Here is a 72,089-nt window from a genome sequence, read left to right as displayed (position 1 = left end):
TTTTGAGGTTAAATGGACGAATATGGGTTCCTGTTTATGGAGGACTTCGGGATGTTATCCTCAAGGAAGCCCACAGTTCCAAATATTCCGTTCATCCTGGAGCTGATAAGATGTACCAGGATTTAAAGGCAAACTATTGGTGGATAGGCTTGAAGAAGTCTATAGCTGCTTAAGTAGCTAAATGCTTGACGTGTGCTCAAGTCAAGGCTGAACATCAGAAGCCGTTAGGTTTGCTACAACATCCTGAAATTCCCACGTGGAAATGGGAAATGGTGACGATGGATTTCATCACCAAATTGCCAAAAACGAAGAAAGGAAATGATACTATATGGGTCATAGTTGATAGACTGACTAAGTCAGCACATTTCCTACCCATTAAAGAGACTTATAGCTCCGACATGTTAGCCCAACTGTACGTGGATAAGATTGTATCCTTACATGGCGTACCAGTATCTATTATCTCTGATAGGGATACTAGATACACATCTCATTTTTGGTAAAGTTTCCAACAGTCTCTGGGCACGCAATTGAATTTTAGTACAGCTTACCATCCCAGACGGATGGGCAGAGTGAGCGTACTATTCAAACTTTGGAAGACATGCTGCGTGCATGTGTAATTGATCTAGGTGGTAGTTGGGATAGGCATCTACCATTGGTCGAGTTCTCCTATAACAATAGCTACCATACCAGCATTCAGGCTGCACCTTTTGAGGCACTATATGGTAAGAAGTGCAGAACGCCCATCTGTTGGGCAGAAGTAGGAGACACTCAATTATCAGGTCCTGATATAGTCTTTGAGACGACGGACAAGATTGCCCAGATTCGTGACCGCCTAAAAGCTGCCCGGGATAGGCAGAAGAGCTATGCTGATAAAAGGTGAAAACCTCTCAAGTTTAAGGTTGGCGATAAAGTTTTGCTCAAAGTATCACCTTGGAAAGGGGTGATGCGATTTGGTAAGAAAGGTAAGTTAAGCCCAAGGTATATAGGACCATTCGAGATCATCGAATGTGTAGGATCAGTGGCTTATAAGTTAAACTTACCTGAAGAGCTCAGTGGTATTCACAATGTATTCCACATCTGCAATCTGAAGAAATGCCTAGCTGATGAATCGCTAGTCATACCACACACAGATGTGCACATAGACGAGAGCTTAAAATTTGAGGAAAAACCCTTGTCGATTGAGGATCGACAGGTAAAGAAGCTTCGAAGAAATCTTGTACCTATTTTCAAGGTGAAATGGGATGGCCGTAGAGGTCCTGAATATACGTGGGAATTAGAGTCCACAATGAAAGAGAAATACCCTTAATTTTTTCCGTAAATATCGAGGACGAGATTTCTTTTAAGAGGGTGAGGATGTAACACCTTGAAAATTCATGTCCAATAATGTATGAACACGTGTCATAAGCTCTGAACGTGTGAAAGAATACTTTAGAGGGACTAAAGTTGACAAACAAGGAAACTATGTGAATATAAGGGTCCAAAGTGTCAACAATGGATAATCATATTTAAAAATGGCCCTACAAGATGTTTATACCTTCAAATGAATAAATCATGGATCATGCGAAGCTAAATATGAAAGAAAGTGAGAAATTACAAACCACAGGGGCTAAATGTGTCAACATGTGTAAAGTATACCTCTGAGTGACCTTTTAGCAGACCCAAAGCTTTGTAACGGTAAATTATGCTCACTAGAATATGTGGTAAAAATTTCATAAATTTTCGTTATCATATGAGAAAGTTATGATCAAATTCGTGTACGAGGGGTTAAAAACGTCAACATTGAAATTTATGACTTTTCGGGTGATTACAAGTTGATCAAGGACTTGCCCATGTTTATACATGTCTTGGAACCCTTAAAAATAAGTTTAAAAGGGAAAAAATGCAAGAACAAGAGTCAAAACCACGTAACAAAGGACCAGGGACCAAAAATGCAATTGTTAAAACTTGTTTGGCTGGTTCTGGCAGGCCAGGTGGCCCGCGTAAGAGTCCCCTACGGACTTACGCGGCCCGCGAGAGAGACATAGCGACAGAAAACCTGCAGGTGCCAGTTGCAGGGCTGTAACCGACTTAAATCAATTGTTTTCTTATACCAGAGGCCTCTCCAATGGTTTAACATGCAGTAGGGGCTTGTCTTGATCTGGTAACAATTGTAGACCTCTTTGGCATGATCTTAGATGATCAAAACTCATATATAAGGAGCTCTAGTTGTGACCATGTTGTTTATTCATTTGCAAAAGTTCACAACTTTATCTCTGGAGCTTCTCTGGACAGCAATCAAGTTCTCTTAAGTCCCTAATCCTAATTAGGACTCTTGTAAGTACTTTCAACCTCTCTAAATTCATTTTAGCTTAGTTAAATAGCTAAAAGTCAAACCGTCGTAATTAAGGTTTGACTTCGTGATTAATTAAAATTTGTCCAGTCAAATCACGAATTAAAAATACCTTTGAGTAGGTACTTATGTGGGTAATAAACCCTTAAAAGGGTATTTTCAGATTCCCACTCTAACTATGTTAATTGTCGAGTCAAAGCTTACCTTAAAAAGTCAACAGAATGTTTATTTTCAAATTAATGCATAATTAGCAATGTAGGATACATGCAACCTGTTTGATCATTAATATAACTTGGTAATTAATGTAAGAACATGTCCCAACATGTTCAACTCGACAATTTTCAGTTTAGGCTCAGTTTGGAACCGAAAGTCGCATAGTTTGACTTCTGCTTTGACTTTCAGTTCTGACCCGTTTAAGCCAAGTTTAGGATTGCCTTAAAGCTTCTTTTGAACCTATTTACATGTTAGTATAACCCTCTATGATTATGCAACTTGGTTCATTAGATATCCTATTCACATGCATGTTTCCGTTAATTGCTTATATGTTGACCATTATGCCCAAATGACCTTAAAATATGATTTTTGAGATTATAAAAGGGTAGACACCTTTGCTATTGATTTATAAACTTGCACCTAAAATTTGACATTAGTTTGAGGTATAGATTAAGAGTTATGCTCATTAGCGTAATTAGAAGCTTCTTTAGTAATTAAATGGCGTAAATTGCATATAGCCTATCTAAACCCAAATTTTTATACAAAACTTTGTACCTAATGATATAAAATAATATTTTGAGATTTTTAAAGATTTTTATTCAATTTTAGGCTGAGCATAACTTAGTGTTCTAAGCTTAATTCGGTTAATGCCGGTTTTACCCTTTTGGACTATAAAATGAGTTTTATAAATTCTATTGACCCTAAACCTTTTTCTACTGATTCAATATGTTAAATAAATTATTTTGAGCCTTCTGGAATACTAAAAATATCAGCTTTTTATACAAAACCCGGAAATGGCTCCAAATCGCCTTTTAAGCGTTTTTAACGCATAAGTATGTACTAGAACCTTTTTAAGCATATGGGGTTGAAACCTACTAATATGTTCAGTAAATTTTTATATTCTAACAGTAGGCAAATATTTTAAACTTAGAATTCCAGTTTTGACCTTTTAGGCCTATGTGAAATTACCAAAATGCCCCTACGGAGCATAGTATAGTTATAAGTAATAAATTTCACATACATATGATACCCTACTGTTATAACTTATTAAATTAAGTATAATTACTGATTTAATCAGACATGTAGCCCAGGTTATTATTTAAACTCTTTTACACCCTTTAAAATGACCAAAATGCCCTTATGAGGCATAGTTTGGGTTTAAAACCATTTGAGGCATAATGGAAGGTATCTTACTGATATCACAACATGTTTAAGGCATATTAACTTAAGAAACTTGTATATGACTCTTATGGTTACTCGTTACGCACTTTACGCGTTCGGATCGGCTTATGTAACTAGTTTACCCATTTTAGCCGAAACGGGTCAAACCATATCATTTCTGTCTCAAAATCCAGAATGTGATTAAGTTACCCATATTAAACAAGTATGTAAGCTTGTTGGGTCAAAACCACATTCTAAAACGGTCTTCGCCTTATCGTGCGTTTAAACCGTAATCTTCATTTAAAACTAACCGGTCTAAGCTTAGGCTAAATTAAAAGACCCGTTAGGATTCTAATAGGTTATTAAAAACCTTCATTCCAGATATAGGAGCCTAGTAAAAGCTATCTGTACTTGCTGATTTGATACGGCTGGGATTAAATTTATATTTAGCTCAGGTAAATACATTTAACTTATTTTTCCTTATACGGGCTTTGGGTACGGTATATAAAATACCGCTTGGTCGGGTAATTGACCTTAACCAGTCGGTGGTTAAGTATTGTCAAAATGACCCGTTTGAAAATGTTGTTTTGTCTGTTTAACGTCTTTGGGGGTTTAATGACCATGTCCCGGATATCCTTGGCATCATTCAAAGAATGGCCACGACCTTAGCACACGGGTGTAGGCGTACACCCGTAGTGCATTCAAATCAATAAAGTATAATCGTCGGTACGAGAGAAGTCTCGCGACAGAACTATACTAAGTGGTGTGTCTATTAATCTTTAACCCGGTACGACCCGGACAACTGAACGCATAACAAACATGTAATTCTTTTACAAGATTATAAGCAAATAATTATCCCAAGTTATAAAAAGTTTTGTGCCGCGGGCATTCAAATCAATTTTTAATCTTTTCAAAATGAGTCAGTTGAATTGTATTTACCAGTGTAAACTGACGTATTTTCCAAAAAGGCTAGAAGCAGGTACTACGCGTAATAGGCTGACCACTCCTTAGCATCAATAAAAGTCTCGCAAGCTTAGGATACATGAAGTCTGTTGAATTAAAGTTTCCTCTTTGTTTCGATCCGCCTGTGGATCTATTTCAACTGTTTGTGATACTGAATATTACAATTTTATTTGGTTGAAATAAATCTTTCTTTTGCTTCCGCTGTGCATTTATATTTTGTATTGCTTGACTATGACGATATCAACTACGTCACGGAACCCCCACCGGGCCCACCAGTGACACGTGGTAAAATAGGGGTGTGACAATCAGGCTGAGGGGGAGTTTTGTTTGTAAGCATGCTTTGTAATCTTTCGACTGATGCAATTCATGTGTTTAACAAATCTATTTCTCTTTATTATTGTGTTTACAAAGTTTGTTGTTCATTTCCGCTGCACTTAAACTCTGTTCATCTCTATTGATTTGTCTAAATTATACAAACAGACACAATTATGAGAGCCTCCGATCCTAACTAGTACGATGGAAGGTATCAGTGGTGGAAAGAGGGGTGTCAACTGGCTTGGAATCTAATAAGCCTGCACGAACTAAAATATCATGAGCTTACTTGGCTTGACTAAGAAAAAGTCCTGTGTCTAAATAAGTAACTTCAAGTCCCAAAAAATATCCCAAGACACCCAAATCTTTAACCAAGAACTCCATGTGCAATCTGGTGATGAAAGGCTGAACAAGCTCAGGATCACTGCCAGTGATTATAATATCATCCACATAAACAAGGAGATAGACAATAGAAGCCCTTTTATTATAGATGAACAACGAAGTATCGGCCTTGCTGCAGAGAAAACCATTTGAGAGTGTAAGAATGCGCTGAGACGTTGAAACCAGGCCCACGGTGTTTGTTTAAGACCATAGAGAGCCTTGTTTAGGCGACAAACATGATGAGGAAACTGAGAAGTAATAAACCCGGGAGGTTGTTCCATGTAGACGGTTTCAGTGAGATTGCCATTCAGAAATGCGTTGTGAACATCCAACTGAAGAAGTGACCACCCGCAGATGGTAGCTAAAGCAAGTACCACATGAACAGTAGAAGACTTCACAACAGGGCTAAAAGTATGCAAGAAATCAATACCAGGAACCTGAGTGAAACCTTGAGCGACAAGACGAGCTTTGTATCGGTCAATAGAGCCATCAGCCTTGAGCTTAGTGCGATAAATCCATTTGGAGCCGACAATATTTACATCCTGTGGATGAGGAACGAGATCCCAAGTCTTGTTCTGTTGCAAAGCAAGTATTTCCTCTTCCATAGCTTTTACCCACTTAGAGTGTTTGGCAGCCGATTTATAACCACGAGGATCCTGTGCTGCAAGTAAAGCATAATGTAAGGCACCTGAAAACAAAGACATGTTAGCAAAATGTATGGGTTTGTAAATTCCACTTTTTGATCGAGTTCTCAGAGGATGTGTAGATATCGGCTCTGTAGACGATCCTTCCTCGGGAGCGGTATGGATGGGTGGAGGAGGGCCGAGAATGCTGTGAGTAGATGGCGGGTCTGGTAGAGACTGGGAATAAGAGTGGGTCGAGTTTGGGTGGGAGGTGGGCGGAGAAGAGGGGTGGGCCAAAGCTGGTGGGGAGTTGGGCTGAGAAGGGAAGTGGGCCGAGGGTGTCGCGGAGGCTGATGTGGATTGGGCTGAGAGAGGCGTAGAGTTAGTTGAGTTGGATTGGGCCGATGTGGAGTTGGGCTGGGTTGGGTCGGTTTGGGCGACAGAAAGGGTGGAGCACATGGGGCAATGAGAGTTGGAGGCCGAATGGTTGGAAGAAGAGACAGGAGAGACCGAAGGGGTGGGAACAAAGGTTAGGTTTGGAAGAGGTTTAATAGGTAAGAATTCATCAAAATTTGGGAAGATAAGCTTAGCCTCATCAACAATTGAAGTATGGTCACTGAAGGGAAAATTTTCCTCATCAAATTGGGCATGACGAGTGGTGTAAACGCGGTGGGTAGAGATGTCCAAGCAACGATATCCCTTATACTTGGCATCATAGCCAATAAATACACACTCAGCACTGCGAGGAGAGAGTTTGTGTTTGGCATAATCTCGTAAATAGGGAAAAACACGACAAGCAAAGACACGTAGATTTGAGTATGTAGGAGACCGATTGTATAAAATTTCATAAGGGGATTTAAAACCGAGTGCCAAGGAAGGTAGACGATTAATGATGAACGTGGCTGAGGCGAAGGCATCCGACCATAAGGTAGCAGGAGCATGAGAGTTGAAGAGCATATCAAGACCCGTTTCGGTTATATGTCTATGTTTTCTTTCAGCACGACCATTTTGTTCAGGAGTGTGAGGACAAGACATTTGATGGTGAATACCAAGTTCATGAAAAAGTTTTTGCACATGATTATTAGTAAATTCAGTTCCACCATCACTTTGGAATACTTTAAGTTTAGAAGATAGTTGGTTTTGAACAAAAGGAACAAAGGTTAATAAGGCTTCATAAAAATCAGATTTGCGCTTGAGTGGATAAAACCACATAAAGCGAGAGTGATCATCGATGAATATAGCATAAAACCGATAATCACTAGATGAGGTAATAGGCGAAGGACCCCATAAATCACAATGCATTAAATCTAAAACATTCACAACACATTTATGATTTAAAGTAAATGGCACACGATGAGATTTAGATAATTGACAAGAGGTGCAAACATTAGGTTTTGGTAATAATGAAGAAGTAACAAACAAAAAACCATATTTATGAAGTCTAGAAATAATATCAAAAGATACGTGTCTAAGACGATCGTGCCACGTTTCATCGGAAGCTTTAAGTTGAGGAGTCGAGTAGGAGGCAATGAAGGCGTGCTGTCCTTCTCGAAGTGTAACATTCCTGTTTTTATATAAGAATAATAAGTTTGGTTAAATTTATTAACCACTAGTAACTAGTTTATTTTTAATATAAATATTCAACCCAAATAATTTTAAACACTATTTTATATAGTTGGTTGAAATATTATATTAATAAATTGGCCTGTATATGGGTGACCTTTCTAAATAAAATAAAAGTATATAAAAACTTATATTATTAGACAGGTATATTGCGGGTAAGTTGACTACTAGAAATATGAAGTACTTGGACGGACCCAGAAACCATTTAATAATTAAACTATAAAAATACATTGTATTTGAACCTACTCTATTTTTAATGAAACTTGGTTCAAAATGTAGAAAAAAATATTCTCGTTCTAAAGACATATTTATTATTTTATACAACGTCATATTTTAAAAGTTATACACGCCAAATAAGTAAAGCAGTTTAATTAATTATAATATAAATATAACTAAAGAAAATTTCATGTACACTTACGTGTACGTTAAAAATAAAATAAAATAAAATAATATCAAAACCAATCTTTTCAAAAAAAATAAAGTGTACGTGTCATCCATAAATAAAATATAAAATAATAATCATAATTTACCTTTGAATTTATGTTGAAAGAATACGTGTAAGTGTAAGAATAAGAATTGAAAATAATTATGCGTTTTGAAATCATACGTGTATAGCAGGGAACAATTGCGTAACTTTTAAGTAAATTTCAATTGTTAGTATAAATAAGAGACAATACAGAAACTTCAAAGTTGCTCAGTTTCACTCGAGTTCCCTTTGTCTAATTATATTCTCACATTTTCTTAAAATATTATATTATATTTATAATAATAATAAAACTCTGCTCCGTTTAAGTATTGTAACTCCCGATCACCGCTACCCTTTCCGATTGATCTGAAATCCATAACTCATGTCAGGGCTCTGCCCGACTAAGTTCGTTGGGATTCTGTCTCGGGACATCGGGATAAGGTTGAATTAGGGGTATAAATAGAGGGGCATGGGACTTGATTTCTGGCATTCGTTCGACGTTAAAATTCGTTTTACACTGCGGAATATCACCCGATTACTACCAAACACACACTAGCTCGAATTCTGCTACGATACCGGGTATTAACTAGATCACTGCTACGATTCAATATCCGATCGACTGAAACTATTCGAGGAATGTTTAAGTGCTACTCAAATTGAGTCTATACTTTGTCATTCGTCGTGATTCCGACAGGATGTTTGAGTGTCGCCCGAACTCGGGCTATACTCTGTCATTCATTGCGAATCCGCTGGATGTTTAAGTATCGCACTTTGTCATTCATTGTGAAGGTTTTAATCTCGTGAGTTTATCGTAAAAGTTGTATTAAGTTATTTACCTAGTTTCGTGTGCATTATTATTTAAATTAGGTTATCAGGCTTATTAGTAGGCTAAACTCTACCCCATACACTTACAATCAAAGTAGATGCTAAATCTCAGAAGAATTTGAATCAGGAAGCTTGTTAAATCAATATTGCATGCTTATAATGTGAGTCATTCTCTTTTTATCAATTGTTTTACAATACTCCAAATTATTTTCCAAAGTTATAATTACAGGGATTAAGTCTTTGTAGTCTTCAATTACAGCCGGTATGTGGGGTGTTGTGCACATTACTATTGTTTTTGTCAGTTTAGGTGGGCGTACCTAAATCATGATACACTTTTAGGTGAACGGACCTAAATAGTGATATACGTCACTTGCGGGTGAACGGACCCAACAGTGATATGACCACAGTCACCGAAACGAGTCGAGTGACAAATACTGTGGGTAGTTGGTTGACATAGAAACATTGTAATCGCTCTTAATACTGTGAATTATAACAAATATGTTTTTGTATAAACCTGAATGAACTCACTCAGTATTTTCCGCTGACAAAACCATTTCAAAACGCGTTTCAGGTAATTACAGTAGATTGGAGTAAGAGTTAGATACGGCACCAACAAGACTTACAGAAGTGGCTCATTTTTATCAATTAAATTAAATTAAGAAAAATTGTTTTATATAATCGGGTTTATCCCTTATCAAAGCTACCATTGTAAAATATGGGTTTTTATCCCATCTATTTAATAAATAAAATCCGGTGTTTCTAAACTCTGATATTTTTCCTAACTCACGGTCCTGATGAAATTTCCGCTGCAATATTTTTCAAAAATAAACCACCGGTACCACTGGGCTGTTCGCGGCTCCCGATTCCGTCCAGGTGGGGTCGGGGGTCGTGACAGAAAGGTGGTATCAGAGCCACTGATTTAAGCCTATAGGTGTTGTGATAATAATACCTAAGCTTATATAAAAGAGTTAGGAGATTGTTATTAATTGGTAGCACATCTGATAACATTTTGACTTGAACATAAGAAAAGATGCCTTAGTATAAGCTAAAGCCACTTGTTTAAGCAATTAGGTGTTGTAATAATACCTACGTTTAAACGGAGAGTTTGGAACTTAATATTATCTGATGGCATTCAGGATGATATTTAGACTTAAACTTAAGAATTTTGCCTTAATATAAGCTTCAAGATAAATTACTTATGGATATTGGTATGCCATAAGGATAGTGATTAGAACATTGTAAGATACAATAAATAAGCAATAACACTTAATTACTATTAATTCTTGCTTATTGATATTACTCACAAGAACCTGAGCTACATTGAGCTTGTAAATAAAGTTGCTCACAACATAAGTAGAGTATAATATGATATTTGCATTTTATGATATGTCTCAAATATGATACATGTTCAATTTATTCAGGTCTTTGATGTTGCTGTTGGTGATATTTTCAATCATCACTAACCGCAAGGTTGTTGACTTTACACAGCCTTATATAGAATCGGGTTGAGTTTTAGTGGTCCCTACAAAGAAACAAGAGTCGAGTGCTTGGGTTTTCTCGTGGCCATTTACTCCACAAATGTGAGTCGTCACCACAGTTTTATTCATCATAGTTGGAATAGTTTTATGAATACTAGAACACATGCAGAACGAAGAATTTAGGGGCCCACCCAAGCAAAAGTTGGTCACCATCTTCTTGTGAGTAGTTTATATCTTTATATCCTCTGTTTTCTATTGAGGTTGCAAAGTGGGTGGGGTGGGTAAATCAGTTTGGGTTGGAACTAAGCCTGGCAAAACGGGCGGCTAACGGGTCAAAATGTTTATAGATAAAATGGGTTCTTGATCGTAATCAAACGGGTCATTTTAAAAAGAAAAAATAAGTGGGTTATTGTCATTAGGTTACATCCTGAATGGCAAGATTTTGTGGTTGTTATCACTTTGCTCTCAATCAATTCCTCATTTGAAGATGTATTGATGGTGCTGATATGGAAGTCTTGCAGGTTACAAGCTACTTAAACATGGTCCTTTGTCTCTCCATATCTTGTATGAGTGTTATATTAGCTTGGCAAAATAGGCAGTTTGGGCGGGGTGGGTAACTCAAGTGTTTGTGGGTTAACCCAACTTGACATTTAGAAAACAGAAAAAAAAGTTCCACATGTCAAAATTGACCCTTACGAACGAACCGCTTTGGCATGTTAGAATATTATTTATATGAATATATTGCTACCAGTGGCGGACATACACCCAGTTCAAAGTGGGCGGGCGCACCCCCGGAAAAAAAAATTTAGTGGTATTATCCATCGAAAATTCCGTCCGCATCCCTTAGAATTTTTCGTCCGCACCCCTTGAAAAATTCGTCCGCACCCCTTGCTAATTTTCGTCCGCACCCCTTAGGTAAAAAATCATAGCAATTTATATTAAAAAAAAATCATAAACTCTGATTTAAAAAAAATACTACTTTAGTTATGTAACTTATAAGTTATAACCACTCACCCACTTAACCCTTATAACCTTAACCCAATTAATCTTTAGCCCAATAAGTGTTACCCAAGCCCAATCCACATTAGATTTAAGTTTTAAACAATTCGCCAACTTGGATGGTTTGTCAAGTCTTGTAAGGTTAATGGTTTTAACAAATATTCACGTAAATTTTACATTGGTACATCGGTTATTGAAGCTTGTTCTCGCATTACCCGTCGCAATCGCAACCGTTGAAAAATGTTTTTCGGCAATGAAGAATGTGGAGACTGACTTGTGTAATCGGATTAGCGATGAGAATTTAAGTGATAGTTGTATATGTTATATAGAGAAAGACTTGCTTAAGAGAATAGCTTTAGATGATGTTTTGGATAGATTTCAAAAAATGAAAACCCTTAGGGCGATGTTTTAATTATGTTTGTAACATGGTTTGACGTATTTTTTATGATTATATAAATTTAGTTTGATGTTCTTTTGTTTTACTTGACCCGACCCGAACCGACCCGATACGAACCGAATTTTTTTATTTATATACCTAGGGGCCTAAAATTTTTAAAAATGTTTCGCACCACCATGAAAAAATTCTTGGGTCCGCCACTGATTGCTACACCATGTATACCTTTGCCGTATTTCTAGATTAATAGTTTGATTCAGATTATATTATGTGGAAATGGATCATAGTTGGTAGTCTTTGAAGAACTTTGATCAATAGGAGTTCAAAACTATATGATTTAGGTCAAACTTGATACTATATAGACTACAATCCCAAAACTTGCTGCAATGACTTGATTCATGTGTTATTTTGCTGCTGGTATTGCTTAACAAATGGTTGTAATTGAAGTTAGGGTTTAGTGGCTCCAAGTAGAAATTTTGAATAAGATGGAGGAAATATAAAAATCAAGCTGGTCAAAGTTTAGGGTGTGGCTGTGAATTCTGTCATTAATTTGGCATTTTTACTTCTTGATGCTTAAGGGGTCTCCAATTGTGGTTGCATAAAATAATTAATTTGATGGTGAGCAATTTTTTAGCCTCTATCTTATCATTTAATCTCATCATTATTATCAGACAGAATCCGAGATTGCGTCGTTGCTGGCTAATGGAAAGGTGCCAATCGGGGTCAGAAGTAACACAAAGATCAGGTAAAAAGATGTCAAGTTGGATAGCCTGAAGCATCTTAAACCTTTTGTGGTCTTTATATTTTTGTTGCAGAAACTGCACTATAGACAAGAATGCAAAGATTGGAAGTGATGATCATGAATAAATATGTAAGACAAGTTTCATCTTTAATTATAAAACTGTCATCCATTCTTTATAAAAAGCGCGCCTAGGCGCGAGGCGACCTGAGGCGCAAAACAAAACGCCTTGTATGATATAAGGCGCAGGGTGTACAAAAGGCGCAGGTGAAGCACACTTTTTAGGCTAAAATTTGACCTGAGGCGCAAGGTGTACAAAACCTATGAGATATATAAATTAATTTATATAATCATTTTGCGCCTTGCGTACGAAAAGCTTACCGCTTTTGCGCTTTGCGCCTTGGTTTTAGACCTCATCGCTTTTGTGCGCTTCCCGCTTTTTTTAAACCAAGTTGCCACCAAGCAATTAGAAGTAGGAGCTGGACTGTTATATGGTTTGGTTTTGGTGGTTTAACGGTTTGTCGGAGCTTTGGAACTTGGATCCAGCCTATAAACCAAACCAACCATTTAACCATTTTTATTAATTTGTTTTTTACTATTTTTGGAGTATGCAGTTGTGCATATGTGTTATACTTTTTTTTTTTGAACGGCAAATTTGGGTCACTGACGGACCACTGGAGTATCATTGTGCCACCAGCAGAACCACCCGATCATATCCATCTCCACTAGGCAATAATGCCTATACACCAATTCAGGAGGAAACCCAATAAATATGGGAAAACCCCCTTTGTGAGAATCGAACCCATGACCTAATGGTCATAAGTCTTATCCCACCACCAAGATACAATGCCATGGGTGCATATGTGTTATACTCATGAACCTTTTTATTGTCTTAAATGTTTTACTACTGTGAATTGGAATCTCAACAGGCTGGTAATACGTTTGCATATCAATGACTTCTGTATTGAACAGGCTGGAGATAGTTATAAAGATTTACTTGTATTAGCTGCTCAGACTTAATCAACAAATTGGGGAAAGTTGCTAGCTTAAAACTCAACATAAATCCTTTTAGAAATGATGTTGTCTGCTATTGTTCTTGGGCGCAAAACACAACCAGTCTTCTCAATCTCACAAGCTCACCGTCAATCAGAGATATCCGATTGGCCCGACCGGAAAAAAACATCGGATTCCCGGTTTGACCGCCGGGCACTGGCCTGGCCAACCAGCTACCGTCAAAACAGGTCCAACATAGTGAACCCGACCGCTTAAGGCTCCGGCTCCCGGTCCGGCCCTCAAAACTTTGATTTTTTGAACGGCACATAAGTAAATGTGGCATTGGTTTTGTGACATTTAGCTTTCTTTAGTTTTTTTTTTTTTTTTTTGTATTGGTTTTGGTTAACGTGGAAATACTGTATTACATAACCAAAAATTTTGGTTAAAGTCTGTTACTGTGGGTTATTATGGTTAACCAGTTTCAGCAAAAATAAAATAATAAATAAACATAATTATTCCAAAATATTTGCTAGCCAAAACAAAATTATGTGTTATTTAACTTACTTTTTTCAAAAGTTGCCCACAAAGAATTCTAAGTTTGCCACAGGGGCTAATCCTTTTATAAGGCTAAAACTAACATAAAGTTCTCATGGATAACCAATATGGGACTTGTTCATAAGAGAATTTTCGTTTAATAATTTCAACTAGCGATGTGGAATCCAGAATGCATTAACCTATACAATTTAGTTTGTGGACCAAATCACATCCGTTTTTAGAAAAGATTTCACAAGAATAAACATTGTAATCTTTTGCATGTACACACAGGAATGAAACGTGTATAGAATATTCAATGGAGGTTTTGATGGTTGTTCTCATCTTATATTACAATGCACATGGAGTTTTAACATCTAGCATAACCTTAAAGAAAAACTTATGAAATCTCTAAATGGTTATGAGTTGGTGAAGCTTGATATGATTTAGTATACAAAACTATAACATCTAGCATAACCTTAAAGAAAAACTTATGAAATCTCTAAATGGTTATGAGTTGGTGAAGCTTGATATGATTTAGTATACATAACTATATAACTAATGAGTTCATATCGTAACCTCGAAGCTCCCCAGCATGTTATTGTATTACCTTAACCGAAAATTTGGAGTCAAAATCGAACCGAACTGAACCATCCTGTGGACACCCTAAAATCACTAATCTAAGTGTTGGGTTTCCCGCCGCATCGCGCGGGTAACCAACTAGTATAAACAAAGGTAAAACATAGCTTTCGTAATCACTTCAATCTATCCATTTTCTGCAAAAAAAAAAAAAAAAAAAAATCGTTAAACAAGAACGCCAACCTAAACAAAACGCCAAAAATGGCAACAATCGTTTCGTGAAGATACACTCTAGGAATCAGGCGATACGTCCTCCATTTTGACAACAGAAGGAGGGTGTATGTTAAGACGGCCAGGGCTATTCTGAAGATGGAAGAAGAGATACAGAGGCAAATCTTATCCATTGGCATCGCTCTAGACAACGAATGCCATGAAACGCATATGCTTATGAAAGCATTAACCAGCAAATTTGGACCAATCAAAGGAGATGTGAAGCCAGACCCTGTCATGACATCATGGCGTTTTGATGATGAAACAGACATGGTGACGGTTACATACGACAGCGGAGAGCAGGAAGTCTGCTGGCTAGAGAACATCATGACAAAGCAGCCACTGGGTTTCATGGAAGAATTGCATAACGCTACTTGTACCAACACAGAAATAGACTCAAAATTGGAGTTAATGCAAGACATGTTCAGGTGGAGGCTTCAGAATCTTCAGGAACAAGAAGCTGATGAAGGTGAATGTGATGAAATGTATGAAGATCAAGATGAGAACTCCAAGGAGGAAGAAGAGGACACAAATGATGGATACTATTCGGATAAAGTACCTTCTGACGAAGGATTTTAATTTCTTTTCCTCTTTTTTTTCTATGTAATCTTCTTTTTTTAAGATAATTAAATGATATATTTATATCTTTATTAGCAAAACGCCAAAATAATACTAAAAATGGTTAACCCTAACAAAACGCCAAAAATAACAAAAAAATATTTTTCCTGCTTAATATTTTATTTACTCCGTTATTGTATTTTGTCATGTTGGTCTGCATAAGGCCATTTAAAAAAACGCCAAACTTAGAAGATGGGACGTCTATAACCTATAAAACTGATAAAAGCTGATTAACACAGTAAATACAAAAACAGTAACTGAAAAGACAGTTACTTTATTACTATCATTTATAACAATAAAAAAGTCCCGACTAAACTACGCGCCAAAAAACTCCTATAAGAGAGGGGTCTATACACAATGAAATTAATCACACCCAGAAAAACACAAAAAACCCCATATCCTCTAGAAACCACTCCCTTTAAAACGCCAAAGATGGCAAAGCTTTCATTGAAATAGATCCTTTTTCTGAGCGGGTTAACTCAATAATATTTTGCTGAATGAGATGGACAAATATTCAAGAAAAAGAGACTAATGACAGTGATATGCCATCATGTGATCTTTGTTCTTGATGATTATAGGCATGGAAGAAAGGGTTCAACACAAGTATAAAATGCTATTTTGGACTCCATTATTACAGAGAGCATCAACCAAGAGTTGATCTTTAATGACATGCCACCAAACAAGAATATCACACCAAAAAACAGGTTGCCACTAAGAAGCTTCTTCTGAAAAAGACGGGGTGTATGAAGGAAAGTTGGAATCTAGCTAAATTATTCAAAAAGGTTCAAAACGCCAAAAACAAATTCAAGAAGAAAGAGGCTGAAAACTGGGAGAACAGCTGCTGGCAAAGCACCTTGTAAAAGGGTATTAAAACACCAAAAAATTCAATAAACGCCAAAAAGAAAACTTGGACTTATTTTAATCTTATGCAAACATTAATTACTCGTAGTGAATTATTATACAAAACGCCATAAACGCCAAAAAAATTAACCAGAAAATGAGATAACGCCAAAAAATTATATATGTGACACAAAAACAATTAATTAAACGCCAAAAAGTTTAATAAATACAATTAACGCCAAAAAAAAAACTTAAACGCCAGAAAATATTATACCGCATTGTGAAAATAAAAGAAGAATGAAAAGACAAAAAAGCCCATCCGCCCTTCTCTATGCCGCGGGACACGTATTAGGCCAGGATGCGTTCTCACCGTTCTCACACTTTTGAGCGTTTTCTCCCGAACCCATTTCTATATATATATATATATATATATATATATATATATATATCTAGATAGATAGATAGATAGATAGATAGATAGACAGACAGACAGACAGACAGACAGACAGACAGACAGACAGACAGACAGACAGACAGACAGACAGACAGACAGACAGACAGACAGACAGACAGACAGACAGACAGACAGACAGACAGACAGACAGACAGACAGACAGACAGACAGACAGACAGACAGACAGACAGACAGACAGACAGACAGATAGATAGATAGATAGATAAAGGTTCCTATAAAAAAGATCAAAAGTGTGAGAAGGGTAATAAAGAATCTACACCATTAGATCTTTGATCTAATGGTTGAGATTAATTGGGACCAAATTGTAAAATTTGTTTTATTTTTTTTGGACTGAATTAAAAATTATAGGGGTAATAAAGTCTTTATATTCATTCAAAATAGGAAACTGTAAATCAAAATCCCTACAATTTCGATCTCTCTCTCTACATCGCACGACCAGATGATCTCTCTCTCTCTCTCTACAATTTCGATCTCTCTCTCTACATCGCAGTGGAGCGGCGGTTCCAGCAGCATAAGTTCATCATCTCCGGCGATGCAACGGTTAGCGCAAGTTCGTTCCGGCGGTGGTTTGGGTGTCCGAAGGTGCAGGGGGTTCCGGCAAGGTAGTTTCTGGTGGTTTGGTACGACCGACTAAAAGACATCCAGCAAGGTGGTGTCGGGTGGTTGGCCACCTCTACAAGACAGCGGCAGTGGTGGTGCCGGAAATGGAGAAGATGATACAGAGATGTAATGATTATTGAATGTTGTTATATATGCGCTGAATGGTGTTATATACTTTATTGAATGGTGTTATATATGTGCTGAATGGTGTTATATATTTTATTGTATGGTGTTATATACTTTATTGAATGGTGTTATATATGTGCGGAATGGTGTTATATACTTATTAAATAGTGTTATATACTTGCTGAATGGTATTATATACTTACTGAATGGTGTTATATACTTACTAAATGGTGTTATATACTTGCTGAATGATGTTATATACTTACTGAATGGTGTCGTCGCCTGAGTCAGTAGCAGAAAGCTGTAGTCCGCCCGTATGTAAGGCTGCAGATGTCACAGACTCAAAGGAGTATAAAATTGACTATATGCTAGAATCAGAGGATAGCTTGTTAACAGGGGTCTCAAAAAGTGAACTTAGTAACAACGTGCTCGTCAAACTTTCCATCATCATAGGTGTTATCAGAAGGGCCATCAATAACATGCCAATGTCATCATCAATTATTCGTTGAGTAGTCAATCTTCGGAAGGAATGTCCACAGGAGGCGCATTGTCGAGGATTTGAGTCAAGAGGTGCTCTCCACTGAGGTGTCCAACTGGTAAGGCGGTCGTGGACCGAATCAAGAATGACAGGAAGACTCTCGTCAAGGAAACCATCAGCAAGGGTAATTCATCACCAAAGTCTGGCAACGCGGACATTTCGAAATTGTCCTCGTCCTTGGTCGGCATGTCAGGGTCACTCTCAGTGTTTGTGGTAGATATCTCCGGCGCAGGTATAGTCTCATCATCCGTGGCGGTGGCCGTAGGGTCATCATTATCTGACAATTCGTTCCCTGAGGAAGGTGTCGTGTGTGCCGGTACATAGTAGTCATAGCACGTATATCCATAATAATCATTAGCAATCAGCGTATTAAAATAAGTGTACTTTATCACGTAGTCATGTATCCACATTATCTTTCCTAGTCTCTTAGACAAATCTCTCAGTCTCTCAGACTAAACCACCCAGTCTCTCAGACTAACACATCCCGTCTCTCAGACTAAACCTGTAACACCCCGAAAATATGAAACTTTATATTAGAATTATAAAGTTTAAATAAACAAGAATTAATTAACTAGGAAATTATAACCTAGTTAACTACAAGTCTAGAAATAACTTGAAATAGGGTTAAACTAACCAAACTATATGTTAAACAAAAGTGGAGGGACCTATGTTGTTAAAAATTGAAACTTGTATTACTAGTTTTAATAAAAACAAAACCAAACACCCCATTTGAGGTGTCTGGTTGATCAAGAACAGGAGAGGGGCGATCCCCCATTCTCAAAACCCTAAATATCACTAAACTCACAAATTGAAGGCTCAATCCAAGTTGAAATCGAAATCTGAACATAGATTCGTGATCACCCCGTCAAGGGGATCATAAGGTATGTCAAATTTGGTTGTTTTGATTCAACCCAAATTCTTGCATGTGATTGAAATCGAGTGTTGAGCTTAATTATGTGTTGTAAACATGAAATTGGAAGTAATATAAGGTTTAGGGTCAAACCCTAGATGATTTCTTGTCAAAAATCTTGCATGATAATTGTAAGGATCAGAATCACCATAGTGGGTGATTAATAAGTTAGTAGAACTTGATAAATACTAGGATTAAGAACCTTGTTCTAGTATAAACTGAAATTATGAGATAATCGCTGAAATATTGATGTTGAAATATATGAGTATTTGCTTGATTGAAGTCAAATTGGGTGAAAATTTCAAGCCATGAACTTGGTTTTTATAATATAGAAATCTGAACCGTTAGGTGTTTGATAAAATGCCTAAACGAGGGTTAAAATGTTACAAGTCGGGTAAAAACGCAGATTTAACTATGTTAGAAAATAATGCGTTAAAGCTTATGAAAGAGTTCTAAACTTGTTATGAATGGAACTCTATAGGCAAGGAATCCGGAACGTCAAGCGGACACGCCAGAGGAGATACACGCGGAAATGGTGTGCTTTAAAGGTACGTGACTTTAGTCTCGTTAAATTACGCATATATGTTTGAGTTTAGTGTATAGATAGAATCGTAGTGTAAAGGATGCGTTTGATGAGTTCTAAAGTGGCGTAGTTCACTCGAACATCAAACGGGTCAAAATAAAGACTTGGGATTGGGTTTGGCTTGCTAATAAAGTGATGGTTTTCACTAGATAGTCAAACGGGTTGAATAGATGCCATAAAAGGAATCATGACAATAGCGACATGATAGTTTCGTAAGTTGTTAAGTGTTGGGTTGCACTACGCTTATGAATCTAGCTATGATACTTTAAGTTGTGAATCCAGGATATTGGATCAAATAAATGGAAGTATGTTGCCAAGGTTGTTTAAAGCGGAATGTTGAATTCCGAGGAAACGAGCCTTTAGTTCCAAGGAAACACAAAGCCATGAATGGCGCAAATACATCAAGATGTACAAGCCCGGGAACTTGGGTAATTGTATCTAAAAGGTTTTAGAAAAAGAATTTGGAATTATACACATATAGTTAACGGGTCGAATAATTAAAACAAGGAATTTGTAAACCGTTTATTCGTAATTCAGTTTTTATAATATGAAATTTACATGGTTAGCTCCGTAATTTCATTACGGACTCATAGGAAAAAGAATCACTGAAAACGGATAACCGAGTAAAAAGTTATAAGGATTTAAAGTTAGAATTTTTGGAATTTTCGGAGCTGGGAATAATGCAGGTCCAGAAACTGGACCTGATGGAAAACATACTCCCTCGCGCCACGCGAAGGGAGTCTAAGGGTCTGGCGCGACACGCGAGGCCTTCCGCGCCACGCGAAGACCTGTCGCGCCACGCGACAGGTGCAAAGTTGAAATTTTATTTTCTTTTCGATGTTTTGATGCTAGGACTTGTTTATATGCATTTTAATCGTGTCAATACTAACTTTCTAAGTGGTTTTGACCATAGGTAAAAGTGTGGACGCTCCGGATGGTGATCAAGCATGCTCTAAAGAACCGAACACTAGTTTTTGAAGCTTCCGCGCTAAACTTAACTTTGTCTAGACTATGTTTATGTTGTAAATGAATTTGTTAACTGTGTTTTGAATGTTTTAACTAGTCGGTAGTTGACTAGTAAGTGCTACCCTGAAACTCGTTTTGTGCGTATCATGAATATGTATGGTTTATAAACATGAAAACTTTTGTAACCTATGATTTTCTATGAAAATTCAGTAATTTATATATTAAATTTCGTCCTTTAATAAGGGTGTTACAAGTTGGTAATCAAAGCTTAAGGTTGTTAACAAAGTGTGTTCGGTTCAAGCTTGATCAAGAATCCGGTAAGAGTTCATTGTTCTAAGTAGGGTGACTAAGTATAAAAAGGAATAATGAATAGATATGCATGGGAAGAGCGTGTTAATACACTCAAACCCGGAAAGTGCATTAGATAAGAGCGGTGAAAACAAGTTATGAACTTGAATAAACCGAAGTAAATAAACTATATGCTATAGATGAAATGTTTTAACGCTCAATGTAAACATTTTAGTTAAAGATGACGGATAAAGGCAATGATGATGCGGTGCCAAGAGTCACCGAGCAAATGAGAGAAGTGATTGCTGAAGAGGTAGGTAAAGCACTCGAAAACAGTTTGTCGGGTTTCATCGATAAAATCCAAAACACGGTATTATTAGTGGTGGAGGAAAGAATCAAGAAATTTGAGGACGATACCAATTTTGCAAAAGAGAAGTCGGGAGGACGAAAACCTTGTTCCTATAAAGAATTCATGGCGTGCAAACCGCCAATTTACAATGGGGAGGTTGACCCGATAATATGCCAACGGTGGCTAAGTGATATGGAAGGAGTATTCGAGAGGACCCATTGTGATACGGACGACTATGTAGCCTATGGCACAGGTCAGTTAAGGGGTCAAGCGAAAGATTGGTGGGATAACAAGAAGAAAGAGATCGGAAGTGAAGCAGCTAAGGCTATGACATGGGACGAGTTTAAGACGCCGTTTCTTAAACATCATAGTCCCAAGGCAGTCATAAACAACATCAAGGAAGAATTCATGCAGCTTCGACACAAGGGTGAATCTATTGATAAAATCACAGGAATATTCATGGATAAGATGAAGTTTTGTGATGAATTGATAACGAATGAGGAGCAGAAAATATATTATTATTATTATAATATGTTGAGCGCCGAGTATATGGAGTTTATGATTCCTTCAAAGTACGAGACTCTCACCGAGATTATAAACGTTGCTCGGGAACGGGAGATAGAGTTGAAGAAACATATCGAAAGGGATGAAAGAAGGGCACAAGTAGTCAACCCAAGCCCGACGAAAAAGGCGCGCACGACCGAATCATCAAAGAAACAAGAAGGAATAGGCGGGTCGCCAAACTGCAAGGTATGCGGGAAAGGGCACAAGGGTGAGTGCCGGTTTAAGGACAAACCGTGTCCTATTTGTGGGAAGACAGGGCACACGGCTGCGTTGTGCCGGGGGAAGGTGTCAGTGTGTTACAAATGTTATCAACCGGGTCACAAGAAATCTGAGTGCCCGGAATTGACTAGAAAGAAAGAAAGCAATGATACGCCTACTGAGACACCAAGAGCTAAAGCTAGATCTTTCCAGCTAACAGCTGCAGAGGCAAAAAGGGAACCTGATGATATTTGCTATAAATTCAATTCCCGCACATATATTATTTGATACGGGTGTAAATAAATCCTTTGTTTCACATGGATTTATTCGACATCCTTCTTTTGTACTAACAAAATTGCCTATGCCATTAGAAGTAGAAATAGGTGATAACAAAAGTTTCTTTGTGTGTGATATATGTCGAGACTGTAAGATAAGCATTGACGATGAAGAATATTCAATAGAGTTGATTCCTATGTCGATGGGAGAATTCCAAGTAGTGGTCGGGATGGATTGGCTATCCCGACATCATGCGAAAGTTGTATGTTTCCGCAAGGAGATAAAATTAACATCTCCAAGTGGAAAGTATGTTACCATATATGGCGAAAAAGGGGGTAATCCCGTTATGTGCTCAATGCTAAAAGCTCACAAGCTTATGAGGCACGGTTGTAGAGCATTCATGATATACACAAACGAACCAGACAAGAGATCGCTAGAGATTGAAGATGTACCCGTGGTACGCGAATATGCCGACGTATTTCCAAAAGACCTACCGGGAATACCGCCAGAACGGGACGTAGAGTTCGGAATCGAATTGATTCCGGGCGCGAAACCTGTGGCCAAGGCGTCGTATCGGCTCGCGCCGTCAGAATTACAAGAATTGATGTCTCAAATCCAAGATCTGCTAGACAAAGGGTTTATTCGGCCAAGTGTGTCTGTGGGGCGCACCAGTGCTATTTGTGAAAAAGAAGGATGGAAGCATGCGTATGTGTATCGATTACCAGGAGTTAAACAAACTCAAGGTGAAGAATCGATATCCGCTCCCAAGGATCGACGACTTATTTGACCAATTGCAAGGCACAAGTTGGTTTTCCAAGATTGACCTTAGATCGGGGTATCATCAGTTGAAGGTCAAGGGGGAGGATGTACCGAAAACGGCCTTCCGTACACGGTACGGGCATTACGAGTTCCTCGTGATGTCCTTCGGATTAACTAATGCGCCCGCGGCCTTCATGGACCTAATGAATCAGGTTTGCAAACAGATGCTAGACAAGTATGTGATAGTGTTCATTGACGACATCTTGATATATTCAAAGAGTGAAGCAGAACACGCAAGTCATTTGCGTGAAATTTTGGAGACATTCAGGAGGGAGAAATTGTATGCAACTCGAAATGTGCCTTCTGGTTAGGAGAGGTGCAATTTCTCGGGCACATCATTAGTGCAAACGGGGTGTTAGTAGACCCGTCAAAAATAGAAGTCGTGGCAAGATGGAATCCACCGAAGAATCCTTCGGAGATCAGAAGCTTTTTGGGGCTTGCGGGTTATTATCGGAGATTCATACAAGATTTCTCCAAAATTGCTATGCCATTAACCAAATTAACCCGTAAGGACGAAAACTTTATCTGGGGTGATGATCAAGAAAGAGCGTTCCAAACGCTTAAGGAAAAACTGACCCATGCACCGGTATTGTCATTACCGGATGGAATGGACGACATGGTAGTTTACTCAGATATCACATTCAGGGCTTGGCTGCGTTTTGATGCAACGAGGCAAGGTTATAGCCTATGCCTCGAGGCAACTAAAGACTCATGAGAAGAGATATCCTACACACGACCTCAAGTTGGCGGCGGTGGTGTTCGCCTTAAAAATATGCAGGCATTATTTTGTAAGACCCTAACACGGTTTTATCGAAAAGTCGCAGCGGAAAGACGTGCCATAAAATTTCTTTCTTAAACATTCCTTTATATTTGAAAATCATTTAAAAACATCTTTATGTAAGGAACTACATTGTTTATTTTTCATTAACGTATCCATAATAACATACTAATACAGATTACATGACCACCCATTCTGTACAATCCATGTCTCTATCACTCGATCTTCAATCACTAGCCTTCCATCATGTTGATCCCTAATTTTGTACCACCTGCACTCACCACATACATTCATAACATTAGTACACAGTATATATAAACAAGATTCATTCTCGTACAACTTTCCATTTCGTTATCTTTCATAATCTTTAAGCATTTCATCTGCGTATCCATATCCTAGTGAGGCTCCAGTAATGTACCTGCATTACTTTTCATTCTCAAAGCACACTATTAATATCGTATTACTCATACATTCTTACATACATATATACATTCTTTCATGCATACTTACACATCTACATACATACATACCTTCCTATATCTCTACATACATGCAGACACTCATACGTACCTTCATGTATTCCTAATACACATCTACATACGCACATTCATTACTACGTCTCCACATACATACATATACACATACGTATCTTCACATATACATAAATACACATCTACTTACACACATACATTACCACATACACGTTCAAGATCTTACATACCTCTTATATACCCATACATTGGTTACATGGTACTTAGACTTAGATTTATAGCCCATAAACGTCAAAGGGACGATCAAAATCATGTTTGGGAGGCCCGCCGTGGTCCACGGATAATAACCCGAAGTCTACTATACACAAATCAACTTAGAAAACAATTTTCAGGTTTTTAAACATGGGGAGGCCGTCGGTGACGACCCTAGGGGCGACGGCGACGGCCCCTGTAATTGCCCGTAGCCCAAAACTTCCGTAGACAGCCAAATAACCCGTCAGCCAAAAACTGACTTTCTAGAGCCCGTCGGCGACGCCCTCTAGATTTTTCATTTTTCTGCAGCTCCGTTTCGTCGTCCGTACGCACTAAAACGCGCATAACTTTTGAACCGTTTACCCGTTTAACCTCCCGTTTCTTCCTACATGCTTGTAAATTCACATTCTATCATGTGGATTTGAAATCCCATATCCGGATTAAAGAAATTCCTAACTTACGCACTATTGGCTTAATATTCATTTTCGCCCAAAGCTTATTTTGACCCGTTAAGGTGATTGCGCATTAAATGGTCTATGACTTACAAAACCATTCTCCCCACTTTCATACTTGACCAAAACACTACACTAATCGAATAGCTTGTTTCTAAACTACTTTTAAGATCGTTTGCCCAATATACCCATCAAGGGCGTTTTAGTCAACTTTAATCCCATCATTTACGACGAAAGACTTCGACACATAATTAACCTCAAACATCATGTTTAATTAATTAAAACATTATATTACTCAAACAAACTAAGAAGTGCTTACGGAAATCACTTACCTTTTTGCATCCGTATTCGCATCCGCTCCCTTGCCTCCTTTTAACCCGTTTGCCTTTCTTGCTTGAGCCCATTTCCACATGATCCCTATGCTTTCATGTCACCGCAATCACATTCTCATTAGTATATATGATTGTACATTTAAATGATCATGTCGAATGCATAACTCAGATTTGACTTTCATTAGTCAAGCCTAACAAACATAAGACATATACCCGAAATTACATCTTTTCCAACTCTTATAATTCCTCACGTAATTGCATATAACACACATTGTTATACATGCACCATACGACTTTATAGCATTACAACTTGACAAGAGTCCCGCCATACGACTTATGCAAGGTTTGACTTTCAAAAGTCAACGACCTATCTTATGAACTTTCGACTAAACCTCGTACTTCCATGTCAACATAATAGACTACACTAGTGACACTATATATAATTCATACTCATAATGCAATACACATACAACCACATGATCGATCATTTACATACATACATACACACACACACACACACACACACACATATATATATATATATATATATATTCAATCCAACACTTTGCTAATACTTTTATTATCTCACAATAGACGACCGTATTTGGAATAACAATCAACATGAATCTACCATCTTTACTTGCTATATATTAAGACCAGTTTTGTTTCAAAATCCCAAATAAACCATCCACTTAACTCATAAGGTGTATCATACAATGCGAATCACTAGTGCACGATCCTACTCAAATGGTAATTTAACGAAACCCCCACATGAATTCAATCTTACCCACATTCCTTTTGTAAGTCCACCTACAATATAATCACTTCCACATTGTTTGCATATTCATCCACTACTTGTATACATTTTCACATAATATTGTCATTGAGACATTTCCTCAAACACTTGGTGCGCGTACAACTAGTTAAGCATAATGTACAAGTAGTTTATGCCTAACTTCCTAGTTCATACATACTACATCAAGTTTATCACTTACAACATGTACCCTTCTAATCATAACATTAAACATATCAAATACCACAATTTCTTTCAAATCTTACTTAATCTAACTGATAAGAATCGATCATATAGTACACCATACATCAAAAATATACAAGAATTGAACATAGTAATTCATTCATCTCACCATTCTTACTAGCACAAGTGGGTTTTATCCCAAAACATCAAATTGCTTAGAATCCTACATAGTTCATGTTCTATATGGTGATTCTAACACATGTACATGATCAATTTCGTACAATTTCATGGATTGTTCATAACCCGCTTCATAGCAAGATCATCAAATCATAAATTACAACTTACCACATGTTTAATAGGGCTAGATCATCAAGAAAACGAGTTCATGCATTAGTTTAGGCTGAAATCCTTCTTCAATTTGATGGTTTCTTGAGGGTTAGGGTTTACACCCCTCACTCCCTTCTCCTGATCGTTCTCACGCACACACATACCTTGTGTGTGTGTGATTTTTTTTTTGTTTTAATTAATTTCAGTTTCAAATTTGGCAATCCTAGTCCCTCAAGTTTATCACCCATCATAGTTGCCACAAGTTTCATTCCTTTACTTAATTTGCTAGACATTTAACTAGGTTTACTAACCTAGTTATTATACCTCATTTTGTTAAACATGATAACAAACTAGCAAATTAATAATTCGGTTTTTGGGATGTTACAAGTCTACCCCCCTTAAATGAGGTTTCGTCCCCGAAACCTTTCTCATTCAAACCAAACCAATTCTACTCTTACCCCTTTCAAGTTGTTCATCCACAATACTTATGTTAGATTCTGCTCCAGAGCTCTTTTTAGTGTCTTTTACTTTATAATACTAGCTCTTAGCACATATCATCACTAGCGTTTCATTCATCGAATTTATTTCAATTGTATACATTAATCGTACAAACCTAAGTCTGCGGCTTGTTTTTAACTTCCTATATAAGCATATTACATTCATATATTTGCTAATCGAAATAAATCGATTTATTTTATACTACTCATACATCGTATGCTATCTTTCATTTTGTTCACTACGAGCCATCCTAAACATTCCATTACTATCATTACTTCTGATTACCTTTAAGCTCTTAGGAGGGGTCGATATATTATCATACGCATACTATAATCATTCAAAGACTTATTATTACAACCAAAATCACCCTTCTCAAACTTACTTATCCGTACTTATCACGAAGACTAAGAATTATTTCCATGGTTACTATTGTTAATTATGCCATGCATATCTTTTCTACAAGGTCTTGTTCAAATGAACATGGTCAACAAGCTGAGCATCAAGGTTAGCATTTCTTAACGATACTCGCCGTCTCGTATATTCTATCAGAATTTCCACAGTTACGAGCATTCAAGTTCAGTACCACCCGACGATCATTACGGACATTTTGAAATTCATTCCACATTTTGCATTAAAGTTTTGAATATATGTATTCGATTATGACACATCCATCTCTAGTCGAGTCATAACCTCCTATTAAAGCTACAACCCTTTTTATACATACCTGACGGAAGTAGATTCCATTGATTTGTTATCCATACCTTACGAAGATCATTCCTTTCCGATTAGTGACTTTGTGTGTCCATTCATCAAACTCACCTATGAGTATTAACTTAACAAATCAACACATTAACTATCGAGTTCAAATAGCGATCGCCATCTAACCCGTATGACCCATTTATCCTTTCGACCATTCTTGTATGCAACACATTTGCATAAATATATTCATACATATATATGAAAGTTTAACGTAATTTGGATCATACCACTTAAGGAATATTTACTTGTTTGGTCCGTAATTACTTAAATATTCGAATATTTTTATTCTCATCATTCTTCCGTTCATTTGCTTTACATTTACTTATATGACTTGTTTGACGCAAGCATGGTCAAGCTATCGACTTATTCTTATGTAGACTAGTTTCGTCTTTTATATCTTAAATCTGTTTCGCGGATTCGAACACATTATTCATACCTTTGTACCTTCTATGTTTTGAATCCGTCTTGTGGATTCAAACATTGCATTCATATCTTTCATTCTTTGAATTCGTCTCGCGGATTCAAACATTTCATTCATGCCATTCATTCCTTGAATCCATCTCGCAGATTCAAGCATTTCATTCATATCTTTCATTCTTTGAATCCGTCTCATGGATTCAAACATTTCATTCATGCCTTTCATTCCTTGAATCAGTCTCGCGGATTCAAGCATTGCATTCATATCTTTCATTCTTTGAATCCGTCTCGCGGATTCAAACATTTCATTCATACATTGTTGATCCGTACTTTCTTACGAATTCAACATTCGTCGTTCTTATCATTCGCACTTTTCACTCTTACGTAGTACTCTCAATCTCCCGAGAGTCTTACTACCCATTTCACCCATACGCCCACCTGCTACCTAATTCTATCGGACATACCTGTAACAATTATCACGATCTCACGAACGTCATACGTTTCTTGTGTGCTGGCCAGGTACACATTCCACGTACTAGTTTCGTGTCTTCGTGTAATCGCCACCTTATGTCTGAAGAATTTAGTTTCGGCACGTGTAACATTTTCAAAACTTATTTACCATGTCGTTATTATATTTCGTTTAAATTTTTTCTTTCACTTGCTTAATTATACCATTTTATACGCCCACTCGTTAGGTTTACGTACCTGGGTTCAATTCGTCTCATTACTTGCCTTGATGCCGGTCCTAGACCACATTCACAGATCATCCCTTCCAAACAATTGCGCTTACCCTTCACATAACATGCTATTAGTTTCCTTCAAATACATAATCTAATACATACTTACATTCGCTTTTGCCTTTAGGCCACGATCGACTCTTGGATGGTACGGGTTCTTGGTCACGAGAGCACACCGGTTTGAGTTCAAGTATTTACCTCCTTCTACTTGATTCTCTCAAACCAGGGCTCTGATACCAACTTGTAAGACCCTAACACGGTTTTATCGAAAAGTCGCAGCGGAAATACGTGCCATAAAATTTCTTTCTTAAACATTCCTTTATATTTGAAAATCATTTAAAAACATCTTTATGTAAGGAACTACATTGTTTATTTTTCATTAACGTATCCATAATAACATACTAATACAGATTACATGACCACCCATTCTGTACAATCCATGTCTCTATCACTCGATCTTCAATCACTAGCCTTCCATCATGTTGATCCCTAATTCTGTACCACCTGCACTCACCACATACATTCATAACATTAGTACACAGTATATATAAACAAGATTCATTCTCGTACAACTTTCCATTTCGTTATCTTTCATAATCTTTAAGCATTTCATCTGCGTATCCATATCCTGGTGAGGCTCCAGTAATGTACCTGCATTACTTTTCATTCTCAAAGCACACTATTAATATCGTATTACTCATACATTCTTACATACATATATACATTCTTTCATGCATACTTACACATCTACATACATACATACCTTCCTATATCTCTACATACATGCATACACTCATACGTACCTTCATGTATTCCTAATACACATCTACATACGCACATTCATTACTACGTCTCCACATACATAAATACACATACGTATCTTCACATATACATAAATACACATCTACTTACACACATACATTACCACATACACGTTCAAGATCTTACATACCTCTTATATACCCATACATTGGTTACATGGTACTTAGACTTAGATTTATAGCCCATAAACGTCAAAGGGACGATCAAAATCATGTTTGGGAGGCCCGCCGTGGTCCATGGATAATAACCCGAAGCCTACTATACCCAAATCAACTTAGAAAACAATTTTCAGGTTTTTGAACATGGGGAGGCCGTCGGCGATGGCCCTTGCAATTGCCCGTAGCCCAAAACTTCCGTAGACAGCCAAATAACCCGTCAGCCAAAACGGACTTTCTAGAGCCCGTCGGCGACGCCCTCTAGATTTTTCATTTTTCTGCAGCTCCGTTTCGTCGTCCGTACGCACTAAAACGCGCATAACTTTTGAACCGTTTACCCGTTTAACCTCCCGTTTCTTCCTACATGCTTGTAAATTCATATTCTATCATGTGGATTTGAAATCCCATATCCGGATTAAAGAAATTCCTAACTTACGCACTATTGGCTTAATATTCATTTTCGCCCAAAGCTTATTTTGACCCGTTAAGGTGATTGCGCATTAAATGGTCTATGACTTACAAAACCATTCTCCCCACTTTCATACTTGACCAAAACATTATACTAATCGAATAGCTTGTTTCTAAACTACTTTTAAGATCGTTTGCCCAACATACCCATCAAGGGTGTTTTAGTCAACTTTAATCCCATCGTTTACGACGAAAGACTTTGACACATAATTAACCTCAAACATCATGTTTAATTAATTAAAACATTATATTACTCAAATAAACTAAGAAGTGCTTACGGAAATCACTTACCTTTTTGCATCCGTATTCGCATCCGCTCCCTTGCCTCCTTTTAACCCGTTTGCCTTTCTTGCTTGAGCCCAATTCCACATGATCCCTATGCTTTCATGTCACCGCAATCACATTCTCATTAGTATATATGATTGTACATTTAAATGATCATGTCGAATGCATAACTCACATTTGACTTTCATTAGTCAAGCCTAACAAACATAAGACATATACCCGAAATCACATCTTTTCCAACTCTTATATTCCTCACGTAATTGCATATAACACACATTGTTATACATGCACCATACGACTTTATAGCATTACAACTTGACAAGAGTCCCGCCATACGACTTATACAAGGTTTGACTTTCAAAAGTCAACGACCTATCTTATGAACTTTCGACTAAACCTCGTACTTCCATGTCAACATAATAGACTACACTAGTGAGACTATATATAATTCATACTCATAATGCAATACACATACAACCACATGATCGATCATTAACATACATACACACACACACACATATATATATATATATATATATATATATATATATATATTCAATCCAACACTTTGCTAATACTTTTATGATCTCACAATAGACGACCATATTTGGAATAACAATCAACATGAATCTTCCATCTTTACTTGCTATATATTAAGACCAATTTTGTTTCATAATCCCAAATAAACCATCCACTTAACTCATAAGGTGTATCATACAATGCGAATCACTAGTGCACGTTCCTACTCAAATGGTAATTTAACAAAACCCCCACATGAATTCAATCTTACACGCATTCCTTTAGTAAGTCCACCTACAATATAATCACTTCCACATTGTATGCATGTTCATCCACTACTTGTATACATTTTCACATAATATTGTCATTAAGACATTTCCTCAAACACTTGGTGCGCGTACAACTAGTTAAGCATAATGTACAAGATGTTTATGCCTTACTTCCTAGTTCATACATACTACATAAAGTTTATCACTTACAACATGTACCCTTCTAATCATAACATTAAACATATCAAATACCACAATTTCTTTCAAATCTTACTTAATCTAACTGATAAGAATCAATCATATAGTACACCATACATCAAAAATATACAAGAATTGAATATAGTAATTCATTCATCTCACCATTCTTACTAGCACAAGTGGGTTTTATCCCAAAACATCAAATTGCTTAGAATCCTACATAGTTCATGTTCTATATGGTGATTCTAACACATGTACATGATCAATTTCGTACAATTTCATGGATTGTTCATAACCCACTTCATAGCAAGATCATCAAATCATAAATTACAACTTACCACATGTTTAATAGGGCTAGATCATCAAGAAAACGAGTTCATGCATTAGTTTAGGCTGAAATCCTTCTTCAATTTGATGGTTTCTTGAGGGTTAGGGTTTACACCCCTCACTCCCTTCTCCTGATCATTCTCACGCACACACACACCTTGTGTGTGTGAGATTTTTTTTTGTTTTAATTAAATTCAGTTTCAAATTTGGCAATCCTAGTCCCTCAAGTTTATCACCCATCATAGTTGCCACAAGTTTCATTCCTTTACTTAATTTGCTAGACATTTAACTAGGTTTACTAACCTAGTTATTATACCCCATTTTGTTAAACATGATAACAAACTAGCAAATTAATAATTCGGTTTTTGGGATGTTACATATTTGTATGGGGTAAAATGCACTATCTTTACCGACCATAAAAGCTTGAAGTATTTCTTCGATCAGAAGGAATTAAATATGAGGCAGAGGCGGTGGTTAGAAATCGTCAAAGACTTTGATTATGATATACATTACCACCCCGGGAAGGTTAATGTAGTAGCGGACGCGTTGAGCCGAAAGACAGATTATACACCTATACGAGTGCGATCGATGCAACTAATTGTGACATCAGGTTTGCTCGAACAAATCCGAATATCGCAAACCGAAGCAATAAAAGAAGAAAATGTGAAAAAGGAAAGGATAATAGGACAGTTAAAAGACTTGGCGGACGGTAACCAAGGATTGAAAACTCGATTTGGGAGAATCTGGGTTCCAAATTCGTGTGGAGCCAAGGCCCTTCTACTTGACGAGGCCCATAAATCTCGTTATTCGATACATCCGGGGGCGACCAAGATGCATAATGATTTAAAACAAAATTATTGGTGGCCCGGGATGAAAAGAGATATTGTGAAATACGTGGAGAAGTGTTTGACCTGTTTGCAAGACAAAGCAGAACACCAGAAGCCATACGGTAAGCTACAACCGTTGGAGATCCCAGTTTGGAAATGGGAACAAATCACAATGGACTTGCTGACCAAACTGCCCAAGACCAACCGCGGGTATGATGCTATATGGGTAGTCGTGGATAGGTTGACGAAAAGTGCTCACTTCATTCCGATTCGTGAGACTTACACATCCGAGAAAATGTCAGAGGTATACACCAACGAAATCGTGGCACATCATGGGGTACCGATATCCATTGTGTCAGACAGAGATACTTGGTTTACCTCAAACTTTTGGCGTGAATTCCAAGAACAAATGGGAACTAAGCTGTTCATTAACACTGCATACCACCCACAAACGGATGGGCAAAGCGAAAGAACAATACAAACGTTGGAGGATATGTTGCGGGCTTGCATTATTGACTTTGGAGGTAGCTTGGATGTCTATCTACCCTTGGTCGAATTTTCATATAACAACAGCTATCATGCGAGCATAAGAATGGCCCCGTATGAGATGTTATATGGTAGAAAGTGCCGAACCCCAGTGTGTTGGGGAGAAGTTGGTCCACGAGGACTAGCTCATACCGATGTAATCCGAGCTACGAATGAGAAAATCGACTTGGTCCGCACTCACTTAAAAGCAGCTCAGGACCGACAAAAATCGTATGCGGATAAACGAAGGAGGCCAATAGAATTTCAAGTGGGCGATAAGGTAATGTTGAAAGTATCGCCGTGGAAAGGAATAATCCGGTTTAGAAAAAGAGGAAAATTGAGCCCAAGATTTATTGGGCCATTCGAAATCGTTGAGCGAGTTGGTAAGGTAGCATACCGTCTCGAACTGCCTGAGGAGTTGAGTGGAATACATAGCACATTCCACGTGTCACATCTCTGAAAATGTTTAGCAGACGAAACAACCCGTATCCACTATGATGATATCGAGGTGGATAACAGTCTCAACTATGCAGTAAAGCCAATTGCGATTTTAGATCGTAAAGTGAAGAGTTTGAGAAATAAAAAGATTAATCAAGTGAAGGTCAAATGGGAACATAGGAAGGGTTCGGATACCACCTGGGAGTCCGAGGAGGAGATGCAACGGCTCTACCCTACACTATTTGGTACGTATTACGGTTTCGGGGACGAAACCCTTTTTAAGGGGGGTGGACTTGTAACACCCCGAAAATATGAAACTTTATACTAGAATTATAAAGTTTAAATAAACAAGAATTAATTAACTAGGAAATTATAACCTAGTTAACTACAAGTCTAGAAATAACTTGAAATAGGATTAAACTAACCAAACTATATGTTAAACAAAAGTGGAGGGACCTATGTTGTTAAAAATTGAAACTTGTATTACTAATTTTAATAAAAACAAAACCAAACACCCCATTTGAGGTGTCTGGTTGATCAAGAACAGGAGAGGGGCGATCCCCCATTCTCAAAACCCTAAATATCACTAAACTCACAAATTGAAGGCTCAATCCAAGTTGAAATCGAAATCTGAACATAGATTCGTGATCACCTCGTCAAGGGGATCATAAGGTATGTCAAATTTGGTTGTTTTGATTCAACCCAAATTCTTACATGTGATTGAAATCGAGTGTTGAGCTTAATTATGTGTTGTAAACATGAAATTGGAAGTAATATAAGGTTTAGGGTCAAACCCTAGATAATTTCTTGTCAAAAATCTTGCATGATAATTGTAAGGATCAGAATCACCATAGTGGGTGATTAATAAGTTAGTAGAACTTGATAAATACTAGGATTAAGAACCTTGTTCTAGTATAAACTGAAATTATGAGATAATCGCTGAAATATTGATGTTGAAATATATGAGTATTTGCTTGATTGAAGTCAAATTGGGTGAAAATTTCAAGCCATGAACTTGGTTTTTATAATATAGAAATCTGAACCGTTAGGTGTTTGATAAAATGCCTAAACGAGGGTTAAAATGTTACAAGTCGGGTAAAAACGCAGATTTAACTATGTTAGAAAATAATGCGTTAAAGCTTATGAAAGAGTTCTAAACTTGTTATGAATGGAACTCTATAGGCAAGGAATCCGGAACGTCAAGCAGACACGCCAGAGGAGATACACGCGGAAAAGGTGTGCTTTAAAGGTACGTGACTTTAGTCTCGTTAAATTACGCATATATGTTTGAGTTTAGTGTATAGATAGAATCGTAGTGTAAAGGATGCGTTTGATGAGTTCTAAAGTGGCGTAGTTCACTCGAACATCAAACGGGTCAAAATAAAGACTTGGGATTGGGTTTGGCTTGCTAATAAAGTGATGGTTTTCACTAGATAGTCAAACGGGTTGAATAGATGCCATAAAAGGAATCATGACAATAGCGACATGATAGTTTCGTAAGTTGTTAAGTGTTGGGTTGCACTACGCTTATGAATCTAGCTATGATACTTTAAGTTGTGAATCCAGGATATTGGATCAAATAAATGGAAGTATGTTGCCAAGGTTGTTTAAAATGGAATGTTGAATTCCGAGGAAACGAGCCTTTAGTTCCAAGGAAACACAAAGCGATGAATGGCGCAAATACATCAAGATGTACAAGCCTGGGAACTTGGGTAATTGCATCTAAAAGGTTTTAGAATAAGAATTTGGAATTATACACATATAGTAACGGGTCGAATAATTAAAACAAGGAATTTGTAAACCATTTAGTCGTAATTCGGTTTTTATAATATGAAATTTACATGGTTATTAGCTCCGTAATTTCATTACGGACTCATAGGAAAAAGAATCACTGGATTTAAAGTTAGAATTTTGGGAATTTTCGAAGCTGGGAATAATGCAGGTCCAAAAACTGGACCTGCTAGAAAACATACTCCCTCGCGCCACGCGAAGGGAGTCTAAGGGTCTGGCGCGACACGCGAGGCCTTCCGCGCCTCGCGAAGACCTGTCGCGCCACGCGACAGGTGCAAAGTTGAAATTTTGTTTTAAGGTTTTAGAATAAGAATTTGGAATTATACACATATAGTAACGGGTCGAATAATTAAAACAAGGAATTTGTAAACCATTTAGTCGTAATTCGGTTTTTATAATATGAAATTTACATGGTTATTAGCTCCGTAATTTCATTACGGACTCATAGGAAAAAGAATCACTGGATTTAAAGTTAGAATTTTGGGAATTTTCGAAGCTGGGAATAATGCAGGTCCAAAAACTGGACCTGCTAGAAAACATACTCCCTCGCGCCACGCGAAGGGAGTCTAAGGGTCTGGCGCGACACGCGAGGCCTTCCGCGCCTCGCGAAGACCTGTCGCGCCACGCGACAGGTGCAAAGTTGAAATTTTGTTTTCTTTTCGATGTTTTGATGCCAGGACTTGTTTATATGCATTTTAATCGTGTCAATACTAACTTTCTAAGTGGTTTTGACCATAGGTAAAAGTGTGGACGCTCCGGATGGTGATCAAGCATGCTCTAAAGAACCGAACACTAGTTTTTGAAGCTTCCGCGCTAAACTTAACTTTGTCTAGACTATGTTTATGTTGTAAATGAATTTGTTAACTGTGTTTTGAATGTTTTAACTAGTCGGTAGTTGACTAGTAAGTGCTACCCTAAAACTCGTTTTGTGCGTATCATGAATATGTATGGTTTATAAACATGAAAACTTTTGTAACCTATGATTTTCTATGAAAATTCAGTAATTTATATATTAAATCTCGTCCTTTAAGTGTTACAAGTTGGTAATCAGAGCTTAAGGTTGTTAACAAAGTGTGTTCGGTTCAAGCTTGATCAAGCATCCGGTAAGAGTTAATTGTTCTAAGTAGGGTGACAAATTATAAAAAGGAATAATGAATAGATATGCATGGGAAGAGCGTGTTAATACACTCAAACCCGGAAAGTGCATTAGATAAGAGCGGTGAAAACAAGTTATGAACTTGAATAAACCGAAGTAAATAAACTATATGCTATAGATGAAATGTTTTAACGCTCAATGTAAACACTTCAGTTAAAGATGACGGATAAAGGCAATGATGATGCGGTGCCAAGAGTCACCGAGCAAATGAGAGAAGTGATTACTGAAGAGGTAGGTAAAGCAATCGAAAACAGTTTGTCGGGTTTCATCGATAAAATCCAAAACACGATACTATCAGTGGTGGAGGAAAGAATCAAGAAATTGGAGGATGATACCAATTTCGCAAAAGAGAAGTCGGGAGGACGAAAACCTTGTTCCTATAAAGAATTCATGGCCTACAAACCGCCAATTTACAATGGGGAGGTTGACCCGATAATATGCCAACGGTGGCTAAGTGATATGGAAGGAGTATTCGAGAGGACCCATTGTGATACGGACGACTATGTAGCCTATGGCACGGGTCAGTTAAGGGGTCAAGCGAAAGATTGGTGGGATAACAAGAAGAAAGAGATCGGAAGTGAAGCAGCTAAGGCTATGACATGGGACGAGTTTAAGACGCCGTTTCTTAAACATCATAGTCCCAAGGCAGTCATAAACAAAATCAAGGAAGAATTCATGCAGCTTCGACACAAGGGTGAATCTATTGATAAAATCACAGGAATAATCATGGATAAGATGAAGTTTTGTGATGAATTGATAACGAATGAGGAGCAGAAAATATATTATTATTATAATATGTTGAGCGCCGTGTATAGGGAGTTTATGATTCCTTCAAAGTACGAGACTCTCACCTAGATTATAAACGTTGCTCGGGAATAGAGTTGAAGAAACAGAATCGAAAGGGGCGAAAGAAGGGCACAAGTAGTCAACCCAAGCCCGACGAAAAAGGCGTGCACGACCGAATATGAACCTCCCCAGTCTCTAAGACTGAACTCCCCAGTCGCTAAGACTGACATATCCCGTCTCTCAGACTAAACCTCCCCAGTCTCTAAGACTGAACTCCCTAGTCTCTAAGACTAATTATAAATATGAATTTTTGAAATGTGTATTTGTGCCTTTTGTTTGTAAAAATGTTTTGTTTTGCTTGTAAAATGTTTTGTACCCTGGATCTGGACGTTTAGTGTATGCAATGTAAAAATGTTTTGAAAATATTTTCGTGAGAGCCCTGATGATCATAGTCTAGACTCGAGAAAAGAATCCTAGTTCGCTATGATCGAGGCTCTGATACCAAGCTGTCACACCCTGACTTTTGCGGAAGCGTGGGTTTATTTGGTGTGTCTTCTTAATACCATAGCAATCAATCATAACAATGCTATATGATAAAAACAAGAGATGTTCATCCATTAATAAGGTTTAGAAATAACAATACAACACCACTTTTAAAAATGTCGACTCATAAAACAAGATACAACCATAACATAAATTAAAACGTGTTCATATGACACAATAAAAGACTTGAATAAAAACATGGTGTAAGGACATGTAACCCGTCCAGGTAAGGGTAACACCTCCTGAACCTACTACCCTGGATGACGTCTTTAGTTAGTACGCAACTTGACACAAATGCAGACACTTGCCAGATCCCTTAGTTTTCCTGAAATACATGTAAGTTGAAAAATCAACAAAAGTTGAGCGAGTTCACGTGTAAGTGAGTATGTATAAACCTTTATAATGTGTTTGTATGTATGAAAATCCCTGGTATGTAGCAATTAAGGAAAAAGAGATCACCATTGGGTTGCAAAGCCAATGATATGTGTGAAGTGATGCAGGAAGACTCAAACCTAGCAGATTTGTGCGTCGGGCACATAGTCACCACATGGTCCACTTGGCGGACTCAGGAGTGGGGCTCGCTACACCCGAATAGATCTATCACTCATGTCCCTCGGTCCTACAACGAGGATTAATGGCCTTAAGTTCTACCTACCCACTCACATGATCTAAGTAGTATAAACCCACCTTAAGCTAATCATACCATGTAAGTAATGTCTATAATAATTGTAACATGTATTTCACCCCCGAAGTATAAAACTGAAACAGTAAAGAGAAAAGGGGGACATGAGCTCACAGTATTGCGTCTTCAGTATGTGTAACCCAAGTCTCTTCAGCCAACACGACTACCTACAGTGTACTAACGTCTATTAGACGAACGGGTCGTGCCTTGTCTTAGTATTTGCGTTTTTGGGTTACGTTTCTGTTATTATTCCAAGTTATAATAATCATATTTAGTTTTGGAATAATTGTTTATGCAGTATCTCTGTATTAATACTTCTTAAGTATTTTAAATTCGTATTTTCCTTCCCAAGGATGGGAGTATCTCATACATATACATTTGTAATATCCGAAAAATATATTTTAAGTCCCACTTAGAAAAATATATTTAATTTACTTGTCTAAAACATCTCAATTCCAAAATATATACTTTTCCCAAAAATATTATATTTTACTTCATACTTCTTCTAAAATAATACTTTATCAAAATATACGTATGGGAGTATTTTCCGAAATATACATAAGTTACGTTTTAGCGTGTCGTAAGGCAACAATACTTGTGTAACTTAAATATTTATTTTGTGAGAGCGTTGGTATTATTTTGGAGTCGTAATTTCATGGTATTTTCAAGTTATATTATTTTTACCCTAAAAATAATATATCTAGTGCACAGAATAACAAACAATCACACTAGCGTTTTAGTATAAAATATATATTCTAAATATATATTTATCAAATCTTATTTATGAAAATCCACCTCCGGTACTTGGTAATTTTGAAATAAAAATGATGGCGAAGTTTATTTAGAAAAATAAAGTTAAAAATATATTTGCAAATTTTGATAGAAAAATATTTCTAAGTGTTGAAATTCTAGAAAAATTTCGCCAGAGTTTCCTTTGTAAATGGAGGCGTCCATGCTTACTAGCATATCATTTTCTTTTGTAAAATCATTCAACAATTTTCAATCAACAATATACAAAGCTCTAATTACCAATCTTGACAAAAATAAGCATAACCCATAAACTTATGAACTTGGAAAATTTAAAAAAACATGTAGTAACTTACTAGTATACTTAGTAAGTCTTGTTATCTTTAAAAATGTGATTAGTTTCTTAAAAACTTTATTTTTAAAGGGTTTGTATTTTCACAACTTATAGTCAAAATTTCTAAAAATATTTCTTTATGGAATTTCTTTTTACACAAGTGTTTCTACACTTGTTTACCCACTAAAAATATGATTAGTTTATGTAAGATCCATTTCTTAATAAAACTCATGTCTTTCACTTGGTTCTTTCGAAAAACCACTCATAGATCTTTAGATCTACAAGATTACAACTTATTTTGATCTTTATTTTTCAAGAAAACATCCATTATTCAAGTTCATAGTTCATGTGTGAATGATTTCATCATCCTACATATCTTTAACCTTCACACCTTGCTAGTTCATGCCTTTAAACATGATCTAGCAAGTCCATGTGATGGATCATCTCATTTTTACTAACAAATAACATTCAATAATCATAACACAAGAACAACATGATTCTATCATCATTATAACACTACTTCATTCTTTTATCCATTCTTCATCCTTTATGTTTCAAGACTTGTTTAAGTTCTTAGAGTTTCTTAACATTTTATCATTCTTTCAACTATTAACCCCTAAAAATAAGAACAAGATGAAGATTTAAAGCACTTACTACTAGCACAAGGCTAGCGGAGTTTCAAGGCGTAAAAGTGGTGGATAAAAGAAAACTAGAGCGGTCCTTGAGCTTCCGAGTGCACCAAGCTTACTTGTAGGATCTTTAACACCTTTGAGTGTATGGAAAATGCTTGAAAGAAGGCTTGATGGTGGTGGTATGGTGGTGATAGGTGGGGGCCGAAACAAGGGAAGAAGAAAGGAGAGAAGTTTGTTTGTGTGATGGTGTTTGATGAAAGAAGCTCATAACCCTTAGTGCCTTCTTATAATCCATCCATACTCATTAACCATTGTACATAATGTTTCATTAACCACTAACATTTGAATAAAATAATGAAAAGAATGGTGGGGATGTCCCCACACCATGTAACCGTCGAATGGGGGGGGGGGGGGTTGGGGGGTTAGGGGGTTGGGATTCAATTGATCTAGTTACTTATTTAGTTAAGATTTAAGTGTTAAGTTAGTATATTAAGGTGTGTTAGGTAATATAAAGTGTGTTAGGGTGTTCAGGGACCCTAACTAGCTCAGAAAAGTAAAAACAATGTATTTGGCAATATTTTTATGTTCCGGGTAAAGTCCGGTTGTTCGGTTGGATATTGATCCGTTAAAGTGCTAAATTAGTCTACAAAGTGTCTTTTATAATATTTTTAGTGACACATTTAATTTCCAACACTTTGGAAAGTGTCTAGGATTATTTTGCCAAGTTTTTGCACTTTACTAGCATTGTTATATGCTGAATTTTGTTATTTAGTGCAGAATTCTGCACTTTAAGTATGTTTTAGGCACTTCCGGGCACTATAACTATCACCTAGTGACGCAGTTTTATGGTCCTCACTTCCCTACACTCCCTACCAGTGTAGTATTCTATCTCTGGCTCATACTGGCCTCAAAACGTTGTCTGTCTAGGTGCTGGCATTGTCAGCATGTCTCTGGGTTATCCGCTCACTGTGCTAACTGTGCTTTGTGCATCAAGTTTGTCACTATTGTTTGTGTGAAATAAATGGAGTGACAGTGTAAAATGTGATGCATATATATGTATGTAACAGAAAACAGAAAGCAGTTTAATCACAGTTGAAATTAAGCACAGTCGTTAAACATAAATTAATTATTAATTAATCGTACGGATGCATGCAAATTTGACAGTTGTCACAAATTATTAATTTAATTTTGAAATATTCTATATCCTAAACTAACTATCCATATATTTATGGAAACGTATATATCTTTAACAATTTCAAAAAGGCAACTACTTTAAATTACGAAGTTCAAATCATTAACAATTTCTTCACTTTGTGTTTTATCAGTTACTGGGTTCCTTATAATGTGTTTTAGCAGTTACTGGTTTCAGTTACTGTTTCATCACAATGTGTTTTATCAGTTACTTATTGGTTGATATGTTTTTTTGGCATTCTTGATGTTGTGTTTTATCAGTTACTAGTTACTGGTTCACGTTGTGTTTTGCCAGTTACTGGTTTCATCACAATATGTTTTATCAGTTACTGGTTGATGTGATTTTGGCATTCTTGATGTTGTGTTTTATCAGTTACTAGTTTCATCACAATGTGTTTTAGCAGTTACTTTTTTCAGTTACTGTTTCATCACAGGGTTTTTTATCAGTTACTGGTTGATATGATTTTTGGCATTCTTGATGTTGTGTTTTATCAGTTACCAGTTTCATCACAATGTGTTATACCAGTTATGATTCAGGAATGGCATGTTCTTTTGTATTTTATCTACTCTTTCATCACAGTGTGTTTTATTAGTTACTAGTTGATGTGACTTTGGCATTCTTAATGTTGTGTTTTATCAGTTACTAGTTTCATCACAATATGTTTTATCAGTTACTGGTTTCAGTTACTGTTTCATCACAATGTGTTTTATCAGTTACTGATTGATATGATTTTGGCATTCTTGATGTTGTCTTTTATCAGTTATTGTTTCACGTTGTGTTTTATCAGTTGACATTCTTGATGTTGTGTTTTAACAGTCAGTCACTAGTTCATCACATTGTGTTTTATCGCTAAAACACACTACTATGAATACATCTAGATCTGATTGTTGTTATTTTTTGTATGATTTGGTGTTTTCAAATGTGAGGGATTAGAGAGAGAGAAAAAAAATTGCGACATTTTTGGAGGTGGTTTTATAATTGGTAGTTATTTCCTTATTTAAAACAACTTAAATGACACATTTACCCCTAATCAATTAAATTAGCCTATTTTAAAAACACATATATTACCAAAATGCCACCAAAATGATCTCAACCATTAAACACACTCATCTGATGGACCAGATCGCTTCATACACTATCTAGGAAAAACACACTTTGCGCAGGATCCCTACTATATATATATATATATAAATAGGTAGAGGATCCTGTAAAAAGTGCTCAAAGTGTGAGAAGTGTATTATAACACTATATATAATACTATATAACACCATATAAACACCGTATAACAATATGTAACACCATATAATACCATATAACACTATGTAACACTATATATCATTATATAACAAATATAACACTATAGGTTGTCTGATAGCATGTCTATGATAGATGTATAGTGTTATATTTGTTATATAATGTTATATAGTGTTACATAGTGTTATATGGTATTATATGGTGTTACATATTGTTGTTATACGGTGTTTATATGGTGTTATATAGTATTATATATAGTGTTATAATACACTTCTCACACTTTAGGCCCTTTTTACACTATCCTTACCCTATATATATATATATATATATATATATATATATATATATATATATATATATATATATATGTGTGTGTGTGTGTGTGTGTGTATGTATGTATATATATATACACACACACATAATAGGTTATCATACATGATAAAGAAAAGTAATACTAAATAGTTAATAACGAAGATTTAGGATATTTATAAAGCGACATTTTCAAGATATGATATGATTCAAATATCTCACATAAGTTACTGACTCTTTTAATTATTTGAACGTTAGATGCAAGAGAAAAACGTGTTTGGTGATTATATCCTTAACTTTTTAAACGACAAGAGCGAAGTCTATAAGTTTGATCAAACTGAAGGATCATCCATATAATTTACTCAAATTGCTTTTTTTAAATTTGGAGACGATTATCTATTCTATTTAAAATTATTTTGTTATCTTATGAGTACTTTATGTTTATCTTTTATATAGTTTGTTTTAAATAAGGAGATTAGGACAGGATCATTCTTTAATTATTTGTGACCGTTTACGTGAGTCTTCTATGTATATAACGACTCAATCAACAACCTACGCCCCATTCATTCTTCTTTCTCTTGATCGTTTAATATCATCTAGTTTGTGAATTAGTGCCAGCACATATATAATGTCTGGCATTAACGTCTGTAGTGATTTGATGCTTGAAATCTTTGAAAGACTACCATCCAAATCCATCATCCGATTCAGATCACTCTCCAAATACTGGCATTCACGCCTTGCAACCCCAATACTGACGTATTTTCCCAAAAAGGCTAAGTGCAGGTACTACTCGTAATAGGCTGGTCTCTCCTAGCATCAAATAGAAGTCTTGCAAGCTTAGATGCATAAAGTCTGTTGAACAAAGTTTCCTCTTTATCTTGATCCGCCTGTGGATATTATTCAGCCATGTTGTGATACTCAATATTACACTTTTATTCGATTGAAATAAAATCTATCTTTTGCTTCCGCTGTGCATTTAAAATTTGTATTGATTGACTATGATGATATCAACTACGTCACGATACTCCCCACCGGGCCCACCGGTAATACGTGGAAATATTGGGGTGTGACATCACCTCTCTCTTTCAAAACAACTGCCCATCTTCAAACCTCAAACCCTAGCACCCATCTCCACTTCCAGCCACACCTCATCTCCTCCTTGCGCCCCTCCAATCGTTCACCCAGGTTCGTTCACCATCTCCACTTCCAGCAGACACCTCACCGTCGTTCACCATCTCCCTCCAATCGTTCACCCAGGTACTGTTTGTTCTTTGTTCTGTTCACCCAGGTACGAACCGACATCATCGTTCACCATCTCCCTCCAATCGTTCACCAAGATGCTGTCTGTTCTTTGTTCTGTTCACCCAGGTACGAACGACATCGTCGTTCACCATCTCCACTTCCAGCTGACACCTCACCGTTGTTCACCATCTCCCTCCAATCGTTCACCCAGGTACTGTTTGTTCTTTGTTCTGTTCTTTCTTGTGTTTTTGTTAGGTGCTGTTTGTTCTTGATGAATTTTAAACACAGTACATTGGCTGTGAAAGATGAAATTAGGTCTTGATGATTTTTAAACATAGTAATTAGGTCTTCAAATTTAGGTGTCTTCAAATTTATTAGGTGTTGTTTGTTCTTGATGATTTTTAGCAGCTTGTAGAAGTTAAAAAAACAAACAGTCTTCTCCTTGCAGACTGAAGAGGTTTGGTCCACCTCTTCAGCTGCAGATGTTTGCAGATGTGGTCCGCAGACTGCAGACGTTTTCCCTCTAAAAAACAAACAGCACCTAACTCTATTAATTATTTGAACGTCGGATACAAGAGAAAAATGTGTTTGGTGATTTAATCCATAACTTTTTAAACGACAAGAGTGAAGTCTATAAGTTTGATCAAACTGAAGGGACCATCCATGTAATTTACTTGAATTGCTTTTTTTTTTAAATTATTAGAGGATTATCTAATATATATATTTAAAATTATTATGTTATCTTATGAGTATTTTACGTTTATCTTTTATATATTTAGTTTTAAATAAGGAGAGGATTCTTTAACTAGTTATAATCTTTTACGTGAGTTTCTATATAATATAACGACTCAATCAGCAACCTACGCCCCATTCATTCTTCTTTCTCTTGATCGTTTAATATCATCTAGTTTGTGAATTAGTGCCAGCACATATATAATGTCTGGCATTAACGTCTGTAGTGATTTGATGGTTGAAATCTTTGAAAGACTACCATCCAAATCCATCATCCGATTCAGATCACTCTCCAAATACTGGCATTCTCGCCTTGCTACCCCAGAATTCATCCGCAATCACCGCCTTCGATGCTCTAAAAACCCTCCAAAACTGCTCATCAGATATGTGGTTTTTCGTGGAGATCGAGGGTGCAAAGACATCTATGCATTACACCCGGGAGACCAGTTGCCGTTGCATATTCCAGGATACAGGTACCTCAGCATACCGAAGGTTGAGTTCCCTTGTTCACTTATGACTATGATGGTGTGGGATCAATTTTCGGTTGTTGGTTCTTGTAATGGAATTCTGTGTCTGCGTGATTATGATAATCATAATTTTAGTCTATGGAACTTGTCGATCAGGCGCAGGGTAAGGGTGCCACGTCCTCCTTTTATATCTATTGTAGCAGCAGGGTTTGGTTTCGATCCAATCACTGATGATTACAAGATTGTGGCTATAGATTTTGATGAACATAAAACATTTGTTTACTCCTTGAAAACAGAGTCTTGGAGTGAAGTCCCTTCCCCATCTTCTAGGTTATATGGTTCCGAGAAGAAGCCATATTTTTTCAATGGAATTTTGCATTGGGTGGTAGTCCCCGAGGATCCCCACCTAAGTCGATTCATATTGACATTCAATGTGAGTAGTCATGTTTTTGGCCGCATTTTGTTTCCGGGGCATTGGATTGTCAAACAGTTAACAACGATAAATGGTTGTCTAGCGCTGGTTTCTTCGGAAGATTGTGATTCTTGGAAGATTCGGGTTATGGGAGAGCATGGTAAAACTGAATCTTGGTCTCTGCTTTTTGAACTGAAAAGAGATGCATTTCATTGGTCCGCAGCCTTCCAACGCATCACTAATGGTGATTTAGTGGCATACTATAAAGGCACAAATAGTGACTTACTGGTACTCTATGGAGGGTCAAAGGAGGTTTATAATCCTCAAACAAGGTTGCTTACAAAACTTTTCGAATATAGGCCTAATTGTTACAAACTTGAGATGGATACGTATGTTGAAAGCCTTGAATTGGTAGACAAAGAAAGCGCGACAACTTGTGGGAAAACCCTATGGGCGTGTTATGATTGCTAAGTGAAAACGCAGAAATAAACAAGAATTATACTATTGCTACAAAGACAGATTTAGGGCATCAGAACTATACACGACTTTGAAAATCTGTTAAAATTTTGTGGAATAAATAAGATTGAAGGTGGCTCATACGCTTCACTACTAGAAAATCTGAAACTTCTTACACCAGTTTTCCTAGGAAATGCGTCATAAAACTGGTTTTTCTACGCATTTATGACAAACACCTGATGTAGGAAAACGGCTCGTAGGAAAGCAGTTTTCAACGCATTTCCTACGCAACTTCCTACACATTTTCTACGAAACTACTACGTCGCAAATTGCTATGAATCTCCTACAATATATTTAATTATTATCTATTAGGATTTATTTTTTTGGCTACACATTTCTGACAAAAAAAATTAACAAATTTTAATACAATATTATTTGTGACCCACTTCCTACAAATAAATTAGAAGTGTTGTTATAAATTTCCTAGGAAACTGAGTATTTTTTGTGACCCACTTCCTACAAATAAATTAGAAGTGTTGTTACAAATTTCTGAGGAAACTGAGTATTTTTTATGACTCATTTCCAACAAATAAATAAGAAGTGTTGTTACAAATTTCCTACGAAAACTGAGTATTTTTGTAACACAATTCCGACAAATAAATAAGAAGTGTTGTTACAAATTTATGAGGAAAATGAGTATTGTTTGTAACGACGGTTTTCCGACGAAACTGAGTATGTTCTGTGACAAATTTCTGACAAGATAAAGAAAAAAGATCTACTATTTTTGACCGTTTTCCGACAAAAGCTATTTATGTTGTGACGCATTTCCAACCACCTAATCTATAAATAAAAAAACTGCAAAAAAATAATTAATATTTCTGCATTTTTTTGGCGAAAAAATCCAGAAATAATCTGTAATACCAAAAACCTGTTTTACAAAATTCACCGAAGTTACAATGATATAAATTCAAAAATCATGCGTCATAACGCAAGTTACAATATGTTTAAACCGTAAGCTAATACACAAACCTTCCAACATAAACAAGAAATCTAACTTTTTTAGCACATTGAAGAACAAATAAATGGAGTTACAATCCGAAACTAGTAGTTGTTGAAGCCCACGAGACCACTAACATTACTAGCGCCAAGAGATGAAGAGGCACCGGCGATTGGCTTCCATTAGGTGTCAAGCCATCTGTCTTTAACCCTGATCCTGCAATGCAATCATCGTTTTATCGGTCAATTAGCACTGATGGTAGCCATTTCAAGTTTTCAACCCAAAAGGGTCACAATTTAGAAGGTGCCCAATGCAACCTCAAGCTTTTGGAGCATCTTAGATTGGTTTATTTAATAAATAAGTCGAAATCACTAATCTAAAAAAATAAATATTTTTTTTCTATTTATTTTTAGTTATTCTTATAAATAATAAAACAAAGTAAAAGTGTTGGCAACTAGTCCCAACCTAACCCATGTGTGCTTAAGTTTAGAGGCCCAATCACTATGATGAGAAGAGTTTGCATAGATTGAACCCAACACATGAGGGTGCACTTTGCCTAAAATAACTTGCAATGGATTTAAGCAATTTGTCATAAATGCGTAGGAAATTGTATTTATACATGGATTGTTTTCTACGCCTCTATGACAATTATATTTAAAAATAAGCATTTTGTCATAAATGTATAGGAATATGTTTATTTTATAATTATTATATACTAGTTTTATTATTATTTAACCTTTTGTAGATTATTTGTGATAGATTTGTGACGTAACTGTCAATTAATTAGGATTTTCTTATTTTTTGTCAGAAACTTGTCACAAGTTGTGAGGGAATTCTTACGGATGGTTTAAGTTAATTAAAAAAAAATAAATATTTCGTCATAAATGTGTAGGAAACGATATTTTTTTCCCTTATTTTTTTGGCTTATATAAATATTTATTCGGTAAAAAATAATAATTAACCTTTTGTAGATTATTTCCTACAGATTTATGACGCAACTGTCGATTAATTAGGGTTTTCTTATTTTTCGTCATAAATGTGTAGGAAACGATATAATTTTCCCTTATTTTTTTGTTTTGTAGGTTATTTTCGATAGATTTGTTATGCAACTGTCAATTAATTAGGGTTTTCTTACTTTTCGTCATGGATGCATCGAAAATTTGTAACAAAATCTTGAAAAAAAAATTGTAGGAAATTCGTCATAAAAGTGTAGTAATCTGTGACGAAAAAAATTGTGTAGGAAATTTCTATAGGAAATTGTCCCTTTTTCTAGTAGTGCTTGCGGATACTTGGGTCTCTGTTCCTGTTGTCTTTTCTATCTTCTTTGGTGCTTCTTTTTGTATAACAGCTTTGTTTGGAACCAATACCAATGTCATGTTCCTGTCCCTGAAGTTTTTGCTCTTCTCGACCTGCAAAGAACAAATAATAGAAAGAGTGGTTAGTACATGTGGGGCAAAATGGACATGTCGGGCAGGTTGGGTAACATGTCAAAACACGTAAGGTAGGGTAATATGTCAAAACGGGTCAGGTATGATGATCAGGCCAAACTATACCACCTTTTGGAAAAAAAAAAGTTATTATAAAGTTGTGTAATAGGTTTTAAGGATTAGAAGTTACTTTTGGGCAAATTTCGAACACGTGGAATTAATAAAAGTGAATTTAATAGAAATCATATCGCGTACTTCCCATGCATCATCTCGGAAATGTAGAATAATGTTATGGTCATAATAGTATAGGGACTTGAGATGTAATTGTTGAATAGAATAGGGGTTCTTTGTAATAGTGAGTTGTTATTCTACTACTTCAACATATGGGTAGGGGGCGGCTGACCCCCCGAACATTTTACTCAGTAGTGGAGAGTATGTAATTTTCGTGTAGAAATTTTAGGGTATATATGTTTTCGACCTCCCGGTATTATATAAACTTTTAGGTCCGATGACTTTTTCCACCCCCGGTCGGAAATATCAAACTTCGCCGCTAGTTCAACACAAGATTGAACAAAATTGGCATTGATGATTTGAGAATTTAACTTTTTCTCTGTGTTTCTTTCTTCTCTTTGTGTTTTTTTCTTCTCTTTATTGATCACAATTTGATGCGTAACAAATAAGCTCAATAGCATTATTTTTAAACCCGTTTTTATGTCCCTTTGAGCTTGCTATTAGCTTAAACCTAAAAGATAACCAAAACGTTCATATATAAAACATGATTATATACAGTGTTGTAGAAATTCATCAGTACATTGTCACCAACTTTCAAACTCACGATATAATCATGCACATCGATATTGTAATTATCATTAAATACGTTTGGGTTGTAAATATTGAATGAGAAACAAGAATCATGCACATCGATGCTGTAACCACTTGAGATTTCCGAACGGGGGTTGAAAATGTATATACCTTAAAAAATTATAAAACCGGAGGGTCGAAAACGTATATGCCTAAAAATTTATGTACGAAAACTACATACCCGGCACTACTGAGCGAAAAGTTTGGGGGGTCGGGCGCCCCTCCCGGCCCCCACAAAGCTACGCCCCTGGTTGTAACTGCCAATCAATTCTTCGTTTTTTATATTAGAAAATATTCCATAAATTCGGACGTTTTTTGTATGTTTAATATGAATATAGGATTGTTATACTTTAAAAAAAAATCAAAATCCGAGTTCAGTAAAACACCATATGTAATTTAACATCCAAGTGTAAAACACCATGCATAAAATTGACACCAAGATAAAACACCATATGTAATTGATGAATAACCGTAAAACACAATATGTAAAATGTTAAAAACTCATGTTGGAACAACACTATGTACAAATTGACATCAATATAAAACATTGTGGGTAAATTGACGCGCAGGTGTAAAAAAACCATGTTAAAGTTAAAACTCAATGTTGAATTTTGACGTCTAGAGGTAAAACATCATGTGTGATTTGGTGCAATGGATAAAACACTATGTGTAAATTGGAACCCAATTGTAAAACACCATGTAGAAACGTTATCTCACTTGGTAACCGATCAGAAACCCGACAACTTTTGGTTTTTCTAAGGCGAATAAAAGCGGCCATTTAACCATCAGAGGAGTGTCTCCATACCACCAGTCGATCCAAAACCGAATACTTTGTCCGTTCCCCACAACCCCTTTAATGTAGTTATGAATACGCTTGCCTTTAAGAAGCACTTTAGACTCCAATCTCGTGATGTTTTTCCATACTCCCGTCATCCCCGGTTTAGAGCGAAAAAACTTCCACTTCCTACTATTACCGTGACAAGCCAAAACTACCCTTCTCCATAGCCTATCATCTTCCACCCTATATCTCCATACCCATTTCGCCAAGAGAGCCTCGTTCACCGTTTTAAGCTTACATATACCGAGCCCGCCAAGCTTTTTTGGGGTCGTAACTTTATCCCACGCAACCCAATGTGTTTTTCTAGCACCTTCCGAGCCTCCCCAAAGGAAGTTCCTCATAAGAGCTTCCAATTTGTCAAATAAACTCTACCCGGCACTTCAAAGATAGAAAAATAATAAATCGGAATACTTTCTAAGACTGCTTTAATAAGAACCAACCGACCACCGATCGACAGGGAGTTCGCTTTCCAAGAGGCAAGACGATTCTTAAAGATCAACACAATAGGATCCCAATTAGCAACTCGATTCATAGTAGCACCTAGAGGGATACCCAAATATTTAAAAGGGAAACTCCCTTTCAAACAACCCACTCTAGCCACCATACGATTAATGTCCTCTTCTGCCACCCCTACTCCCATTAAGCTGGACTTGTGAATATTAATTTTCAACCCTGAGCACGCATAAAACACTCGTAGTATTCTGGCGACCGTAAGGATGTTTTCTTCCTCCCACTCCCCAATAATTAAGGCATCGTCGGCGTAAAGAAGGTGTGAGATCACCGGTCCCCCGTTAGGGAGTTTAATCCTTTTTAATCTCCCCGAATCACAAGTTGTGGACACAATACGAGAGAAAGCTTCCATGACAATAAGAAAAACGAAGGGGGAAAGAGGATCTCCTTGCCTTAAACCTTTATGACATTGGAACTCAAATGTGGGGGAGCCGTTGACCAAAACGGAAGATTTAGCAGAAGATATAACCCCTTTGACCCACTTGCACCATTTCGAGGAAAAACCCATTTGGAACATCATATCTATCAAAAAGTCCCAGTTGACATTATCATATGCCTTCTCAAAATCGATTTTAAGGATGAAGGCTTTCTTCCTAGCTTTGGAGAGCCAAGACCACACCTCACTCAGGATAAGAGGGCTGTCAAGAATATATCTATCTCTCACGAAAGCCGATTGAGAGTCCGGCACCTCTTTCCCGATAACCCCTTTAATACGATTAGCTAGGACCTTTGAGATGACTTTACAAATAATCCCAATCAATTTTATCGGACGATAGTCTTTCATACTTACCGGATCTTTGACTTTAGGGACCAGAGTTATGAACGACGTACTACTTCCCTTATCGATATGCTCCGAATAAATTAAATACGTGCATTAAGATACGAAGGCTTCTTATTCCACAACAACGAAAGCACTTTTTCACTCTTTCATATACTAGGGGATTTCACTTGGAAAAGAAAATTTTCCATACTAATGGATTCGGGTCCATAACCATGGGTTCCAATGCACGAGATCTTGTAGCACTTACCAATGAGGCCCTATCGATTAGTATTACACAGAAGAAATCAATTATAGATACTAATACAATTAGATCCGCTCTTCATAGACAAATTTGGGATTTGCGATCCCAGGTAAGATCGGTCCAGGATCATGGGATCCTTTTCTATCAGAGGCTGTAGCACAAAATGTACTTTTAAGTAATTGCCCCATAGATCCTATATCTATCTATATGAAAAAAGAAATCATGTAACGAAGTGGATTTTTATTTGTACAATTGGTACTTCGAACTTGGAACGAGCATGAAGAAATTAACGATACTTCTTTATCTTTTGAGTTGTTCTGCCGGATCGGTCACTCAAGATCTTTGGTCTCTACCCGGACCCGATGAAAAAAATGGGATCACTCATTATGGACTCGTTGAGAATGATTCTGGTCTAGTTCGTGGCCTATTAGAAGTGGAACCCCACTTGAAAAAATGACAAAAAATGGCTTTGACATCGTCTTCAAAAAACCTCTAATATCTCTTTAAGAACTTAAAATTGAAACCAACTTGGCCTGGGGCTTTATCGAACCCACACTCAAAAACAGCATCTTTGATTTCCTTGGTCGAGAACTGCCCCGAAATACCATTGGCTTCCTCCTCTGTGAGTCTACACATCCGAGGACAACGCAACCTGGGTCTATACTTAACCTTCTCAGGAAAGTGGTTCCTGAAAAAACCGTAAACTTCTTTCTTTATTAACTTTGGATTGGTCTCCCACTTACCGTCGATAGACATCCCTGGAATATCATTTTTACACTTCCTGTTATTGATGAGCCTATGGAAGAAAGCAGAATTCTCATCCCCCTCAATTGCCCACCGACAACGAGATTTCTGTTTTAAGTCCAAAGACACCAAGCGTCCGAACTCACAAATATTTTTAAAACACTCCTCCTTGATCCCTCGGTGAGATCCCTGCTCTCGCATAAACTATCCAAAAGCTCCAATTCTTCTTTGTTTCTCATCAATCCTCTTTATCCTTAATAACCATCTCATCTTTCCAATTTTTAATGATTTTCCTGATATGTTTAAATTTATTGGTTAAAACCACATCTGCGATCTCCAACCCTAACATAATAATTCACCGCGTTCTCCAGAATGCCGTCAAATCCCTCCTTTTCTAACCACGAGTTGAAAAACCTAAAAGGTTTTCCCCAAAGTTATTCCGCGTAACGACAAGGATCAATGGACAATGATCAGAATGTAACCTAGGAAGAGCCCTAAGGTAAGCATCCGGCCAAACTTCAAAAAAACCTTAACAAACCAACACCCTGTCAAGTTTGCTATGTTTATTGGAATTAGGGTCTAGGAAGGTAAACTTGCAACCTCTCATACTGTATTCCACCAGCCCTGACGAGTCAATAAAGTCATTAAAATCCCTAGCACGAGCAATATTAAAGACGGAATTCTTTCTTTCCACCGAAAACCTGACCGCATTAAAATCGCCAAGCAGAACCCATTGGCCATTTCCCGAGTTGATAACATCTAACAAACAATTCCACAAAGCCCTTTTATCCAAAACCCTATGCGGAGCATAAATATTAACAACGTTAAGCTCCTGATTACATCCAGCCACCCTCCCTTTAATCACAATGTAATACTTGTGTTTTGAAATCCACCAACGGATCCCACATGCATAATAATCCCCCAGATCTACCCGAAGCACCCACATATTCCATACAAAAATTAGGACCTCCCCAAAACTAATAAACACACTCGGGACTAACCTCGTCGATTTGCGTCTCCTGTATTGTAACAAAGCTAACCTTGTTCTCCTGCTTTAAGTTTTTGATCCAACCAGCTTTCAGATTAGTCCCCATACCTCGAATGTTAATCGATAATAAATTCATTTTAAATTCTTTTGAATCCCTTCTTCCATGATTAACTCCTTGACCAGTTGTTGATGCTTACCCAAGTCCACTCCGATATCCTTCCCTACATTAATCGTGCTGGAAACTTCAAAATTCACCTTCTCCTCCACAGAATCCGGCTCCGATCGAATTACGGCCTCCACAGCCGTCTCCATAATCGGAGGATTACCTTCCTCGCCTCGCATATCCGACTCAAGATGGGATGGGGGAACTTCAGGTGCCCTAATGTTCAGATCCAGGTGTATAAAATTTTGTTGATGCAGATTTTGTGTCCGATGCTTGTCGAATAGATTAGATTTATTTTATGCTGAATTTGTAATAGTTAGTGAAACGGTTAAACGAACGTGTATTGACCCGCTCGTTTGAAGTGGTCAAACGAGAGGGTTATTTGTTTGACCATGTGTGTTTGCTAGACAAAGGGGGTGTGGCTATAAATAGCAACCCTTTTGTCATTTCCAAACGGGAGAGAGTGTGAGAAAAGGTGAGCTCATTGAGAGAGTTCATTGTGAGCTTTAGTGTTTGGGGGAGAGATCACCACTTGGTCTCTCCCCGGATGTATACTCCTTTGGTATTAGTTCGGTTATCTTGTAATCGGGCCGATTTGTAATGTTTTACTACCGATTAATACAAAGAAGTTTTGTTTATCCATCTCTAATCTCTCCCATCTTGAACTAATCTCACACGAAGCATGGTTTCGGTCCCGAAACACGGTCTTACAATTGGTATCAGAGCCATGGTACCCGATTTAGTAAATCTAACAGTTTGCTAAATCACATGTGCTCTAGATCTGTGTTTATTGTGTTTTTGTTCAAGATGTAAAAATGGTGAAAATGAAGAAAAACCCAGATCTAACCCGAATGGATGGGTCTGACCTGAAACGAAATGCATCAGAGAGTTAGGTTTTCTGTTTTACACCAAGAAAAATCATGTTTTCATCTTGTTTTGAAAGTATTTCTTCAGATCTGCATAAGAACAGCTTGTTGTTCTTCACTATGTTCTTGAAAAAATAGTGGCGGCTGGTTAAAGAAACTATGGTTTCTTCATATCTGCATCGACGAAGACTCCATTGTGACGAAGATTGATTGATGTCGACGAAGACTCCTTGATGACGAAGTCCCTAAGCAAACTATAAAGACGGGGTCCTTTGAACGGTTATATAGAAAACAATGGTTATGCTTTGTTCCTTCTAAGTCTCAATCGCAAGCACAATATAAAAAAATCAAAGTATCAATTAGAAATTTAGGGAAAACAAAGATTAATTAATTACGAATTGCATATTGCTTAGAGTATATAAAAATTGGTTGTTTAGTTGGGCCTAACAATAAAATAGTTTTTGTTTTATTTATTTGTGTTTAATACAGTAATACACATATTCCATATAAATATTTTTAAAATCTTGGGAGGCCCTATTTTTTTGGGCCCCTAGGCCGTTGCCTAGCCTCTAGGTACGGCCCAGGCGAACACCCAAGGTTCGTCCAACTTAACACGACGAAGAGTATATTCCGATGAAGACTACTTAAGGGTTCGTCCAAGAATATGATGTCGACGAAGTCTAAAGGTTCATCGGAGGTCCAAAATCAGTTTCTGTTGTGATGAAGAATGAAGAATCTCAGGGCTGAGGGACGAAGAACTACACTACACTGATGAAGAATCACTGCAAGTGTATCATCTTCATTTCTGTATGTTGCAACAGACACACAAACATCATCAACAACTTAAAAAAAATGTGTGGAAGATTCTTTCAATCAAAAACTATTTGCTAAACAAAATCAATATAGAACTCAATTCCACTTACTCCACTATCGATTCCTCATTGCCGCATTAAATCCCCCGCCACCGCATCAGGATTAAAATGAAAAACAGAAAGAATGTTGTAGCGCAGATAACCGGAGAAGTTTGGTATCACTGGTTGCTGGGTACCGAAGAAGAGGAAGACAGATGTTGTTGACGGCTGAATTCAGGTGATGTTGTCGGTGGCTAAGCAAGTTTTATTTGCCTGGTTTGGATTTGGAGGTTCTGTATTGAAGATGAGGGAAGATGATGTCTGCTCAAATTTCTTTAAAGGGATTTGGTGGTGGTGTATCGAAGAGGTTGAAGATGGATGAAAAGGAAAATAAAGTTTTGGGAAAGGTGAAAATAGTGGCTATATAAGATGTCTCCAGAAAGTTTTTGGCAGATATGTGTTTCTGTTTGGGCCTACTTGTGCAAGATGAAAGTTTAATTTGTAGTTGTTGGCATATATTCTCGTGAATATGTAAAATCAGTGGGCCAATTACTCACAATACCTTTATTCTTATGTGGACTTGATCTTTGATAAATGTTGGGTTTAACAGTTGGGCTTGGCTTATGGGTCTTGGATTTCTAATGGACCCTCAAGTATTTTAGATGGGCTCTAGTGGATCAAGTATCTAAAGTGAAGAGAAAAGAAACAGCTGCTAGTTGATTGTGCTTCTCATTTGGAATTTGGAATTTTATGGTGGCGAATGCAACTTGTCGAACAAATTTCTGTTGGGTTGCTGGTAGGCTGATGAGGTGCTTTTAAAATTAAACAAAGTGGGGTCGGGTATTCGTGGAGTTGATTTGAATCGTGCTTCTAAATATCAAGGTCAAAATCCGTACGGGTTTTGGGAGCGCGTGGGATGATGCGGAATGATGAAAACAAAAGATGATGATATTAAAAAAATCTGGGGTAGTCATGGTTACCGATGCAAATGTCAAAATTTGGTGACTTGACTACTATGGTCCAAAAACCAAAAACGGTATGTTCACTTCCGCATGTCAATGTTTATGATTGTTATCGGTTATTCGTAAATGTTCGAAAGCATTTTGTTTATTGTCATATTGTCGCATTTGAAAACGAACATATGAACCTGGAATGTCAATACCGGTCTCAACGAGTTCACAAAGTCTTTGGAGGGATACAAGTCGGATCCTACGGGGTACTAGGGGACGTTCTTATTCAATTAGCATATGCAAAGAAGAAAGTCGTTTTCGTGATTTTTCGAACAACCGAGAACATTCAGTGAAGATTGACGATAGTTCCGCTCAGTGGAGGGAATTGGTGAAGATTTGAAGATAAATTCTACTCAGTGGAGAGAATTTGTTCTGTGAAATTAACGACAGTTTCTTTGAAGTGGAGAGAATCTGTTAAGGTTTAGAGATCTTACCAAAGAAATGGGAGGATAAAAAATTTTCATATGTTGAATTTCTTCAGTAAATTTCTAAACGCAATCACAGGTGGTAGAGTTTGTGATTTTCTGGTGATACTAACGGTTCGGCGTGGAATGTTTTGCACAGACACATATTTGAGGATTTTAATTAATTCTCCAGCCAGCGTGAAGGGTTTTGCACGGAAACATACAGGTATCTAAAGTCGACAGTAGTTTCAAAGCGGTGTTCACTGAAGACCTGGGGGAATCTTTATGAAAGCTGATAGTTCAAGGCTGAAGACCTGCAGGATTCGGTTTTGGGTTTGATGTTCCTTTGGGATTTTAGAGGGATCTGGGGGTAACTCAATTCGTTGAGTTTGCAAACGATGTACTTAGTCAAGCTGACTTCCTGAGTACTGATGCTGAAGATCCGTAGTACATTACGTGGTTAACTTCACAAAGGCGAGACAATGAGATCTGGATGTAGTTCAACTAAGCGTGTTGTTTGGTTGAGCTTGCAAGGGATACACTTGGTCTAGCTGACTTTCCTGAGTGTTGATGCTGAAGATTAAAGTGCATTACTTGGTCGATTCCACAAAGACGGTTTACAGAAGACAGTTCACCAGAAATCTCTACCAATGTAGTATGCTTGAATGAAATAGAGTTCTTATGACAAGATCAAGACTTGATGCAATTCTTAAAGAACGAAACCCTTATCAAATGTCGGTTGGAGTATTGGAAGATCAGGGGAAGATCGGTCAATTTAGCCTTATGAGGAAATTGCACAACACCAAACTCGGATACGCGTACTTTGAGGGGGAAATATTATACAAGGAGTGTCAAGATACTACTTACCTGGATCATCGGTCAAGGGGGAATTTGTTAACACAGAGAAGATAAATACTTGACTGAGGATCGATTGTAGTTGCATTTTCAGCTTTCGACAGCAACGGACAAGGGGGAATTTGTTGATGCAGATTTTGCGTCCGATGCTTGTCGAGTAGATTAGATTTGTTTTATGCTGAATTTGTAATAGCTAGTGAAACGGTCAAATGAACGTGTATTGACCCGCTCGTCTGAAGTGGTCAAACGAGAGGGTTATTTGTTTGACCATGTCTGTTTGCTAGACAAAGGGGGTGTGGCTATAAATAGCAACCCTTTTGTCATTTGCAAATGGGAGAGAGTGAGAGAAAAGGTGAGCTCATTGAGAGAGTTCACTGTGAGCTTTAGTGTTTGGGGGGAGAGATCACCACTTGGTCTCTCCCCGGATGTATACTCCTTGGGTATTAGTTCGGTTATCTTGTAATAGGGCCGATTTGTAATGTTTTATTACCGATTAATACAAAGAAGTTTTGTTTATCCATCTCTAATCTCTCCCGTCTTGAACTAATCTCACACGAAGCACGGTTTCGGTCCCGAAACACGGTTCTATAAATTTTCATTTAAACCAACGGACTCCTTACCTGACTGGTCGAACCCTATACCCGCTTTACTCTTTTGAACCTCCTATGGATCCATATCTCTCTTTCTCTTTTTCGATCTGGGCTCCATATTGTTGCTCACAAACTTGGGCTGGGCCTTTTTGAAGGGAGCAGTCTTTCTTCTTTGGGCCCTAAAGAGTCTATGAGGCCCAGGTGCTACAATTATGAAAAGATTTCCCTCCAAATCTAAAGTCGGCTGGGAACTCCCCATCTACAAGCCTCTCAGGACCACTCCCCACATTACTTGGGGAATGAACCGACCCTCCATCTGCAACTCCAGTCCCCATGCATCCTACTATAACCGACTCCACCCCTTCAGCTTCTGGACCGACGTTCTTCGAGAAGTCCGACCGGTAAACCACCGCTCCATCTTCCTTGGTTCCCTACGGTGAAGCCTCCGGAATATCCATGACTTCCGGCGAAATTGGCTCAGTACCACCATCCTCCCCTACCTCTCCATTTGGCTCAAATTTCTCATCCCACACATCATCAAAGCTTAAACAATCCGGAACCCAATCCCCTAGCTCTTCATACACCCAAACTTTGAATTTATTGTTTTTCCAGCTTAACATAACAGAGTCGTTAATTCTAGTGCCATCACCGACGAGAACTCCGACCAAATCAAAGGAGAGATCATTAGAACCCGGTGACAAGGCAGAAGCATGTACCACCTTCCCGAAAATTCTCCCGACCGAGTCGAAAACCTCGTTGTCCATTAAATGTAACGGAACCCCCGTAATTTTCAGCCACGCAATACGTTCAAATGTGAGAGACTGACCTGACCAAACTTCCATCCAGGAGAACCAAACCTTCAAGTTTGGGATGATGTTCTTAAAGGAAAGCATCTCCACTTCGCTCTCAAAGACTAGTAACAAGAACAGTCCACCTACATATTAGATCTCAACTTTAGAATCGGTCGATTTTACCCAAAAATTATCCATCTTGACGAGGGTTGGAAGATTAGTTGTTCTAACAATCAGGCTCTTATGTAATCAATCTTCACTCGGTTTCACAAATTCTGAGATCTCAACCACCTTCTCCTCTAATTTATCACTTTTTGGCCTACCCAGCAATGAATCCCTATAGGATGTACCCAAAGGGTTTGGGATGAAAGATTTAAAGGGATGGGCCTGACCATCTGCGAAGGATTTCCCAGCAGTGGCCTGTTGGTGACCCTTATCTTTCGCCTGCGATCGGTCATCTATTTTGTTCTCTAAAGAAAATCTAGCAACATTGACTTTGAGTTTATGATTACACATCCACACTGTCTTCAAACTATCTTCCAATGCTTTCAAGTCCCCGACTCCTGAGAAAGTGACAAATCCGAACCTGTTCCCCACCTTATCTCTTTTCCTTGATACATACACCCACGTGACTTCCCCATACGCATTGAAACAGTCAACAATCTCAAGCGAGCTGCATCGTTCCGGCAAGTTGGTGACGAAGAAGTTAAGAACTTCTTCTCCACCCTCTCCCATAGGCAGCCACTCTGGAGGAATCGAACTATAAGAGGTTAATAAGATTCGTATCGGTCAAGCTTAACTATACTAGATAGCCGCGACCGATCATAGACCTAGTAAGGAATCAAGAAACGAATCTCGGAGAGTGGCTGGGTAGTAATTAGGTAAGCTACCTAACACAGATTAGAAGGAACGAGCAATTATTTTTGTAATGTATTAATATATAAGTCTTAAATATAAAAGTTGAAAACTAAAAGCTCAAATGTCAAGTACTTTGCATCATTATGAGATCAATTTAGTAATCATACGGCTTAAACATCTCAAGGATGTCATCTATATTGTCATACCATCATTTGTCAACATCGAGATCAACGTCCTCCGGAATTTCTTGTATCTCTTCCTGTTTGATTATTACATTCTTTGGATGATGAGTTTCTTCTGTGTTCTCCTCTTTAACTGATACATCAGTAGTAGCTTAGCTGGAGTAGTTTGGGGTAGGGCTGTAAACGAGCCGAGTCGAGCCGAGCTAGACCCAGCTCGAACTCGATTCGAGCTGGCTCGGCTCGAGCTCGACTCGGTTAGAATTCGAGCTAGCTCGGCTCGGCTCGATCTAGCTGGAACTAACAAAGAACCACAAAGTTTACTACTTAAAAAGCCCTTAAAAATGAATTTCTTGATAGACTAAGGGCCATAATTGCCATTTAATGTAACCATATGGCTAAATATGCAAGTATAAATAGTTAATTCACTTTGTACATTGTCTTTACCTTCTTTTATAAGGGAGATACTCCCTTAGTTTTTGTTTTCTAAGCGATGTGGGACAAAAAATGAAGGATATAGACCTTATCGAGCCAGCACACGAGCTCACGAGTAGAGCCAGGCCAAGCTCTAGCTCGGCTCGTTTACAAACCGAGCCGAACCGAGCTAGCTTGTTTACAACCGAGCCAATTTCGAGCCGAGCTTTCTTTGAGCTTTTTCGAACGAGTTTCGAGCGAGCTGCGAGCCACGAGTTTTTTGAACACCCCTAGTTTGGGGAACTGAAAAAAATGTTAAGTATTTTAGTTACATATTTTATTATGTTACCGTTATAAATAATATAGGATAAAAAACGACGTTCACAGTTAAACATAATATAAAATACAGATAAACAATATATCATGTTTTAGAAATATACATACCTGTGTAAAGATCTAAAAGGATGGATATTGAAGCTCCAAAACCAGTGAATAATAAATAAGATGAATGTTAAGTGTGAGTATAGAAGAATAAATCAAAGTTATACACAACAGAAAATTGAAATACCTGTAAATAAAAAATTCTAAAGAACAAGAAATTTCTTGAAATGAAAAAAATTAATGAATTATACTATATATAGAAGCTATAAACCAACGAATTGAATAATCTATAGCTTTTTTCAACTAACTAATATTATCTATAAGAGTATTTTTGTACTTATAATCCCTAAAACAATGCAACAGAATCTGGTATTCAGTTTTTGAAGATATATTATCTTTAGATTATGGAGTTTTTTCCTAAAATTTTGTTGGTTGAAAACTTATTTACCAAACTTCTAAAAAACGTTTTTATAAAAAAAGGTTTTATGAAAACGAAAATGCTTCTAAAAAAGTTTTTATAATTTTTTTTATGAAAATTAAAATTCCATTTTTTATGGTATTATATAAAATTTTTTAATACAACCAATTAGATAAAACAAGTGAGTTTGTTTGATGTCAATTAACTACCTGCATGTAAGTGTCTGCACCCAACCAAGTAAATACACAAACATACATAATACGAACAAAGCTCATATCAAACTCGTATGTTCAAGATTTCGAAATTTAATCTAGTCGCCGGAACAAATTGGTGAACAATCTTAATCAAACGAAAATCAGAGTGAAAAGGGTTAGAATATTATTAAACTGATACTAATGACAACAACATAGAGAGTCTTGACCATTTGACATGTGACAGGACACACTGCTTTAATCACTTGTACACTAATGCATCATCTACTTGTACATTTTAATCCGCACAACAATACTGACCAAGACAACTATCGAAATGTCGACAAAAATGAGTAGGTTATCACGGTACCTTTGGATTTTTTTAAAATATGACAAAAATACGTAAAATAATTATAAGTTTGTTTGAAATGGGATAAGTGTAACTAATTAGCCATAATTTTGTTAAAATAAAGGGATTTAAGTGTAATAATATGAGAGACTAAAATATAATTAGTGTTCAAAAGAACAAGTTACCCTCATTTTAGGGGTGTTTTTATAAATAAAGAGGAAAAAGTTTTTATTTTTTTGGGTATCTTAAAATACTTATCCCTCATGTATTATAAATTGTATATAGATTTATATGAATAATACAAATCTCCTATTTTAGTATTTTAGGAAGAGTAAAAACTAAGAGTAAAGTCCTATTTGAGTCCTTATGGTTTGTGCAGTTTAACCATTTAAATCCAAAAATCAAAATTGTCTTGATTTGAGTCTCTGTGGTCTCTAATTTTAACCATTTGAGTCCCTGTGGTTTCTAATTTTAACCATTTGAATCCAAAAACAAATGTTTCTAATTTGGATGTTGTTTACTTTTAGATTCAAATGGTTAAAATAAAAACCACAGGGACTCAAATCAAGACAGTTTTGATTTTTGAATTCAAATGGTTAAACTGTAGCCATAAGAACTCAAATAGGACATTACTCAAAAACTAATTAAAAGGATATCTTCTATTCTAAATATATAATATTCTATTAGTTTATGTTTATCTTTTATTCAGTTTGTTTTAAATTTTAAATAAGGAGATGATTCTTAAATTATTTGTGATCGTTTACGTGAGTATTCTATATAATATAACGACTCAATCTACAACCTACGCCCCATTCATTCTTCTTTTTCTTGATCCTCAAACAGAAAATAAATCGTCTTCTTCATCAACGTTTATTTGCATTTAGTTTCTTTGCGATTTAGTGCCAGCACATATATAATGTCTGGCATTAACGTCTGTAGTGATTTGATGGTTGATATCTTTGAAAGACTACCATCCAAATCCATCATCCGATTCAGATCAATCTCCAAATACTGGCATTCTCGCCTTGCTACCCCAGAATTCATCCGCAATTACCGCCTTCGATGCTCTAAAAACCCTCCGAAACTCCTCATCAGATCCAGATGTGTAATTTCCGGTGGAAAGTATGACTACAAAGACATCTATACATTACACTCGGGAGACCAGTTCGACCAGTTGCCGTTGCATATTCCAGGAAACAGGTACCTCAGCATACCGAAAGTTGAGTTCCCTTGTTCACTTATGACTATGTTGTCACGGAATCGAGTTTCGGTTGTTGGTTCTTGTAATGGAATTCTGTGTCTGCGTGATGATGATGATGATAATATTAGTCTATGGAACTTGTCGATCTGGCGCAGGGTAAGGGTGCCAAGTCCTCCTTTTATAAGTCCTCTTAAATCTAGCATGGCAGTAGGGTTTGGTTTCGATCCAATCACTGATGATTACAAGATTGTGGCTATAGATTTTGAGGAACATAAAACATTTGTTTACTTCTTGAAAACTGAGTATTGGAGTGAAGTCCCTTCCCCATCTTATAGGTTATTATATATGTCGATTTCAAAGCCATATTTTTTCAACGGAATTTTGCATTGGGTGGTAGTCCCCGAGGATCCCCACCCAAGTCGATTCATATTGACATTCAATGTGAGTAGTCATGTTTTTGGCCGCATTTTGTTTCCGGAGCATTGGATAGTCAGACAGTTAACAACCATAAATGGTTGTCTAGCGCTAGTTTCTTCGGAAGATGGTGATTCTTGGAAGATTCGGGTTATGGGAGAGTATGGTAAAACAGAATCTTGGTCTCTGCTTTTTGAACTGAAAAGAGATGCATTTCATTGGTCCGCAACCTTCCAACGCATCACTAATGGTGATTTACTGGCATGCTATAAAGGCACAAATAGTGACTTACTGGTACTCTATGGAGGGTCAAAGGAGGTTTATAATCCTCAAACAAGGTTGCTTACAAAACTTTTCGAATATAGGCCTAATTGTTACAAACTTGAGATGGATACCTATGTTGAAAGCCTTGAATTGGTAGACAAAGAAAGCGCGACAACTTGTGGGCAAACCGGATGGGCGTGTTATGATTGCTAAGTGAAAACGCAGAAATAAACAAGAATTATACTATTGCTACAAAGACAGATTTAGGGCATCAGAACTATAAACGACTTTGAAAATCTGTTAAAATTTTGTGGAATAAATAAGATTGAAGGTGGCTCATACGCTTGCGGATACTTGGGTCTCTGTTCCTGTTGTCTTTTCTTTCTTCTTTGGTGCTTCTTTTTGTATAACAGCCTTGTTTGGAACCAATACCAATGTCATGTTCCTGTCCCTGAAGTTTTTGCTCTTCTCGACTTGCAAGGAACAAATAATAGAAAGAGTGGTTAGTACATGTGGGGCAAAATGGACATGTCGGGCAGGTTGGGTAACATGCCAAAACACGTAAGGTAGGGTAATATGTCAAAACGGGTCAGGTATGATGATCAGGCCAAACTATACCCACCTTTTCAAAAAAAAAGAAAATTATTATAAAGTTGTGTAATAGGTTTTAAGGATTTGAAGTTACTTTTGGGCAAATTTCGAACACGTGCAATTAATAAAAGTGAATTTAATAGAAATCATATCGCGTACCTCCCATGCATCATCTCGGAAATGTAGAATAATAATGTTATGGTCATAATAGTATAGGGACTTGAGATGTAATTGTTGAATAGAATAGGGGTTCTTTGTAATTGTTAGTTGTACTTCAACATATGTGGGAAGCTTAACTAGGGCTGGAGGGGACGGATGACTCCCCGAACTTTTTACTCAGTAGTGGAGAGCATGTAATTTTTGTGTAGAAATTTTAGGGTATATATGTTTTCGACCTCCCGGTTTTATGGAAAATTTTTAGGTCCGGTGACTTCCGCTGGTCGAAAATTTCAAGATTTGCCATTGCTTCAACACAAAATTGAATAGAATTGGCATTGATGATTTCTGAGTCTAACTCTTTCTCTGTGTTTCTTTCTTCTCTTTGTGTTTTTTTCTTCTCTTTATTGATCACAATATGATGCGTAACAAATAAGCTCAATAGCATTATTTTTAAACCCGTTTTTAAGTCCCTTTGAGCTTGCTATTAGCTTAACCTAAAAGATAACCAAAACGTTCATATATAAAACATGATTATATACAGTGTTGTAGAAATTCATCAGTACATTATCACCAACTTTCAAACTCACGATATAATCATGCACATCGATATTGTCATTACCATTAAATACGTTTGGGTTGTAAATATTGAATGAGAAACAAGAATCATGCATATGCACATCGATGTTGTAACTTGTAACTGCCATTCAATTCTTCATTTTTTATATTAGAAAATATACCATAAATTCGTGTTTTTGTATGTTTAATATGGGGGGGTAACTTTGTAGAATAGTAACCAACTTTTAAAAGTGTTACAATTAATGATGAGTATAGGATTGTTATACTTTAAAAAAAATCAAAACCCCAGTTCTGTAAAACACCATATGTAATTTAACATCCAAGTTTAAAACACCATCCATAAAATTGACACCAAGATAAAACACCATATGATTGATCAATAAGCGTAAAACACAATATATAAAATGTTAAAAACTCATGTTGTAACAACACCATGTACAACATCAATATAAAACACCGTGTGTAAATTGACACGCCGGTGTAAAAAAACCATGTTAAAGTTAAAACTCAATGTTGAATTTTGACGTTTAGAGGTAAAACATCATGTGTGATTTGGTGCAATGGGTAAAACACTACGTGTAAATTGGAACCCTATTGTAAAACACCATGTACAAACCTTATTGCACCACGTATAGGATGCCTAATTCAAAATGTGTTTTTTTTTTTTGTAATTTTTATATAGCAAAACTATACGCATATTAAAGATTAGAAAACCTTGTTATTATGGTGTTCTTAAAAAAATTAATAACGTATGAAAAATGAACCTTTAAAAAAGACAGGGAATATGAATGTGACTTGCATGTACTACTAAAAAGTCAACAAATGTAGTTTATTCATTTTATACACCTCTTTCCTTTTCATGCGTATGATGGATGATGTTGCATCCCAAATTAATCTCAACCTTACAATCTCCTTAGAATCATCAACGACCCGATTTCTTCTTATCATTCCTACAATATTCTCCTTATTTTAATTTTAACCCAACACTATATATATATATATATATATATATATATACTAGTCACTTACCCGCGCGATGCGGCGGGAGTGGTATCACTTAGGTTGGTGAGTTTAGGGCTATCTACGGGGATGTAGTTTCCAATGTGGCTTGTGACGACGATGGTGGTAGTGTAGCAGAATGTGATGGTCGGTTGAGGCCTTCTTCAGCGGCGAGAATCAGCGATTTGCGGCGATTGGTGGTTTCGTGATGGCGTTTGGTGGTTATTGTGCGACTCAGGAGAAAACAAAGAAAATTGTTTGATTCTAGTTATGTTACCTGAAATAGACGGACTACCTAGGCTTTTGTTGGTTCAAATTGTGATACAAATTCACAAATAACTAACATTAACTACTATATTGTAAGATGTACAAAACATAGTCAAAAATTTCCCAAACAGTCTTAGGTTTGTAAGAGTCCTTAATCTTGAATTCCTAAGGTTTGGAACTGAAATTTGTCACAAAATAAAGGATTTCCTTCAATTAGTTTCTTAAGTTCAACCAGCATCATACCTCGAGCAGATTTAGTATCTCCATATTTGGATAATTGTTCATTCTGCCTAAAGTAGTGATCTATAAAAGTCAGTCAGCAAAGGCGCGATAGATGATGCTTAATACAAAAATTAAAGTAAGATAAATAAGTTCGTTTACAGACAAATGGTTACAAACAAATCAATCGAGTCGTTAATCAAACGATTAAACGCATAAACAAAACAATAAATATGAATTTGTACATTCTGATACATATCTACTTAGAGGTGGCAGTTTTTTTATTTTTTTATTAACCATGCCGCTGCGCTCGTTGCGGCTGCCCTCACCGCGCCGCTGCGGCTGCACTTGTTGCGCTCGCATGCTCACTGCACCGATCAAATTTTAGTAAGGTACACGGATGGTAAGCCAGAGACAACTGAGGTGATGGCACCAAGCAAGAATGACACAGTGCTGAACACTGCTGTTCCCTATTACCCTGCATATACCAAACAAACTTGCGATTAGTTTATGCACAGCTATTCATAATCATTTTATCATGAAATAAGGATACCTGAACAAATGTCTCGCTCGACCAATAGTTTCCCTTGACGCATTATGCAAGGTTCGCTCGGTCCAACAACTCAAGCAAATGTTTTCTATGTTTTTTAGGGGGAAGATGGGTGCTTCTCTCCACAGGGCATACAAGACACAGGTTATTGGCAGAAGCCCGCCAAATTTAACATATAAAGTTTTTTTATATGTTAAATATGGCGGGCTGCCGCCAATAACCTGTGTTTTGTATGCCCTGGGAGAGAAGCACACATGTTCCCCCTAAAATGCAAAGAAAACATTTGCTTGAGTTGTTGGACCGAGCGAACCTTGCACAGGCTCAGTTTTTGCATCACAGCCTCAAACACTTTCAGTTCAGATAGATTACACAGGCTCAGTTTTTGCATCACAGCCTCAAAACACTTTTACTTCAGACAGATTAAGAACACAAGCTCAGCTTATGCATCATAGACTCAACACTTTTAGTTCAGACAGATTAAGAACACAAGCTCAGCTTTCGCATCACAGCCTCAAACACTTTCAGTTCAGACAGATTAAGAACACAAAATCCGGAGTACACAACAAGAGTAATTTGCCACTAAACTTAAACAACCTTTAAAGCATGATGTACACGTGTTTTAAGCACAAGAAACAAATATGTAACCTGACAGACTCAGCTTATGCATCATAGCCTCAAACACTTTCAGTTCAGACATATTAAGAACACAAGCTCCGTTAGTTCTCGCAAAGTCAACCATCATAAAAAGAAATCAAGTATTAGTAAAGATTTGATATTAGTTATAACCAGTACACTATTAACTTAAAATAAATTTAATATAAATCACATTTTGTCAAGTTGCAAATATAAAAACCTTTATTCTAATGAAGCAGCGTTCAGCGTCACTAAAGCCGATTCCGAGACTCTCCAAGCAGATACACTTTCTCCGGCTGCCAGAAGATCGGAGTGAGCTTGTTCTGTAATAATGGTGATCGTGACAGTCGTTAACCAAAGGTATAACTAATTAAATTCAGTTCAGGAAAAAGCAACACTTTAATTTTGTGTGAAAGACAGCTTGCTTGCTGCAGTCTCTATAATATATCAACACTCTTCCATACACTGTTTGAAAGACACCATGCTTGAAAGACAGCATGCTTGCTTCAGTCTCTATAAATAATTCAGAGATATCTACACTCTACTCACACTTTACAAACTCTCAACTACACTCAACTGAAAGACTCAGACATGTAATTCATGTAATTGAGAGATGAACACAACTACGGGTAAAGCCATGGCTGCAACACACGGTTGCAAAGTGAGAACTATGCAACCTGGATATTGCCCCGCCAAGATGCTACTCGGATCTTCTATGTACCCTCAAAATACAATCATCATCACAGTCTATTGTGTTATGTAACCCCGCTTTAAAGCATGATGTACAAGAGTAATTTTCCACTAAACTTAAACAACCTTTAAAGCATGATGTACAAGTGTTTTAAGCACAAGAAACACATATGTAACCTCACAGGCTCAGCTTATGCATCATAGCCTTAACAGTTTCAGTTCAGACATATTAAGAACAAAGCTCAGCTTATGCATCATAGAGTCGACAGGCTCAGCTTATGCATCATAGCCTCACAGGATCAGCTTATGCATCATAGCCTCACAGGCTTAGCTTATGCATCATAGAACACTTGGGAAATGAAAAAGTATATCAAAACATCCCACAGAACAAACTAAAATCAAAAGTACATAACAATCTATCTTTTCACTATTCCATATCTAAAATTGACCTAACTATCATAATTTTCATTGAACTACAACACTTATCATCCCCAAAAATGACCTAAATATCATAATTATCACAAAACCATGACACTTATCAGTCCCAAAATTAAAGGAAAAGATCAAAATATAACAGAACAAAGTAAAATCAAAACTACAAAAACAATTTATCCTTTCACTATGTCATATCTGAAATTAACCTAACTATCATCACCAAAAATACAAATTCAAATATCACAAAACTTTCAACCTAATTTGAAATAACCGCATCTACTAACAAATCCACATCAAGATTAAAGATAAATCAACATTTAGAACCTAACCTGAGTCGATTCATCACAAAACACATGCGAAAATCCTTCGTAAACCTCAGCTTTCGTCCTTCGAACATCCGTCAAACATATGTGAAGGACAAGATGATAATTGAACAAGGTGTTGAAAAAACACTTAATGCACAATGTACAACTGTTAAGGCACAAGAAAACACAAACCCTTTTACCCTTTACAAGGGTATACATCTGCCGTCCAAATGTTTTACTTTCTCACACGGATAAATTGAGAGATGAACACAACTACGGGTAAAGCCATGGCTGCAACACACGGTTGCAAAGTGAGAACTATGCAACCTGGATATTGCCCCGCCAAGATGCTACTCGGATCTTCTATGTACCCTCAACATACAATCATCATCACAGTCTATTATGTTATGTAACCCCGCTTTAAAGCATGATGTACAAGAGTAATTTTCCACTAAACTTAAACAACCTTTAAAGCATGATGTACATCATGCTTTAGAGGTTGTTTAACTTTCTCACACGGATCAACATCGGGACCGTCCATTTGACTTCACACGGATCACCATATGCTTTCTCTCTCAATGCTCACACATCTCACAAAACAACATCAGATCTTCTCTATTGATCATCATCACAGTGAGGAAGAGCTTGACGGATGTTCAATTACCATCTTGTCCTGGATCATCATCACAGTCTATTATGCATCATAGCCTCACAGGCTCAGCTTATGCATCATAGAACACTTGGGAATCATCCAAGTGATATATCGTATAGTACTTTATAGAGACTGCAGCAAGCAAGCTGTCTTTCAGACATGTACTTTTAGATCTGTGAATCTGTGATAATACTTTTACAACTGGAAGACTCAGACATGTAATTGAGAGATGAACACAACTACGGGTAAAGCCATGGCTGCAACACACGGTTGCAAAGTGAGAACTATGCAACCTGGATATTGCCTCGCCAAGATGCTACTCGGATCTTCTATGTACCCTCAAAATACAATCATCATCACAGTCTATTGTGTTATGTAACCCCGCTTTAAAGCATGATGTACAAGAGTAATTTTCCACTAAACTTAAACAACCTTTAAAGCATGATGTACAAGTGTTTTAAGCACAAGAAACACATATGTAACCTCACAGGGTCAGCTTATGCATCATAGCCTTAAAGATAAATCAACATTTAGAACCTAACCTGAGTCGATTCATCACAAAACACATGCGAAAATCCTTCGTAAACCTCAGATTTTCACAAAACCATGACACTTATCAGTCCCAAAAATGAAGGAAAAGATCAAAATATAACAGAATAAAGTAAAATCAAAACTACAAAAACAATTTATCCTTTCACTATGTCATATCTGAAATTAACCTAACTATCATCACCAAAAATACAAATTCAAATATCACAAAACTTTCAACCTAATTTGAAATAACCGCATCTACTAACAAATCCACATCAAGATTAAAGATAAATCAACATCTGTCTTTCAGACATGTACTTTTAGATCTGTGAATCTGTGATAATACTTTTACAACTGGAAGACTCAGACATGTAATTGAGAGATGAACACAACTACGGGTAAAGCCATGGCTGCAACACACGGTTGCAAAGTGAGAACTATGCAACCTGGATATTGCCCCGCCAAGATGCTACTCGGATCTTCTATGTACCCTCAAAATACAATCATCATCACAGTCTATTGTGTTATGTAACCCCGCTTTAAAGCATGATGTACAAGAGTAATTTTCCACTAAACTTAAACAACCTTTAAAGCATGATGTACAAGTGTTTTAAGCACAAGAAACACATATGTAACCTCACAGGCTCAGCTTATGCATCATAGCCTTAACAGTTTCAGTTCAGACATATTAAGAACACAAGCTCAGCTTATGCATCATAGAGTCGACAGGCTCAGCTTATGCATCATAGAGTCGACAGGCTCAGCTTATGCATCATAGCCTCATAGGCTCAGCTTATGCATCATACCCTCACAGGCTCAGCTTATCCAAGCCATCTAGGTCGTATAACTTAGGACCTTAGTCCGACAACCATCAAACTCTGCCATCTGTCCGGCCCTTAGAAACACCTTTGTCTTACTAATCTGCATGTGACATATAAACAAACAAGTAAACATAAAAAAAATTAAAAAGGTAAATCCTAACTAAAACATCGGATGTAGGAAATAACCGCATCTACTAACAAATCCACATCAAACGGATCCCTTGTTCAAATCTGTGCATCCCTTGCCAGATAAAGCTTGTGATACATCTCATGAAACCCTAGATCTGCTCATCGAGCATCCCACAGAACAAACTAAAATCAAAAATACATAACAATCTATCTTTTCACTATTCCATATCTAAATGACCTAAATATCATAATTATCACACAACCATGACACTTATCAGTCCCAAAAATGAAGGAAAAGATCAAAATGTAACAGAATAAAGTAAAATCAAA

General features: G+C 37.0%; 2 protein-coding genes across 2 annotated transcripts; both read left to right on the top strand.

Annotated features, from left to right (window-relative positions):
- The first annotated feature begins 45,485 nt into the window (after positions 1 to 45,485).
- Positions 45,486 to 46,631, top strand: LOC110883380 (putative F-box protein At3g16210). The gene has a single exon (XM_022131149.1). The coding sequence runs from the start codon at positions 45,486 to 45,488 to the stop codon at positions 46,629 to 46,631; it is 1,146 nt and encodes a 381-aa protein (XP_021986841.1).
- Positions 46,632 to 63,239: 16,608 nt separating this feature from the next.
- Positions 63,240 to 64,415, top strand: LOC110883381 (F-box/kelch-repeat protein At3g23880). The gene has a single exon (XM_022131151.1). It carries the CDS (start codon positions 63,240 to 63,242, stop codon positions 64,413 to 64,415), a length of 1,176 nt encoding a protein of 391 aa, XP_021986843.1.
- The last annotated feature ends 7,674 nt before the right edge of the window (positions 64,416 to 72,089 follow it).

Source organism: Helianthus annuus, chromosome 10 (assembly GCF_002127325.2).
Source record: "Helianthus annuus cultivar XRQ/B chromosome 10, HanXRQr2.0-SUNRISE, whole genome shotgun sequence".
NCBI classification, from domain to species: Eukaryota; Viridiplantae; Streptophyta; class Magnoliopsida; order Asterales; family Asteraceae; genus Helianthus; species Helianthus annuus.
The sequence above is the reverse complement of the archived record's forward strand: the minus strand, read 5'-3'. Positions and strand labels throughout refer to the sequence as shown.

What these genes read in the sequence shown, in the direction of transcription:
- LOC110883380 (XM_022131149.1), top strand. Translation starts at nt 45,486, where the DNA reads ATGTCTGGCATTAACGTCTGTAGTGATTTGATGGTTGAAATCTTTGAA.
- LOC110883381 (XM_022131151.1), top strand. Translation starts at nt 63,240, where the DNA reads ATGTCTGGCATTAACGTCTGTAGTGATTTGATGGTTGATATCTTTGAA.